The 72,089-nt window shown below is 43.1% G+C and overlaps 4 protein-coding genes across 5 annotated transcripts; 1 reads left to right on the top strand and 3 right to left on the bottom strand.

Annotated features, from left to right (window-relative positions):
• Nucleotides 1–20,276: 20,276 nt before the first annotated feature.
• LOC136355671 (uncharacterized) lies at nt 20,277–20,756 on the bottom strand. Its single transcript, XM_066308499.1, has one exon. The coding sequence runs from the start codon at nt 20,754–20,756 to the stop codon at nt 20,277–20,279; it is 480 nt and encodes a 159-aa protein (XP_066164596.1).
• A 26,115-nt stretch (nt 20,757–46,871) lies between these two features.
• On the top strand, nt 46,872–52,357 carry LOC4333565 (probable translation initiation factor eIF-2B subunit delta). Its single transcript, NM_001418384.1, has 7 exons — nt 46,872–47,374; nt 48,435–48,575; nt 48,665–49,032; nt 49,552–50,296; nt 50,381–50,477; nt 50,594–50,648; nt 51,758–52,357. Exons 1-7 carry the CDS (start codon nt 47,005–47,007, stop codon nt 51,818–51,820), a joined length of 1,839 nt encoding a protein of 612 aa, NP_001405313.1. The 5' UTR covers nt 46,872–47,004; the 3' UTR covers nt 51,821–52,357.
• A 91-nt stretch (nt 52,358–52,448) lies between these two features.
• LOC4333564 (pyruvate dehydrogenase E1 component subunit beta-4, chloroplastic-like) lies at nt 52,449–55,569 on the bottom strand. Its single transcript, NM_001418385.1, has 4 exons — nt 55,301–55,569; nt 55,122–55,210; nt 54,951–54,997; nt 52,449–53,666 (listed from the first exon to the last, which is right to left on the bottom strand). The coding sequence occupies exons 1-4, from the start codon at nt 55,392–55,394 to the stop codon at nt 52,694–52,696; spliced, it is 1,203 nt and encodes a 400-aa protein (NP_001405314.1). The 5' UTR covers nt 55,395–55,569; the 3' UTR covers nt 52,449–52,693.
• A 4,179-nt stretch (nt 55,570–59,748) lies between these two features.
• Nucleotides 59,749–62,986, bottom strand: LOC4333563 (expansin-B12). 2 transcript variants are annotated; one of them, XM_015773681.3, is made up of 7 exons: nt 62,892–62,986; nt 62,704–62,780; nt 62,564–62,622; nt 61,172–61,338; nt 60,956–61,068; nt 60,648–60,868; nt 59,749–60,458 (listed from the first exon to the last, which is right to left on the bottom strand). In XM_015773681.3, exons 1-7 carry the CDS (start codon nt 62,941–62,943, stop codon nt 60,020–60,022), a joined length of 1,128 nt encoding a protein of 375 aa, XP_015629167.1. In that variant the 5' UTR covers nt 62,944–62,986; the 3' UTR covers nt 59,749–60,019. The 2 variants fall into 2 exon arrangements, with proteins under 2 accessions (XP_015629167.1, XP_015629168.1); XM_015773682.3 differs by having other exon boundaries at nt 61,172–61,317.
• Between the last annotated feature and the right edge of the window lie 9,103 nt (nt 62,987–72,089).

Raw genomic sequence — 72,089 nt, 5'->3', positions numbered from 1 at the left:
TGCGCCAGAGTGGCTGGCGCCCCCCCCCACCCGAAATTTTTTATTTTTGTTTTATTTGTTTGATATTTTTTTCACGCTTAGGGACACACAAGAACCAACCATAGAAAAATTGAACTCAAATGGACGTAATATGTGACATGTAGAATTTTTCCTCTCCTCTCTTCTCTCCGAACTAGTGCAGAGGAGAGAGATGTGCAACTTTTTTATTTTTATTTTATTTTTTTAATATTTTTTTCACACTTAGGAACTCACAGGAACCAACCATGTAAAAAATAAACTCAAACGGACGAAATATGTGGCATGTGGAATTTTCCAAAGCTCCACCGAAAAACTTCTCTCCTCGAAAACACAATCTTGCAAGCGGAATTTGGGGGATTTAATATCGCCGAACCCGGCAAAGCGGGAGAGAATTGGATGTAACTTTTTCTGTAGATGTCCGTGCATATATTATTTTCCTGATTTCGAGTCCGTATGAGAAAGTTACGCCTATTTAAAAAGATGACATATTTTGTCCGTTTCGGTAGAGTTTTGGAAAATTCTACATGTCACATATTTTGTCCGTTTGAGTTTATTTTTTATACGGTTGGTTCCTATGTTCTCCTAAGTGTGAAAAAAATATCAAAAAAATGAAATAAAAATAAAAAAATTGCATCTCTATGTACTGTTTAACTTATATATGTCATTTCATGTGGTTATATTTTGAATTAGATTAAGTAATTTCATATAATGGTAGAGTGCATTATGTTTAACATGCTGATCAAAGGGTTTTACTAAAGGAGTTATGGTCTAATTTTAGTGAAGGTGCAAAGTAGACTAAGTGGTATGCTAGATATTTTCAGACTTAGCTAAGTGGTAGTTCGAGTTTAAATTTTTTTTTGTGGTTGGTTGTATCGTGATCCTGAGTGTGAAAAAACATCCGAAAAAATAAAATAAAAATGACACCGTTGCAACTCCATACAGAGAAACAGGAATGGAGGCGGTGGCGCCAGCCATGCTGGCGCCCTCCTCCCTGGGGCGGCGCCAGCTATTCTGGCGCCCTCCTCCTCCACGTCAGTTCGCGTGCGCCACGGTGGCAGGAGGACGGCGCCAGCCACTCTGGCGCCCCAAAAAGGACCATTTTTAGGATAAGTTTTTTTAGGGGTCCATTTGTGAAATAAGTTTTTTAAAAGGACCAAAATATGAAAAATCCAGGTGGTGCCAAGGGGACAGGAGCGGCTGGGTCGGCCGGTTCCGGGGTGGGCAGCGGGAGATGCATGGTGGGCTCAGGTGCCCGCGCCCGCGCGCGGTCCCTCCTCCTTTGGCATGGATGGAGATGGGGCCGATCGATCGATCACGGCTGCGCGCACCCACCCGCGCGTTGTGGTTGTGTGGGACTTTGGCGCGTTCCGGCGGGCGGGCGCCACGTGGGTTCGTGGCGCATCCGGGCGTGTCTCGCTGCATGCGAGCCCCTGGGGCTCTCGCGCGCCACGGCTCGACATGCCACGCCGCGGCCATAATGCCCCCCACGACTCCTACTCCTCCCCCCCTCCCCGCCTACCCTTTTTCTCTAGGCAAAACCCCACATGCGTGCCGCGCCATGCGCATGCCACGCGCGCGCGACGCCGGGCGGCCGGGCGCGGCGCGTTCCATTTGGCACGGCGTGCGCGCGCGGCCGGCCGCCGCGCGGGGCGGCTCGCTGCCTCCCTCCCTCCCCTTCCGTGTACGATGTACATGTACTACACATTTTGCACGCATCAATCAGCTGGTAGGCAGCGATATATGCCTTCTTTCTCTCGTGTACTATGAACGTGTCCTCTGCTCTTTTTTAAAAACAGTTTGGAATTGACTGATTAATTAGCATGTTTGTTCCAGAACCAATTAATTGGCATGTGAGCTGGTACAGATTACAATCAGTCTACATGAGGATGTCCGGAAGGAAACGAGGATGTGGCTGTCTGTCTACAAGAGGCTTGACCGCTTGACTCGTAATGAGGGGTGAAGTGTAATGTGTTTAATTTGTTGGGCTTTTGTAGAAACAGGCGATTGTAATGTGATTTACATGAAAGATTGACTCGTTTAATGGGCACAAGATAACCGCCCAGTGCATACAAAACAGGTGATTGTAATGTGATTTACATGAAAGTGATTTTTGCACGTGAGCCCTACTACCTTTACTTGTCATCACCAAAAATGACAATACCTATGTTACCATCCATATAGTACATAATCAATCAATGCTTTACTTGTATAAATAGAAGCATATATTAAGAGAAAAAAAACTTATTCACGTGTTTTCCTTCTCAAGGCGACTCCCAGGTGAAAAGAAAAAACTCCTCCCGTTTGACCCCTTCCCTTCAATCTCCAGCGACTTTCTGGTCGCTGGCGAGGGAGGAGGGGGTCCAACTCTCATCCACTAGTAGGCTTAGTCTTAGATTTAGTTGGGTTCATCCCGTTTTTAGGATAATCCTGTAGTTCCCTTTTTCATGGTCAGCTCGAGGTCGTCATCAATCCATCGACAATCCTCTTCCTTCGTCCTTCGGACCTCTTCGGGCGGTGCTTGTGGTGGTCTTCGCTACTATCCATGTTCTTTAACAGGATCCGAAGGTGAGCTTAAATAAGAGGCTTGTTAGCTCAAGGCATATGGGAGCGAGTCAGTTCTACTCCCAAGAATGTCGCGCTGGCCACTTATTCCTTCTCCGGCGACCCTCCTGCTCCTACGATGGTCTTCTTACTCCATTCACTCCATTCAGACGATGGTTTAAAAAGGAGTGGCTGAATGCTTGCCTAGGTTTCTTTATCCTCCATTCTACGGAGGTCCCGTTTGGGTTTGTAACTGGGCTTCATCTTCAACACCTTGTGTGTTTTTTCTACCCCTATCACCATTGTGTGAGTTCTTGTTGTTGCAGTTGCAATAGATTCAAAGCCAAGGACCTGGTTGCTTTTTCCTCTTGTTGTTGAGTCCTTTGCATTTTTCAGGATGTATGTGTAATCTTCCCATTTACGAGGGGCCTCTCTATAAAACTGGTTGCATTTCCAATGTTCTCATACATATTATGCTGAGGTAGTACCTCAGTTTATGTTTTAAAAAATAAAATAGTGTATTTGTATCAATATAAAGGCGGCAATGCCTTTGCCCTTTCTTTAGAAAAAAGCTTGCTTGTATCTAAACCTAACAATATTTAGGAGGATCGATAGCTTCAGAACAACCGATGGAAATTATTCTCGGATTATGAGTACGATTACAATTTCAAACTGACCAACTATGGGTGGAAAACTTTTAAACGTAACTGCAATACAATTATATTGTAATTGTAACCAGCATGTTACTTGCATATACCTGATTGCTAAAGTATTGATGTTCGATTGGCAAGGATCCTACGCATGCGCTTGCGAGATCATAGGCTTTATCCATGTCCTTGTGTGTGGCTTTAAAATTTTTCACATCTCCTATCATGAATCTTGATGTCGATTTGACGATTCACGGATTGATAGTTTTCAAAACAAAAACTATCAAACGATTCCTTAGCGAACCCCGTCTCAAAATTCTGTAGGAATAGTGGAGTGTTTGCAGTGGTTATCCGTTGGTAATGTATTTATACTTATTTACGCAGCACTTGTGGTTTTTTTATCATCAAGCCAAATATGTAGCCCCTGGATGATAATCAGATTATCTTTTCATGTTCCTCTTCTAATATAGACCCCCTGCTTGAACCATAATCTCTTCTAGCTATCAACTCCATCCCTATCAGCTCGTATTGCCTACTACCTCAATCTACCACGACCAACACAACAACCACCATCGCCTTCCATCCCTCTCTACACGTCATGTTTACCTTCTTCTTGAGCTCCAACTACATCATTTTTGTCTATAAACATCTCTGTTGACATAGGTCATCAATCAAGAAGGCATTCATTTTCCCTTTTGTTGGACCCCTTTACACCCCTTGCCTATATCTAAATTTGCAGCCGATATTGTGGCCACGCCGTCGCATAACAAGAAAGCTAGAGCATAAATCCCCACTTGCATGTAGAGTAAGAAATTAATTTAATAGTCTTTGAATCGAAAAGAAAGAAATCATGTTCAACAACCTAAAAGTACACAAGATCCATATGACCATATCTATCACCTTTATGTACTCTGCAGTTAATCGTGTATATAGGTCCTACTTGCCAGGAACTCACGTTCATCTAAAGGCCCATTTGATTTGGAGGAAATACATAGTAATTTTAGAGGATCTCAATCATATAGGAAAAACTACTATGAATGCCTTTGAATCAAAGGATTAAATTCTATCCAATCCTTTGAAATTCCTATGGAATGAACAATCCTATAGAGATTTTAAAGGGAACTTAGCAAGAGCTCGAAGCTCTTAGAAAATTTACTTTCTCGAAGGTCTTGGAAAATTTCCTTTGAGTCTACCTCATCTGATTTCTGTGTTTTTTCCTACGGTCCAATCAAACGGTAATAACTATATTTTTCCCTTGTTTTGTATTTTTTTACACTTTTATTTCTGTTAGAATAGTGTGTTCTTTTTTGTGTTTTTTTATTTCTGAGATTGAAAGGGGTCCTGATTTCTTAGCTGCTTCGGGTGACGAAATGAGAAAACGGCGCCTGGCCTGGATGAGCGACGTGGACGAATGACGACGACTTGGCTGGGTGATGAGACGACATGACGGCATGCATAGAGTTATACAGTATACGCATCTCCATCGATCGATCCCTCCCGTTTCCTGGATCTCCCTCCTCCGCTGCCCTCCTCCCATGAAAGCTCTGCCCGCTCGTCTCATCTCGTCTCACATTCTCGCACAAAAACTAAAGCCTCCAGGACGCCGGTCAAAATCCCGACGAACACGCCGTCGTCGTCGCTGCCGCTGTGCACGTCGTCAGCCAAAGCCACCGGCCATCGTATCATGCCCACTGCCACCTGAAAACTGCAAAGGGAAAAAAAAAACCCCCGCACATTCCGGGGGGCTTCGCCTGGCGCGCTGCGTCCCCCCTGCATATGCGTTCGAATTCGATCCAATGAACACGACGTCAGTAGCAGTGGGATCATTTTCCCCGTTTTTCCCCCCTTTCTCTCTTGTACTTATTCCCGTGGGGAAATGATTCCCCGGGACGCGTGGTGCGCCGTGATTGGGTGGTGCCTGATGAGGTGGCGCCCTTGGACCAGGCGTCAACGTCGGGGGCGGAGGGACACGTGTCGGGATCCCGCGCGCCGCCGTGCTTTTCATGTCAAAACTGCTTCGGGGTGGTCGTTTTCGGGGGTGGCTCGCTGCTGGAACGAGGGCACATTCCGCGTCGTGAACAGTAGGAAACTGACGGGATTTTTTTAGAGCTCGTTTTTTTTTTTTTTTATATATCTTGGATCAGATGGAGTGATTCGAGCTCGAGAAGGGTTTTTATTTCGTTTGTTTGTTTGTTTGCATGCGAATCGACCTACGTACGTAGCACGCAATTTTCTGGACGATTTCAGGGCGTTGCCACACAGCCCGACGGCGACAGAGCTCCTGTTTAGTTCCAAAAAAAACTTTTCAAAAAACATCATATCAAAATTTTAACATATGTATGGAGAATTAAATATAGATAAAAAAAACTAATTACATAGTTTATATTTAAATCGCGAGACGAATCTTTTGAGTCTAACTAGTCCATGATTACCCATAAGTACTACATTAACCTACTTGTGTTAATGACGGCTTAATTAGGCTCAAAAGATTTGTCTCGCGGTTTTCAGATGAGTTATGAAATTAGTTTTTTCATTCGTGCCCAAAAAACCCTTTCGACATCCAGTCAAACGTCTCAAATGACACCCAAAAATTTTCTTTCCACCAACTAAACATGCCCAGAGTTCTCTCCTAAAAAAAAATCTACTTCACTTCACTACTCGTCTCGAGTTTTCAAAACGAAAGAAGGAAAAAAAAATCCGGTTGTCTCACTTTCACGTTTAGCTTATAATAACAACCGCATTGATGAAACCATAAAAATCTTCAAAAAAAGATCAGACAAACAGACCATCATCATGCTCAACGAAATGTTAGAAGAGCATTTTTACATGTGTTGTTCTGAGGTGATTCGATTAGAGTATTATTTTTACATGTGTTTCTTTTTTTCAAGTGGTCTCTGCTGCGCGTGTGTGCACCGGCCTAGCAAAGTGGCCCAGGTCAACGTCGCACGTTACATGCGCAGCGGGGAAGGTGAGTACATTACATACATACAGATGCCCATGCTGGGTTGGCGGAGGGAGGGAGCAGAACAGCGACTCGGCGCCGCCCACGCTTTCCTCCCCGCCCGCACCGTCGTTTTTCAGCAATCTTGGAGTTCAGACCACTTCGACCACCCTACCATTTGCTAGATCTTCTTCCACTTTCTTCTCTCTCTCTCTCTCTCGTGTCAATTTTTCTCCGTGTATGCTGACATTATGTCCTTTTAGATCTTTGATTTACTTTGTTTATTTATTTAGTAAAAAATGTGAATTTCACAACAAAGGAGGAGGTTAGTAACTTGGTGGACCTGTCGTATACTCCCTCTATCCACAAATGTAAGAGGTTTTGATTGGATGTGATATATATTCTAGTACGATGAATCTGAACAGAGAGTCGTCCGTACACTTCTTCTCACCTTTTGCGAAGCACAAACCACCACCTAAAAAACTTAAAAAGAAACCAAACGGTTGGCGCAAAACAGCTATGTTGGAGCACGGGATCCACTAACGGGGAATTAATCGGCGGAAACACTCTCTCTCCCAAGTATGTCCAGCTCACTGGACAGGATTTACTTTGCTAAATTCTAGGTTCTGTCTAGAGAATCCTCCCTTTAGTGACTTGGCACTCTCCTTACAATCATGGACGATGGAAGTGTGGAAGGTCACATCACTTGCTGATGAGTGGGCCTAGTCATCGTATCCTTATGGGCCCCTCAACAGGACTACACCGCTTGTCCCTTGTGCGCATGTGTAGCTTGGAGTAGGTGACTTGGAGTGTTGTTTACATCCATAGGGCCCGCCTTTCGGCCTCACGTGTGAGGTCATGCCGGCACACTGTAGGCCTAGCCGGACAGCATGGTAATCTACTATGTAGCTTGACAGTCCATGCACTTCACCTCGTAAAGGTGATGATGGTGTGTGTGACGGTCATAACAGCACTGTTGCATCGCCCTAATCGTACGCTGGTTAGATATGTGTCTCTTTGTATTTAATGCAAAAGATCTCTTTGTCGATGGCAACCACAACATGTCGCATCCCGTCGTGATTAATGCGTTGTAGTCTCCCTGAGCAGCTCATGGGGGCCGAGTTCGAGGGCCAGTGGTAGCTATCTCTCGTGTTCAAGCCCCGATCTACCACGGGCGCCACATGTTAACATAAAGGTGAGGCCCTGAGTTCGGTGCCCCTCTCTGTCTAACAGAAAGGGGTTGGAGGACCAGCCCAACACGGTTACTTTTCTCATGAGATGTATCCCAGGTGTTGGTTGGATCTAATTGTCAACGGTGTGAGCAGGCGCCCTAGGCCACTCATAGTGTGGACCCGTGTTCCCAATATATTCACCAACATGTTAGATCCAGTACATACTCATTCTACACTTCTAGCCTATCCTTATTCCTATGGGCCCGACTAGATGTCGTCAAACCTTTCCTAACATAAATAGCCATCTCTCACGTGGCCTTCCCTTCCATGTTTTCGTTAAGGTTTCTTCCACCATTATCTTTCTTATCTTCGATAATTGTAGACTATAGCGGCCTCAAATAACTTGACATTTTTGAAAGCATAATCGAATCCTTGACCATTAATTAGAAGTATATAAAGATCATGCTCAACTCTCAACTCTCTCCAGTCTCCACGAAAGTGTCATCTTCATTTCTACAATCAGCTCATCGCAATTGATTTTTGGTTTGCGAATCACAACAAAATTTGCTGGCAACCCATGGACTTTGAAAGGGCCAAGAAAGCAATGAACCAGTGGCGAGCGGTAGATAGGATATTGTGGCAAGGCAACAGCTACTCTGTTGGAACCACAAAACAGAGTTTCAATTCCCTTGCAGTCGCTCCAACAAGGCTCATTATATTGTCAAAGATATGAGAAATAAATTACATTTTTATTTTACTTTTAATTCACTCCTTTTCTTTTACGCCGTGTTTAGTTCCAAAATAATTCTTTAAACTTCCAACCTTTTCATCACATCAAAACTTTCCTACACACACAAACTTTCAACTTTTCCGTCACATCATTCCAATTTCAACCAAACTTTCAATTTTGATGTGAACTAAACACAACCTTAATTAACTTACTCAATATAGAATACATAAATAATGTCTGGGATTCATCTGGCGTGCGCTATGCGCTATGTGGCTATCTCAAAGGTTGTACAATCTCTAAACAGAAACTCTCTCTATCTCAAAATATAGCTATGTGGTTATCTTAGAGGTTATACAATCTCTAAGATACTCTCTTTGCCCCAAGATATAATAAACTAGGACTGAATGAGACATACTTTGACCGTTGTGAATTAATACATACACTACACTAACCATACAATTTTGTCCTAGGAACTAAAACAACCTATTAAGCGTGAGTTCTAACAAGAGGTTCGGGTGAGCTAATGTGTCTCATGAAAAACAAGATAAGTCATCAACGAGTGATTAATTAAGTATTAACTTTTATAAATCTAAAAAAATATATTTTTAAAGAAACTTCAATATAAAAAAGTTTTCACAAAACATATCGTTTAGTGATCTCACAGAAAACAAATGAGAAAGTAACTCCGCCAAATAGCTGATTCGAACTAACACTCCTACATAAAATGATTTTTTTGGCCGAGACCCCTTTTAGGTTGCAGATGAAACGTAACTGGTCGCGTCTGCAAAAATCAACCGGCATTTTCGCATACGGCTCCTTAAGAGATCCGCATGCAAAAACCAATTTTCGCAGGCGGATTTCTCAAGTGGCCTTATGCGAAAATGAGCCTATTTTCACAGGCTGACCTCTTAAGGGGCAACATGCGAAAATATATTTTCACAGGTGGGCCTCTTAAGGATCTGCCTAGAAATCTAACTTACCTCCTCTTTTCTCTCTCAACACTTCAAAAATTTTCAAGTATCATCCTTATTCTCTTATCTTTCTCACCTCTCCCCGTCAAACTCCTCTCCTCTCTCCCTCTAACCTTCTCTCCTCCTCTCCTCCCTCATACAGTCACACTGGCCAACAGCCCTGGTTTGGCTACCTTGGGCGAGTGACAGCGGACTTGGCCCCCCAATGGCTACCGGTGGTGGCGGGCTCTAGCGGGAGAGGCCGGCTACAGCGAGCGGCGAACGGCTTGGCTACCTCGGGCGGACGAGCGGTGGGCTCGACCCTGTGATGGTCGACCGCGGTTCGAGCGGGAGCGGCGTGTGGCAGAGGGCGGCGCACATGGGAGCGGCGGGTGGCGGCGAGCTCGAGCGTGAGTAGTGGGCAGTGAGCTCGAGCGGGAGCGGCCAACGGCAGCTGGATCTGCCTCCACTGGCCACGCGACGGCCGGATCCGCCGTCGTTATTGCCATCGGGGTGCTAGGGTTTTGATTTTTTTTTAAGATTTTTATTTTTGCGTGCAGACCACGTAAGCACCTGCACGCGGAAATCGGATTTTGAAGTGCGGTTTTGCCACCCGTATGGAAAAATTATTATTTTTGCAGGCACCCTCGTGCAGACGGATGGCTCAACCGCACGTAAAAATAGGATCCGACCGTTTGGAAAAAAAGTGTTTTTAACTAGTGTGAACCAATGACGCCTTTGAAAAGACCATTTTCAGTTGACAACATTTTTTCCATCCTTCATTTTTTTGCATTATACTGTGTAGGTGAGTAATTTTCCATGCACCTGCTAATCCCAACATTAATGGACCTAATTAATAAACTAATTTCATAAACACAATAATCGCTTGAATTTTTCTGGTATGACGAGATACGCCAAGAATATGCACAATATGGAAACTTGAGGGTATCCCATATTTTGTACCCCATGGTATGAAATTTAATTAAGGGAAATCGTTTAATTAATTATATATGCCATTCAATGTGCACCAATTCAATGATTTGCCCATTCACATTGTCCATCTCTTTCATATACCATTGAGTTTATCAATGTTTTGTATTATGCAAGTGGGCCATTTATTTTTTTTTAAAAAAACCCTAAAATATATGGTTTACAATTGATTTAATTATCACACTAGCAGTTTAAGAAAAATTCAAAAAATTTTATGTAGTCTCTTTACATCACATAGAAGTTTGTGTATAAATTTCAATATTTTTGAGTTACTATATTTTTATAAAAATATAATTTATATATTATATATATGCTACATAGAATATCTTTTGTGGTGTTGTTTTTAATGCAAATCATATGCTTATTTGTCGTGTAAGAAGACTAAAAAAAACCATATTTTTTTGAAAAATAATTCTAGCCAGTCAATCAGTTTTTCCTGTTACTTATGTATAAGGGTATTTTGGGTATTTTTAAAAATGTATACAGTCCAATGACGTATTGTCGAAGGCATCATTTGTATATTATAGAGGGGTTGAAGTATATGATAAATTGTTGAACTAGTGCAAACTCGATGACATGGAATAGACTATATCTTGTTCTTATGGTGCCTTCTCCTTCTAACCCCTTACTCACCTATGTGACTATTATCTTTGTAATATATCATAGGACAACGATTGTCAAGACTAATATAGGTTATTTTAGACTCGTCTAAATTAACAAAAGTAGCTAAATAACATATTTTGCTCATTTTTACTAGTATGTAAGAAAAACATATTTATTTATGAGAAGAAAGTATCTATTATATACTAAAAATCAATTAAACTTTCTAAAATCACTCTCAAGCTGCCATATGGCACTCCTCAAAACGCTCTCAAACTATCATGTGGCAATTAAAAAAATCTAACCATTAATTTTCATTTAAATCGGTGGGTCCATTATTATCAACCATCATATCAATCTTTAAAAAAAAAAACAGAACCTTAAACCCTGCCTCCCGTACGTATTCATCACTCTATATGTATGAGTCCGTACATAACGCTGCCTGCATGCCTCTCGTACGTGCCCAACTCTGTCCAAGCAATCATGCAACGATTTTTACGCTAGCTAGATAGCCACACAGTTGTCGATGATCTATATGCATACATATGCACATAAAAAATCCATAAAAGATCGATCTTCGGATTAGAAGAGAAAAAAAAGCCCCTCGTAGACAAACAAGCATTTTTTTTTATCTTTTTTCACTGGTGGAGAAACCATCTTTCGTCGGTCGGCCGAATTCCACAATAGTCCCGGTTACAATAAAAACCGGGGCTAAAGATGATCTTTAGTCCCGGTTAAAAAGAGTAACGGGCATATTTGATCTTTAGTCCTGGTTGGTCATCTTTAGTACCGGTTCAAATGCTGTCAGGGCTTGTCAGGCCCCCCCGGAAACACCAACCGGGACTAAAGATCGTAACTTTAGTCCCGGTTGGTATTATGAACCGGGGCTAAAGATCGCGGCGATCTTTAGCCCCGGTTCATAACACCAACCGGGACTAAAGTCCCACCCCTATATATATGTCTTCTTCCTACTCCAGCTGTCCAAGCAAGCTTCAAAATTTCTTCAAAAAAGAGGGGAGGTCATGCCAAAATTTCTAGTGAATTTATTTTGGTGATTATATACAAATCAGAGGTGACTAAAAGGTTAGCAACTTCATCCTCCAATATTTTTTTTTGTCATATTACATTTGGAGCTATGTTTTGCACACTTTTTTGTCTCCAAAATTTAGTTGTAAGTTGATAAGAGAGAAAATTTGTGTGGGGAAAAAAGAATATATAGAAATTTAGTTTATTTGCTAAAGAAGGTTTTATAAAATAGTTGAGAAGGAAAATATAGTGAAAGTTAATCTTAAATAATAGAAAACAAACTAAAATGAAAATTAAAAAAGTACAACACATTAATATTAGTTTAAAACTTTAGAAATAGTAAATAAGAATTATTTGGTGTAATATTTTATAATTTTTGTATGAACAATGATATGTCATTATTGTATGACTGTTCAAAGAGTTTGTAATTATTTTATAATTATTGTATGACTGTCATTATTGTACGAATAATTATTTGTGTATAATTTTTTTTCATCTCATGTAGATGGATCATCAATGGATGTATGCTGACCGGCGGTCCAAAGAGTTTATTGACGGCGTGCATTATTTTTTGAGAGTGGCCGAAGCTAACATGAATAAGGGTTTTATTTGTTATCCATGCAATAAGTGTATAAATCAGAAGGAGTATTCTGCATCCAGGACTATTCATTTCCACTTGTTTGAGTCGGGGTTCATGCCAAGCTATAACTGTTGGACATCCCACGGAGAGCACGGGGTTGAAATGGAAGAAGATGAAGTGGAAGACGACAATATTCCGGACTTTGCTCAGTACGGTGGATTTGAAGGAAATCAAACGGGCGAGGAGGAAAGGGATGCTGATGGTAATGATGTTGCGGATGATCTTGGTCAGTTGTTGCAGGACGCCAAGGAGGACTGCGAAAGTGAAAAGGGGGCCCATAAATTGGACAAGATGTTAGAGGACCACAGAACGTCGTTGTACCCAGGTTGCGAGCAGGGGCACAAAAGGTTGGATACCACTCTGGAGTTCTTGCAATGGAAGGCGAAAAATGGTGTTAGTGACAAGGCATTTGGCGATTTATTGAAACTCATCAAGAACATTCTTCCGGAGGGAAACAAATTGCCCGAGACAACGTACGAGGCTAAGAAGATAGTTTGCCCTCTAGGACTGGAAGTTCAGAAGATTCACGCATGTCCGAATGATTGTATCCTATATCGTGGTGAGGAGTATGAGAACCTAGAAGCATGCCTTGTTTGCAAAGCACTACAATACAAGATTAGACGAGACGATCCAGGAGAAGTTGACGGGCAGCTAACAAAGAAGAGAATTCCTGCTAAGGTGATGTGGTATTTCCCTATAATACCACGGCTAAGGCGTTTGTTCAGGAACAAGGGGAATGCTAGAATGATACGATGGCACGCTGAAGAGCGTCAACAGGACGGGATGCTGAGACACCCCGCCGATGGTTCGTAGTGGCGAAACATCGACAGAAAATTTAAAGACTTTGAAAAGGACGCACGAAACATACGGTTTGGTTTAAATACGGATGGCATGAATCCTTTTGGAGAGATGAGCAGCGGCCATAGCACTTGGCCCGTTACGATGTGTATCTACAACCTCCCCCCTTGGCTATGCATGAAGAGGAAGTACATAATGATGCCGATTATTATTCAAGGCCCCAAGCAACCTGGTAACGACATCGATATGTACCTAAGACCACTGGTCGAAGATCTTAAACAGTTGTGGACAAAGGAAGGTGTCCCCGTGTGGGACGAGGACAAACAGGAGGAGTTTAACCTACGAGCACTGTTGTTCGTAACCATCAATGACTGGCCTGCACTTAGCAACCTTTCCGGTCAGTCCAACAAGGGGTACAAGGCTTGCACTCACTGTATGGATGAAACAGAAAGTACGTATCTTAAGCACTGTAGGAAGGTTGTGTACATGAGTCATCGTCGATTCCTTGCTGCAAACCACCCGGTATGGAAGAAAGGCAAGCACTTTGAACATAAGGCGGACCACCGTACGAAGCCTAAACATCGCAGTGGGACATCAGTGTTTGCTATGGTTAAAGATCTTAAAGTAGTGTTCGGAAAGAGGCCTGGAAGCCAGCCTATAGAGAGCGAAGATGGTCACGCGACGATGTGGAGAAAGAACTCTATATTTTGGGAGTTACCCTACTGGGATTTCTTCGACGTCCGCCACGCAATCGGCGTGATGCACCTCACTAAGACCTCGATGCGGCCGCCACCGGCGACGACGTCGTGCCGGCAGTGCCGACGACGCCGGGCCACGCCACACCCGCCGCGCCACGACGCCATGCTGTGCCACGCCGCCGCGGCGGCACGCCACCGCCGCGCCGCGCGCCACGCCACGCCGACGCCGCGCCGCCACGCCGCCGCTCCGCTGCCGCCACAACGCCGCTCCGCTGCTGCCATGTGAACGAACGATCGCTCGTGAACAAACGAAACGTGACTTAGGCGAGAACTTAATGATAACGTGTACGTTAACGAACGATCGTGAACGAACGTGAATGAACGAACGTACGTGAACTTCAACGAACGTGAACTTAACGTGAACGTGAACAAACGAACGTACGCGAACATGAACGAACGTGAACTTGAACGAACGTGAACGAAACATGAACTAACGTACGTTAACGTGAACGAACGTACGTGAACGATACGTGAACTTAACGAGAACGCAAACGTGAACGATCGTGAACGAAACGTGAACTTAACGAGAACGCGAACGTGAAATACAATATATGTTACTTTGCGTTTATCCTAATACATTTTTTTGTATGTTGCAGAAAAGACGTTGTCGTCGTTGTCCCTCAAGCCGGAGTGGTAGCTAGCCCTCGAAGGAATTCGCGCAGGCAAGTGATGTAAATATATGATTGTTAGATTTTTAATGCAATTAAGACTATTAGATTTAATATACGACACTTAGACTTAGCATATATGATTATCTAGGGTTGTAATGTACGACACTTAGACGACTTAGCATATATGATTATCTAGGGTCCTAATATACGACACTTAGACTTAGCATAGTTGACTATTAGAGTTTTAATACAAGTTTATTAGAGTTTTAATACAAGATTATTTGAGTTTTAATATAAGATTATTAGATTTGTAATTAGACTTAGCATATATGATTGTCTAGGGTTCTAATATACGACAGTTAGACTTAGCATATATGACTATTTGAGTTTTAATATAAGTTTATTAGAGTTTTAATACAAGATTATTTGAGTTTTAATATAAGATTATTAGATTTGTAATTAGACTTAGCATATATGATTGTCTAGGGTTCTAATACAAGATTAGTACAGTTTTAATGATTATCTAGGGTTCTAATATACGACACTTAGACTTAGCATATATGATTGTTAGCATATAAGATTGTTAAAGCAAATATGACCTATAGACTTAGAAAATATTTCTTATATGAACAGATGGCTGATCGCGATGAGGAACAGATACTGTACGATACAATCATGGAGGGAAGCAGCCAGTACTGGAACGAAGAAGAGGGGAACAAGGATCCAAACCAGTACTTGAACGAGGAAGGGAACGTGGAGAGGGATGCGGAGGGGAACCAGGAGGGGAACGTGGAGAGGGATGCGGAGAGGAACGAGGAGGAGGAGGCTAGTGGAAGTCAACCCTCCGCTGGACAGAAGAGGGCACGCGGGCAACGAGGTGCCGCGAAGAAGCTACAAGGTCGGCACATCATAACGGAAGTGGACGAAGACGGCCGACCTAGTGCCCCGGCAGAAGCAGCCAAGAACTACGTACGACACAGTGGTTGGGTTGTGTGGGATAACGTGCCTGTCAGTACGGTGTACTGGCGCAGAACAAGGGCATGCGGAGATCATGAGAGCTTTGTCCCAGATTTGGAGAAAGAGATGCTGTGGACCACAATGCTCGAGACATTCACTCTTCCCGCGGGTATAGAGGACAAAGTGAAAAGGTGGACTCTAAAGAAAATGGCAGAACAGTTTCAGAGTTTTAAGGGAGATCGGTACCAGAAATACATCCTGAAGGGGCAGACACCGAACTTCGACACATTCCTGAAGCTAAGAGATCACTGGGACGAGTTCGTTGCATATAAGACATGTCAACAAGGGCAGGCGATGATGGAAAGAAACAAAGAAAATGCCGCCAAGAAGAAGTACCATCACCACTTGGGGTCAGGCGGCGCGGGGCTCGGCGCGCGGCGATGGCGACGTCGGCGGCGACGGTGGCGCGGCAGGGGCGCGACAGGGGCGCGGCAGCGATGGGACGTGCGCGCGGCGACGGGACGTCGACGGCGACGGTGACAGCGGTGGCACACGGCTCGGGGCGGGACAGGACGGTGCGCGGCGACGGCGACGCGGGGCGCAGGTGCGAGGGCTGGGTTAGGGGACCACGTGGAGCACCTAGAGTGCAATGAACAGTGTATTTTCCTATTTTTCCCATCTTAGTCTATTTCTTATATAAATTTGATTCCACAATTCCTAATTTTTGCATATATGCATTTTACTCAATATTTGTGTTATCTCAACTAATGAATTCACCCTAGATTAATATTACTCATATTTTATTTATATAATTTATTTGAATTTTTAATTAGGGTTAATTCTTATTCCATCGCATTTAAATTTAATTGATACAAATATGGTCGCGATAATATTTTATTTATTTCTATCCACACCTAATCTTTATTTTAAATTATATTTATTTTACCAATTTATTTTTAGGGTTTATTTCTAATTAACTATTCTTTACTCACGATTAATGAACTTCGAAATCAAATCCAAATAAAATAGGCGAATAAGATCAGCATGATGCAATTAATTTAAAAGTTTTCGAAGGTCCGTATTTTTAGAGTTTTGTTTTTATTGGTCAAATTTTCAGGGTGTTACAAACCTACCCCCCTTAAATAAATCTCGTCCCGAGATTTCTTACCAGTTTTCGAATAGATGCGGGTATTCTGTCCTCAAGAATTCTTCGCTTTCCCAGGTGGCCTCATCCTCAGTGTGATTACTCTATTATACCTTGTACATACGCCACACTTTGGTCCTAGTCCTCTTTTCTGCTTCATCCAATATCCGGACTGGGTGTTCTGGATACGTGAGATCATTGCTAATATGAATTTCTTCCAACGGAGCTTGTTCCTCCGGCACTCGTAAGCACTTCTTTAACTGAGACACGTGGAAGACTGGGTGCACATCTGCGATATTCTCTGGTAGTTGTAACTGATATGCGACTTCTCCTCGTCTAGCCGTGATTTGAAAAGGTCCCACATATCTTGGCGCTAATTTTCCTTTGACCTTAAACCTTTTCGTTCCCCTCATCGGAGAAACCTTTAGATAAACATAATCTCCTTCCTTAAATTCCAGGTTTCTTCTTCGGGTGTCGGCGTAACTCTTCTGCCGTGATTGTGCCACTTTTAAACGGTCTTGAATCAGACGAACCTTTTCTTCGGCCTCTTTGATAATGTCAGGTCCAAATACCGCCCGTTCACCTGTCTCGGACCACATTAGCGGGGTTCGACATCGTCTACCAAACAATGCCTCATTGGGTGACATTTTTAGGCTTGCTTGAAAGCTGTTGTTATAGGAGAATTCGGCGTAGGGCAAACATCTCTCCCAGTCTTTGCTAAAATCCAATGCACAAGCTCTCAGCATGTCCTCCAAGACCTGGTTTGTTCCCTCTGTCTGGCCATCTGTTTGTGGGTGATAAGCTGTGCTAAACGCAAGGTAACTTCCTAGGGCTTCATGTACTTTCTCCCAGAAATGCGAGGTAAACTGTGTGCCTCGATCAGATATAATTCTCTTAGGTACACCATGAAGACATATATCCTGGTCATGTATAACTCGGCTAGCTTGGCACTGCTATAATTTGTCTTAACGGGAATGAATCTCGCCGTTTTGGTGAGTCGATCCACGATCACCCAAATGGAATCATATCCTGTTGCGGTCTTGGGCAATCCAACAATAAAATCCATACCTATCTCATCCCATTTCCACTCGGGAATCCTAAGGGGTTGCAGCAAGCCTGCCGGTCGCTGATGCTCAGCCTTCACCTTTTGGCACACGTCACAGAGTGCTACGTATTCTGCCACATCTCTCTTCATGTTGGGCCACCAATATCCTTCCTTCAGATCCTGGTACATCTTCGTACTTCCGGGGTGCAATGAATATGCCGATTTGTGAGCTTCCTTTAGGATTAATCCTCTCAGTCCCCCCTGTTCGGGTACATAGATCCTCTTTTTATACCATAGAACATCTTTTTCGTCGGTTGAAAATTCCTTTGCAAATCCTGCGGCTAGGTGTTCCTTCACCTCTCGGATTTCCTCGTTGTCCTTCTGGGCTTCTTCTATTTGGGTTCTCAGAAGAGGTTGAATGTCCAGGGTGTTTATCTGTCCACGAGGTACTATATGTAGGTTTAGTTGGGCCATTTCCTCCTTAAGCTCAGGAGCCATTCCTTCCGTCTTCAGATGATTGCAATGGCTCTTCCAACTCAAAGCGTCGGCCACAACATTTCCCTTGCCAGGGTGATAGTGAACCTCTAAATCATAGTCCTTGATTAATTCCAACCATCGCCTTTGCCTCAAGTTGAGATCTGACTGGGTGAAAATATACTTCAGACTCTTGTGGTCAGTGTAGATATCGCAATGGTTTCCAATCAAATAGTGTCTCCAAATCTTTAGCGCATGCACCACAGCTGCGAGTTCTAAGTCATGGGTAGGGTAGTTTTCCTCGTGTGGTCGCAATTGTCACGACGCATAGGCCACAACCTTTCCGTCCTGCATCAGCACTCCTCCCAGCCCTTGCCTTGATGCATCACAATATATAACAAAATTTTTCCTGATGTCGGGAAGGACTAGAATAGGTGCAGAGGTCAACTTTTCTTTGAGCTGTTCAAAGCTTTCCTGACACTGTTCTGACCATGCAAACTTCTTTTCCTTCTTGAGTAGTTGTGTCATTGGTCGAGCTATCCTAGAGAACCCCTCAATGAACCTTCGGTAGTATCCGGCCAAGCCTAGAAAACTCCGAATTTCAGTCATAGATTTGGGTGCTTTGCATTTCGTAACAGCCTCCACTTTAGCAGGATCCACTGCTACTCCACCTGCTGAGATTACGTGGCCTAGAAAGGCGACTTCTTTTAACCAGAACTCACACTTGCTGAATTTTGCATATAACTTATGCTTCCGAAGTTTCTCGAGTACCAATCGCAAGTGTTTCGCATGCTCTTCCTCGTCTTTGGAGTAGATTAAAATATCATCGATGAATACTACCACAAATTTGTCCAAGTAATCCATGAACACTTTTTTCATGAGATTCATAAAGTATGCCGGGGTGTTGGTTAAACCAAACGACATTACGGTGAACTCATACAATCCATAGCGTGTTGAGAACGCGGTTTTGGGTATATCCCCGGTCCTAATTTTCAATTGGTGGTATCCTGATCGAAGGTCAATCTTAGAGAACACCTTAGCTCCTTTGAGTTGATCAAAAAGATCATCAATCCGTGGTAGTGGATACTTGTTCTTGATAGTTACTTTCTGTGAACGGTAGTCTACACACATTCTCATGCTACCATCTTTCTTCTTGACGAATAGCACTGGGGCTCTCCAAGGTGACGAACTGGGGCGTACAAATCTCTTTTCTTGCAATTATCTGATTTGCTTTTTAAGTTCCTCCAACTCATTGACCGGCATCCGATATGGTCTCTTGGATATAGGGGCAGTTCTGGGTATCAGATCAATAATGAACTCTATGTCACGATCTGGCGGCATTCCAAGTAAATCTTCTGGAAACACATCGGGAAATCGTTGCACCACAGGCATTCCTTTCATGGGTAGCATGGTGAATATGCCTCCGGCACGCTCGGCCAGTCTAGGATCTTGATCCATAGTTGTTCTCATATCCGATCCCCAGGGTGTGGTCAGGATAACTTCTCTACGCCTACAGTCAATTACCCCTCTGTTCTTTGTTAACCAATTCATACCCAATATGACATCCAGGGTCTTAGGTATCAAAACCATAAGGTTGGAGGGAAACACCACATTCCTAAGACGAATAGGTACGTCGATGCAAGCATGACTCACGGTTATCTCGCCCCTAGGTGAGTGTACTATCATAGGCTTTCTAAGTCCCACTAGGGCTAAGTTGTGCTTTTGACTAGCCTTCAGAGATATGAATGAATGCGATGCACCAGAATCGAAGAGAACTTTAACCGGGGTAGAATTGATAGAGAACATACCCATTAGTATGCCCTGATCTTCCTGGGCCTCTTCCGCTCGGACATGGTTCACTTGTCCGCGCCCAAATCCGGTAGCGGTCCTGTTAGTTTGCGGAGTCTTGAATAAACCTCGTCCGGTAGTAGGGGTAGTAGTTCCACGAACAGTCATTGCATTAGCGCCAGTACGGACAGGAGTTTTGCGTGGATGAGGGCAGTTGTTGGCGTAGTGCCCATACTCCCCGCAGTTGAAGCAGTCCACATTCTCTTGGCTACAGGGGCAGCCAGAGTTGGTGTAGGGGTGCGGTTCTGAATCACAACCGGCCTGTTAAAATTACTAGGCACGGTGGGACGGTTGGTTGCCACAATAGGGGGCTTCCACCCAGACAAAGTGGCTCCCTTGAGTCGCTGAGGCACTCCCTGAGGTGGGCGATTCATAGCAAGCCTCCTCTAGCGGTTGTGCTCTACAGTCCTTTGATCGTTCTCCAGCCTAACGACTTTGTTGATCAGGCTCTGGAAGCTCTCATGGTCTTGCCCAATCATAGGTCCACGCAATTCATCATTCAGCCCTTCTATGAACTTGTCGATCTTTTCCTCTTCATCTGCGAGGTCTCCAATTGCATAGCGGGCCAACTGAGTGAATTGGTTCAGATATTCCTGCACCGTTGCGTTCCCTTGTCGTAGCCTTCTAAACTCGTTCTTCTTCATACGCATTACCGCAGCAGGCACGAAGTTCTCGCGAAATACTGTAGTGAACTCTTCCCAAGTGGGTTCTCCAGCATCCTCTTCCCAAGCTTCCTTGTAAGTATCCCACCAATCACCAGCGGGTCCCTCCAGTTGGTGTACTGCGAAGATCACTTTGTCGGCTTCGCGTACCCGGACAAGGGTCAGTTTCTTCTCTATGATACGTAGCCAATCTTCTGCCTCCATAGGCTCGTCTGCCGTAGCGAACGTGGGTGGCTTGGTCCTCATAAACTCTTCAAAGCTCGATCCGCCGCGGTTGCCTTGGTTATTTGCAATGGCTTGCAGAAGTTGGGTTTGAGTGGCCATAACTCCGGCCAGGGTGGTTAGGTCAGGTGTCTGAGTTTCTTCATTGCTGGTTGACGCCCGACGTCGGCTTGCCATCTGTGTAGGCCGATTAAGTAAGTATCCTAATTTTCTAACTAGCTCTTATGGTTTTATCCCATTAAGGGAGTTGTTTTGATGTGAACTTCGTTTTGCAAGCATGGTGGAATAAACTCATTCATAACACAATAGAAATAAGATCATAAATAACATCACAGAGTTCCACAAATAGTACATAAATCATGATGCAATCGACTACACACATACGCAGTCTAAATAGGGTTCATCCAAAAGATACATCGAACTAACCATTAAGCTACTCGTCAATCTAGGTAAAGGGGGGGTGTCTCGCATGCTACCCAAAAACCATCTGAAGCGAGATCGAAGCTGCAAAAGTCCTCCAGTCTAGTCATCCAGCCATCCGCAGAATCCCGGGGCAGGTAAAGGGTGGTCGCTGGCACGGGTAAACCTGAGTCCCCACGGCTCGGAAGTAGTGGCCTCTGGATCTGGCTTGGGCTTCTTGCCCGGAGGTCGTGTGCTCTTGCGAGCAGTGCTGAGGGTACGAGGGCCTCCGATGAAGGTGATGTGGGGAACAGGAGTCTCATCCTCTGAAGGATCGGTGATGTCTGGCTCTATCTCTGGCTCAGTGTCGGTCCCCTCTGTCTCAGAGTCAACCTGGATCGGAGTCTCCAAACTGGAACCTAGCTGTGGTGAAGGTGCAGGGATCAGTGGAGTGTGCACAATCTCCGGGACAGGTGGCTGTGTCACTATTGGGTCCACTAGGTAAGATGCTGACTCGGTAGCTAGCATACCAGCCTCTCCCAGAAGAGCGTGGAACGCTGGTGGGTACGGCAGGGTGAGGAAGAAGTAGCAGTCACGCCCTACTGCTGCGGAAGTAGAAGCTCCTGTGGTGCTGATCGTGGCTGCTCGAAGCTGCTCCTCCAGCTGGCTGACGTGCTCCTGACTCTCTCTCAGCTGCTCCTCAAGTGTATCCATCATCCCGCGGCGATCGTTGTACTGGTCGGATAACTGCTGGAACTGGTCGCCGTGGACCTGGAGCTGTGCCTTCAGTGAGTCTATCTCACTGCCCCAAGCCTGGTGCTCCTCCTCCAGCTGAAGCTGCTGCACTGTGAGGTCAGTCACCTCGGTCTCTAACTCTCCCACACGCCTCTGCTGGTCGTCGATCTCTAACAGAGCCTCCTCGTAGAAGTCGTCTACTGCCTCAGCCCATCGTGACAGTCGAGTCACTATCGGGTTGTAGCAGCAAGGTGTGTCCTGAACTGTGTAGACGGAGTTGCTCTCCTCTCGAAACGGGTGGTGAGCAAACTCAGTACTCGCCAACTCAGCTCGGTGGATAGAGCTAAGTCGGAGGAAGGCCTCCCGGGCTGCATCCTGCATCGCAGTCTCTGGTAAGTCGCGACGGTAGCGTGTCGGGAAGCTGTAGTCTGACTCTGAAGGAACTCATGTGTGAACCTCGACCCGAGCCTCCCAAACAGATCCACACTGTCTCACTCGATAGATCGGAAATCTGGAGTACCGCAGACGCCTCATCAACCGATGCAGCTCAATGACGTATCCCTCTGAGCGGGGTACGCCCATCTCCCAGGTAGCGGGTGTATCCTGATCTGCCATCTAAGTTTAAGAAAAACCCAAAGTCAGCTGAGAGTAAAACTTGTTTTGTGAAGAAAATGGTTAAGAGTAGGATGGAAATCATACAGAGTTTTGTAAACATAGCGTTTTTATTTTTAAAAGTATTACTAAATGGGAATTCCTCCCTTGGCCAACTTAGAAAAGGGGTGGGGCGCCTTTCGGTCTTTTCCTACAGTCGTATGGCTCTGATACTAGCTCTGTGGACCCCCATTTTTATAACAGGAATCAATCGTGTAAACAGTACCATTTCCCTGGATCAAGTAGTCTAGTACACACGAATTCATAGCTGAAATACCAAGTGCACATACACGAGCGTCTAGTACGAATTATTACATCATAAGCCTGCAGGCATAGTCTTAAATCATCGGAACGAGCGGTCCGGAATACATTCCAAAAACAGAAGTAGGTAAGGCAGCGGAGTCAAGAAAGCGGCACGCCATTGCCACAGGCAACGACCGTAACTAAGACTTACTGAGCGCCATCGTCTTCATCACCCTCCTGGTAGTAAGTGTAGGGATCCTCCGAAGCTTCATCTCCGACCTCTGATTAAGTTTGTATATTGCAAGGGTGAGTACCAACCGTACTCAGCAAGCCACCACAGCAACAATGCACATGACAGGGGTATTCAAAGGATGGCTATGGTTCTTTTGCGCAAAGCAAGTTTTGTAATTCTTTTCACAAACCTAAGACCTAGCACAGACTGATCAAATTTTAGTGCCAGTGTTCATATTAAACAATGACAATTCTGTCCACCATCCATTGTGATCCCAAGGATAGCTTCCCGCCATTGAGTCGTCATGGTTTTCTGAGGACGTCCACCTTCCCTCCTCTCAGGAAGTGGCTCCATCAGCATAAAAATCATCATGCAATAACCCATCCCACACAAGTTAAGAATTTAGAGTCTAGCCAAGTGTATTAACGTCCCGGTGCTCAATAACCGCGAGCACGACTATTCGAATAGATTTGGTTTACTCACACTACAGTGGATGTACACTTTACCCGCACTCCGCGACTGCCCAACACATGAGCCTCATCCCAACATATGAGATGCGTCACGGCAAAGCTTTTTGATAACCTCGCATTGGCAGTACCCGCTCCATGAACTTTACATCCTCATACACTCTAGGCGTACACGGTTTCTAGCAGTGAGAGGAGTTCTGGCGCACCCGGGAAGGGAAGACTCACACATGCATTAAGTTATAATTATGTTTAGATTCTCACATGGCAGTCCTACCGATGGCGACACCACTGTAGACACCAGCCTCGCGGTCCTACCAATGGCTGCCCCACCGTAGAGCCCCTGCCTCACACATCAAGAAACCATTATGCATGGATACTGATTCCGCTCAGCTATCTACTCCGCTAGGTCTATACCCATACGAGAAGTACGGTTGTACGGGGGTCGTTTCATGCTTAACTTCATGGCTCGGTCCTTAATTGACCGGGGACGGTACTAGCCTTTTCCGGATACCACCCAAATCCTCCGTCCGCCCTAGTCGAAAACAGTTGTTTAATTTTATTTCTCTTTTCACAAATTATGTCATCAACATCATGGCAATGTGGCGCTCATGTCTCCACATGCCGCATTTCAATTACCTTCCCAAAGGTAATTGCCCAAGCATATAGCATTTGATAAATATGAGTATGCATGATTCTAGAGTAGCATTTCTAAGCATTTGTCATAGTTGACTAGGGACTCATACGTAATCATGGTTACAAGGGAATAAGGGTAAACAATAATCAAGGCATGGCATATTCACAAATAGGATGTTCATCATTGCATGCAATCTTATTTGTAAATAAAATAATTTCGCAATTGGGATCAACATGTTCAAGGAATAGTGATGACTTGCCTTGCTCGAAGCTTTGCGGGTCTTGGTCCTGTCTTGGATCCGCAACTCCCTTGGGCTCTAAAATTACGTGCGAAAATTCGATTTGAATTCGGTTAGAATTCAAATAAAAATCCAAATAATTCCAAATGGGAGTCGAATGCGAAAAGTTGATTCTTTTATATTAACTTTACTATTCGCGAAATAGCGCAAATCCTAAACTATTTTGCGGGTATAAATATTTTGTGAGCATAAGTTTTTAATTTAATCAACCCGAGTATTATATCCATATAATAGTTTAGAAATTTCTATCGCGGGCTAAATATCGGATGAAATCTTAAAATTATCTTATAATATTGTACGATTTAATTTAGTCTATGACTAAATGATTAAATATAATACACGGCTAAAATCCTAGTAATTAAATCCGAATATCTACCGTGAATTGATTACTTATAGAGATTACCAAAATAATCTATAATTATATTAAATTTTGCAATTCTACGACTATAATTGATCTATAATTAAATTCTAATGATTTTAAATTTTCTAAACTTCCCTAATCTCCCTCTAATTTCTATTTTTTTTTCTTTTCTTTTTCTCTCCTCTTTTCTTTCTTTTCTTTTTCTTCCTTTCTTTTTCTCTTTCCTTTCTTTTCTTTCTCTCTTTTCTCTCCTTCTTTCTTTTCTTCTTTCTCTCCCTCGGCTTCTCCCTTTGTCTCTCTCTCTCTCGGCTCTCTCTCTCTCCGTACCCGAGGCGGCGGCGGCGACAGCGCGCACGGCTTACCGACGGCGGCGGCGGCGACGGCGGTGCAAGGCGACGACGCACGGCGCGGCGGATCCGGGGCGACGGTGCATTGGCACGAAGGCGGCGGCGCGGCGGAGAGGGAGGGGAATGGAGGGGGATTGGTGTGGGGTGAGAAAGAAGGGGGGCGGGGGTTTTATAGGGCGCGGGGGAGGGCGGCCGGCCCTCATGGTGAGGGGGTGGCGGGGCGCGCGGGGCGCTGGTGACGCGCGGTGATGCGACGGGCGGCGATGTGATGGCGCGCGGCGCGCGGGCGGCGATGGCGACGACGTGGCACGGCTCGGGCGCAAGGCGGCGCGGCACGGGGCACGACGCGGGGCGACGGGTGACGCGATGGCGACGTGGCGTGGCAGCGGCGCGGGGCGCGAGGCGGCTGGCGCGCGGCGCGAGGCGACGGGCCGGCGCGCGGCACGGCAACGGCGCTGGGACGGCGAGCGGCGCGGCAGGGGCTCGACGCGGCGCGGCGAGGGGACGCGCGAGCGGCGCGCGGGCGCAGGGCACGAGGCGGCGAGGGGACGGCGCGCGGCGACGTGACAGCGCGCGGGGCTCGGGGCGGCGTGCGGGGCTCGAGGCGGCGCGGGGCTCAGCGCGCGGCGATGGCGACGTCGGCGGCGACGGTGGCGCGGCAGGGGCGCGACAGGGGCGCGGCAGCGATGGGACGCGCGCGCACGACGGGACGTCGACGGCGACGGTGACAGCGGTGGCGCACGGCTCGGGGCGGGACAGGACGGTGCGCGGCGACGGCGACGCGGGGCGCAGGTGTGAGGCAGAGGAGGGGGCTGGGTTAGGGGACCACGTCGAGCACCTAGAGTGCAATGAACAGTGTATTTTCCTATTTTTCCCATTTTAGTCTATTTCTTATATAAATTTGATTCCACAATTCCTAATTTTTGCATATATACATTTTACTCAATATTTGTGTTATCTCAACTAATGAATTCACCCTAGATTAATATTACTCATATTTTATTTATATAATTTATTTGAATTTTTAATTAGGGTTAATTCTTATTCCATCGCATTTAAATTTAATTGATACAAATATGGTCGCGATAATATTTTATTTATTTCTATCCACACCTAATCTTTATTTTAAATTATATTTATTTTACCAATTTATTTTTAGGGTTTATTCCTAATTAACTATTCTTTACTCACGATTAATAAACTTCGAAATCAAATCCAAATAAAATAGGCGAATAAGATCGGCATGATGCAATTAATTTAAAAGTTTTCGAAGGTCCGTATTTTTAGAGTTTTGTTTTTATTGGTCAAATTTTCAGGGTCTGCTATGAGGACAACGACGATGATGGCGGCGACAGCAGCTTCCGAGCCCTCCCGCGTAGATGGGGTGGAGGATGGCGGCTCCCGAGCCTCCCGCCGCGGTTGGCGTTGAGGATGATGGCGGCGGCGACTCCCGAGCCCCCCCCCCCACCACGGATGGGGTCAAATACGACGGCGGCAACGGTTGTGGCTCTCGAGGCCTCCCACCGTGGAGGTGGTCGATGATGGCGGCTACAACGGTGGTTGTAAACGACTGTGGTGAAGAGAGAGGAAGGGGAAAGAGAAGAGAGGGGAGGGAGGTGAAGATGGAATGACAATTAGGTCCCACGTGCAGTTGGGGGTAACATAGATTTTTGATGGAAAACGTGATGGAGTGGCACTGGTCTAATTTCCCTAAATTCGAGTGGCACATAGCTGATATTGTGAATAGTAGTGGTATTTATCTAAAATGTTATATTTGTAGTAGCATGGATCCACTTATATGTTCTTACATGTAAAATAATAAACAGTTACACTTGTCTCAATAGTTCAAATATCTACATCATTTTTACATGCTATCCAAACAACCTCAGAAATTTCTAAAAATCTTAGTATATATTATGAAATCAAATATACTACTTTACAAACATTCCAAGCTAAATTAATCCACATATGTGCAAACAAACCATACAATCAGAATAAATCAATCTATAAATGGTACTCTTCATAAATATACTCTCTCCTAAAATTATTTTGTGTTTAATAACACGAATAGTCAAAAATATCTAAAAAGTCCATGGTGTTATATATATAAAAACAGAGGGAGTACTATACAAGAAAAGAAATAGTATTTAAAGTTTAGAAAATCCATTGTTGCGATACAATATATACTCTCATAAATTCAAGACTGTACGGTTTCAAGTATTTCTATTTTACAATTTATATGTTACAAGGGTTATTAGAAGAAAATCATAACCACTGTCAAAACAATCCCATATAAATTATTGACAGAAACAAGTTTAGAATAGAATCAAAGAATATTTCAAGAAAAACAAAATCATCCGCGTGCAAATATTCATAATAAAAATTCAAACAACATTATATTAAAAGCCCGCGCATGTGCACCGGCTATCTTCCTAGTTTAATTAATAAGGATATATTAGCTTAATTGAAATTATATTAAGAGGACTAGTATTTATAAGAGGAGCTATAAAACTAATGTATAGTCTACTCCTGCTGCTGATTAAACAAAACAGAAAATCTTCTATTAGTATAAGCACCAAACACAAAAGCATCTGGTGCCCAACAATATTGCTTTGCTAGAAAGACATTTAGACCAACCTTTTGCATGAAACTTTAGACCACTTTCTGAACCAGAAAAAACTTGCAGAAACAATAGAAAATGTAGAGCCACCTGACTGGTAGTTAGGTAGCAAAACCCCAAAGGCCACACACGTGTTAAGCCTATGTTGCTTGGTCAAGTAGGCTTGGCCACAAACCTCCGGTTTTAAAATCAGTGCTTTCTATAACTAGTGGCGCCCCATTCATCAGCAAAGCAGCTAGATCTGTTGCTGAATGCTAGCTGATGATATACTCCAAGCCGTCTCTGTTTGCACTTTGGCACTCGCCCGATTTCTATTGGTATAGCTTCTCTATCCTGTCCAATTATTTGTCCAATCATTTTGTGGATCCCACGTCTGCCTGACGATCTGCTGCCTTTTATTTTTATTTTTATTTCTCTTGTTCATTGATCGACCACTATTTTCCTGTTTAGTGGCTAGGATGTCAGGTCGCTCGTCTGATGGTGTTTGGAATTGTGACCTGCAAACAGTTAATTATCTCATAAGTAGAATGTGTGCATGTGATGTCTACATAGGAGTACTTAATGTGTGCATGCATATGTGTCTCATCTCTACATAATGTGTCGATAGAACTAACGATAGATCTAGGGATGGCAATTTTACCCATAGGTTCAAGTATCTGTGGATACCCGACCCGATGGATACGGGTATGGGGTGTGACTTTTTACCCATGGGCATGTCCGCCCGAGACCCGAAGACGTCATGGGCAACATATGGGTTTCATTTTTTACCCGTGGGTAACCCATGCCCGACCCGATACATATGTATGAGCTAATTTTGACTCATTTCTTAATTCTTATACCATTTCTCTTGGTTCATTTGTGATGCTAACTGATACTAATTAAGTTGTGATGTAATTCAAATTATTATCGATAACCGATAATTTGGTAAATTACTGATCTTATTTCTCTTTATTAAATTACATATCTTTCAAGTTATTATTCATGCGATATCCATTGCGTACCCGCTGGACAAACCCGCGCCCGCCGGGCATGGGTACGGGCACGGAAGTTTGCCCGCTAACTCTAGTGGGTAGGGTTCGGGTGGGCAATGTTGGGCATTGGGTCGGGCATGGTTTTGCTCTACCCGTACCCGACCCGACCCATTGCCATCCCTAGATAGACCGATGCCCTTTTCATCCCATCCACGAGTTTAATAGTAGACAGATCACCGGTCTATAACTGCTTTCTATCATGACGACTGTATTTCATTTATTGTCAATCGATCTCCAAAAAGTTTGATGCTAATATGCCGTGTATGCGTTTCATTTCACATGTCGAAGCTTAATAGCCAAATCGTAATCATGCATTTCATTTCGCATGCCAAGCCGCTCGATCACCGAAATTAAAGCTCAAGCAAGATCAATAGGATAAAAATGTGCATGCCAACATGCCATGGAGCCCAGGGGTGTTAAATTTGAAAAAAAAATCATGTGGGCTCTACGGCTGCGATGGCTATGGTACGAACGAAAGGAACCAGGCAACAAATAAGAGACACAGTGTGACGAAGTAAACAAGCTCCTCTTCACAACATCAACAAAGATTATTGTTGGAGATAGCAACACAACGCGCTTTTGAGATTCCACATATATAGAAGGGCGTAGGCCAAAGGATCTCATGCCGCTGGCCTATGCAATCTCCAAGAAGAAAGGGAAATCCCTACGTCAGGGGAAGGAAAATGACACTTGGGTCGATGACTTGGACCTAGAACCAAACCCACCAAACTCGATGGTTCTTATTGAACAACTTGCCACCTTATGGACCGTTGTTCGAAGCATTTCACTAGATGAGGAGGAAGCTGACCAAATTGTGTGGAAGTTCACAAACCATGACCAATATTCAGCATCGTCGGCCTACCAATCATAGTGCCTTGGAGCGTCGAGCGCAATGTTCGACTCGCTGATTTGGAGAGCTTGGGAACCGTAGAAATGCAAATCACACACATGGCTAATCATCCAAAATAGGGTGTGGACCTCCGACAGGCTCACGACTAGGGATGGAAAAATAATGGGCACTGTCCTCTATGCCATAGAGAAGGAGAAATGGCTCTGCATATCCTTGCCCAATTTAGATACACAAAAGTAGTTGCTTGGGTGGCCTACCAGCAACTTGACCCTAGTCAATGGGAGGCAATCCATACCATCCAAGATAGGTGGGAGAAGTTAGCAAACATGGCTGATGTCCTAAAAGGAGGGTTGCATACACTTATTCTCCTCATCGTCTGGGAGATTTGGAAGGAGAGAAAATAGTGAATCTTTGAGCACAACAAGGCCACACTGGCATACCTCTTTGCCAATATTAAGGAATAAGTAAAGACGTGGCTATGGCAGGAGCAAAGTGGCTACGTGATCTTGTACCTCACCTTGCATAGCGTAGAAAGTTTTTTTTTTCTTCATCACCTCTAGGGTTGTATTTTTCTCCCACTATATTTAATGAAAAAGCTCAATCCTGTGGGATTTTCCCTTAAAAATGAATTAAAGATCAAAAGCAAATATTCACTCTTTATGTTCACATCTACTCATCACTAGTACGTAATCAGGCATCGTGAACGGCTCATCTATGATTGAGGCAAGCGGTTCATCACAAACACACTCACCTAGCTGTGATTGGCCAGAAAAATCCCTGTTGAATACTAGGCCTCATGGCCACATCCATCACCAATGACCCCTCATCAGCGATAGACTAAATTTGCGGCCTAACATAGGAGTAGGTGATTTGTGACGGGCCACAAGATGCATGGGCAGCTTGAATGTGAGAATTGATATAATTATGTGAGGCAACCAATTTTTTTTTGACACTTGCAAAAAGTTGAGGCTTGGAATTTATGTGATTGTGAAATGAAATGTATGTGAATGGATGTACGCATGTGAAAAGTCGGGGATTCTGGGAATGTATATATTTCTGTCTTTTTTTGCATTGGGCATGGCTAGTAAATTGTGTGAATCTAGCCAATAAAACATTATTTTTGTAAAATCTCATAGGTGACAGGTTATAACATAACCTCGTCACAAATAAGGATTATCAATGACGGGTTAGAATAGGATCCCATCACTGATAGTCATCCGTAACGGGCTCTAAAGTACCCCATCAAAGTTGTCCAAGTCATCTTTGATGTATTGTAGTTAGAATTCATCACAGATGGGCCATCTGTGATGAGCTCTAAATTAACTACCCGTCAAAGGTGACTAGGTCAACTTTGATGGGTTGGAGTTGGAGCCATCATGCATCAGTGGTGGGCTGTAGGTGTCTCGTGCCTGAGGATTAACCTTATCGGTGAGGGTTATTGTATAAACTCATCAAAGATGTTTTACGGCAGTGACGAAAACTCGTTTGACACAGATGAGTTTTTTAAATCACTGACCACTACTCATCAGTGATCAAAATACTCGTCAATACAAATGAGAGTTATTGCCCGACAAAAAAAATGATCGGTTCCGCATTGGTGACTCGTCGGTTTTGATCGACTAAATTCTTTTGTTCACGAATAGTACTTATCACTTTTCAATTTCTGATAATATTCACTACTACATGATAGATTTTCCTGGACGCCGCCCCCTTTTGTTTCCAAGCGGTTCGTAAGTGGAACCGCACGAAAAAAATAAGGGGACTGGCGCGGGGTTGTCGCCCACACGGGAAAATCGATTTTCCCATGCGGGCCTCCTAATCTGACCCGCACAGGATAATCATCATTATCCTGTGTGGTTGATTTAAGTGGACCGCACGGAAAAATCGATTTTCCCATGCGGGCTTTTTAAGTGAACCGCACAGGAAAATATCTCCCTCCTTTCCCTCCCATCCACTTCAAATTTTTCACATCCTCTCACTTACTTTTTCCCTTTTATTCTCCCTCAACTACCCCCTCTCTCTTTACCTTATCTCTTCCTTTCTCTACCTTATCTCTTCCCCCAGTCAACTCCTCCACACCTTCCACTCCTCTTCCCCCTCCCCCCTCCCCTTCCCCTCTGTCAGGCCGGCGAGGCGGTGAGCTAGGTGCGGCGGCGAGCGGGCGCGGCAACGGCCGGGCACTGCGGCGAACGGGCGAGGTGGCAGACCTCTTCCTGGTGGTCGTCCTCGTTGTGCACGTTGACCGCTGCCTCCCTTCCCGTGCGGCGGCGAGCGGGTGGGCCCCCGCCCAGATCTAGTGGGCGGCGGCGATTTTCGTGTTTTTTTTTTGTTTTTTTGTTCCGTGCGGACGGTATAACACGACCGATTATCCCGTGCGGTCGGGTCGCCCGCACGTGAAAATGCCGATTTTCCAAGACGCCCGGTTGCAGACGGGCCGGACAACCGCACGGGATAATCAAAACGCCCGCATGAAAAAATGAGTATTATAGTAGTGATTTTTTTTCATATTACCCTTTTGTGGGCTCATGCTATGCATAAAATCAAATCAGTGGCATGAAGAACGCCAGGATACGTAAAAAATATTAGGCGTAAAATTCAAGAACGTACAACTTAAAAAGATTACTAATCCTTGTGCCCGGCTCTGGCTAGAATTAACGTAGTAAAATATTTAAATATTTCAATTAGTAGCACGTTGCACTAAACAATTGGGCCGGGCAATCGATCGTAGAGGTAATTTCATCAATATCTAAAAGAAAATACAATGATTGTCATATCCAAAAAAAATGTAAATATATTTTTTTAAAAAAAACTAGCTATGTTTACTGTGTTTTGAAAAAAAAAGAAACTTATATATATTCCAGAGATGAATGGATAACATCGTCGTCCAGCTAGGCAATGCAACAAAATGTCACTGGTCGATATGATGATGATGATGATGATGATGATGTACAACATAGTGCCACCGATGTACATGTCCATTCCACAATTGGGATGTAGCCAAGAATCTCGGCAAGTTGCAACAGGCAGTGCGCTGAATAGCTGACGACGACGATTACCACCGCTAGCTAGCTAGCTAGCACTCGTGCGTGTGCCCATATATATGCGTATCGAATATATAGGTGCTCGCATTGCATTGGTGTCTTAGTCTTTTCCTCCATGATTCGAGGACAAAAAGGAAAAAAAGAAAAAAGAGAGAGAGAAAAAAATTAAAGGGGAACAAACTCATGACGGCTGGTTGCACCATCGCCATTGATAGTTTATCTATATATATACACGTACTCTTTTCTTTTAATTTCACCACTCAACATAAACCATCTTGTTTTATTGGTGCCATCGCTAGCTTAGCTTTGGATCGATGTACACCTCCACTTTTATTATTTGTGTACTAGTCGTAGTAGAATCTAAGTTAAGTTGCCCTTTTCAGCAACTGGTCGCAAAAAGTGACACGGTTATGTACGATCTGTCGGCAAGAACACGTAACTCACGATAGAAAAAGAATGAGAAATATTAACAAGGAGATAATTTACAAATCAACTTGCCATGCATGATTGCATATTTAATAAATTTGAAAGCACCGATAAATTAATTAAGAGTGGATTTGGACTACTACTAGTTGTTAATTTCTCAAGAGATAACATGATTGAGTGCACGCTAGCACGGTAATTAACACTTAAGCTGAGTTTTTTCTCCAACTTTCCCGACCCACATCCTTCGTTTTCCACGCACACGCTTATCAAACTGCTAAACGATACATTTTTTTAAAAAAAACAATAAATACTTAATTAATCATAAGAGCACCCGCAATGGTAAAGTAAGGTGCTCTCTATAAAACATGTATATCTTAGCAATAGACTAGATTAATAGTAAACCAACTCAATAGTATGTCTACATGGGTATCTATAGCTCTCTCATCCATTGCCTCGTTTTTCTCTATAGATTATCTCCAGATTAATAAATAGCTTTACTCTCTCTCTTTATTTAATCTCTTCCAAGTAGGAAAATATGCTGACATAGATCTCTTGTAGAAAGTCTATAGATAACCATTGCGGGTGCCTATAGATAACGTATCGCTCCGTTTTACGTGCGCGGGAGCTCCCAACCTCATCTCCCGAACACAGCATTAGTCCGTATAGGAGTAGCAGGGTGTAAAATCAATCAAGAACACCCTTCAAATATAAATACAATTAAACGTACATTCATGTCTCTCTCGCTTTTTTTAAGGAGTATTAAACATTCCAGTCCGGATCAGATTCTGCCGCCACCGAGCAAGGAGGACTAGTGTGAGTGGAATGTGCGCCCACCCCCCGGCCGCCCCGGAATTCTTGGGTGCACGGCGCATTCGCCGTCGACGACGACCACTCAGCTAGCGAGCAGCTGCTGCCGCTGCTACTATTACTACTCCATCAGCCATAGCTAGAGCTAACTACACGGCTCATCCATCCAGGAATCGACCGACCGATCGATCCGCGCGCAAAGGCCTAATAAGCGAAGTACACGACGTGGCGAATTGGAACATGAGAATCGATCGTTGTCGTCGCGAATGCGATGCCGCATGGCTTCTTTTGCCGGCGCTTTCTCTGGCACCCGCACGAGATGCTACCCTGCATGCTAGTACTAGTAATATACTTAGGCACGGTTTGGAGGAGTTTCCAGTAACTAAATACTCCCTCCATTCCATAAGTCACAGCCACTTTTCTTAAATATTCTAGTATAATATAAGACATGCATACAAACATGCAATTAGCTATGACATCTTCTCTATTAAATTACTACATTTTTAAATCCTCCACTTTCATGTTATCTAATACTATTGGATGCATGCATTATATTTATTAGGATGATCAAAACTACAAGATGATAATAATTATTTCTTGGTTTTTGTGTTAAGGGTGGTTGTGCCTTATATTTTGGAATGGATGGAGTATTTTTCTAGCTACAAACTACATGCAGTTGTGAGAAGCTCCTTCAAATAGTACATATTTTCACTTATATTTTAAGAAGTTGTAGTCATCGAATCCAAAAAAAAAAAAACTAGAAACCAAAACCTGGGTTTCCCCGTTTATCCATATTTTCACCAGCTAGTTTCACCAAGTTGTTTCTCAGAATCTTAAAACTCCTCCAAACATGACCTTAGCTTCCAGCCACAAGATGATAATACTTACTTCAATTCTTCACTTTAAATTGGGTGTGATCGATCGAGGTGTTCACTTCCCTACAGCGTGCAGGGCATAAAAGGGCGGGATCAGATAGCAACAGTAGCTAGCAAGTTTGGATAAGCTGAAATGGCACTCACTCATCATCACCATCTATATTGGCGGCAGAGTTGTGTCGATCGATCGATCATTGTGTGTAACAACGTGTGATATCTACGCTCTCTCTTTTTTTTTTGTGTGTGTATAGGAGCTACTACGTGTGCACTGTTAACTTGGTGGGCAATACAATGCATGTGCTTTTGGTCTCCCTGCCGCTACTGCGCCGGGCTAGCTAGTATTTCCTCTCCACCCACCCCACTCAGCTGATGAACTTTCAGGTGCTCGTAGTACCGATCTCCCTTAATTGTGTCGTGCTCTCAAATGCACCAAAAATTGCAGGTGTTCCTAGTAGTAGCAATTAACCATCCTTTTTCTCTTGTGCTCTGATCTTAGCTTACACACCTACCCCACTTGAGCTAGGGAACTGCAGGTGCTCCCGGGAAGCACCATTTCCTTATTTGTCCTAATTTTACCTCATAAACTCATTTTACCACTTGAACTATTAAAAATGGTTTACTTCGACGCTTAATAGTAATTTTCTTCTTTATCTATCTATTATATTATTAAAACCGTATTGAAAGAAGACACCACGTTCGCTGTGGAGACTAGAAATTCTCACATTAATCGGAGAAAAAGAAAAAAAGAAGAGTCCAAATAGAAATACAATCTAAAAATAGCTGAAATTCGGAATTAAAAGTAAGCAATATTGAAATAAGAGTCCATATAGTAACCCAATACGAGATTAATCGAACTTCGGAATAAAAATAAAATAAAATCCGAAATTAGAAAAAAAAGTCCAAGTAGGAATACAATTTAAAAATAACTGAAATTCGGAATTGAAAATAAGAAATATTGAAAGAAGAGTCCATACAAGAATCCAATACGAGATTAATTAAAATTCAGAGTAAAAAAATAAAAAAAATAAAATTAGAAAAAAGAAAAGAAAAGAAGAGTTAAGTAGGAATACAATTTAAAATTAACTGAAATTCAGAATTAAATATAAGCACACTCATATGGAGCACCATGGTGTCCGGGCACCATGGTATAAAATACACAAATTCACTCAAATTTTTCAAAATTTTCAAATTGTGAGTATATACCTAGTTGTAAGAATTCAAATCATACCTATACCTAGCAACAAAACTACTCAAATTTAACTTTATTTCACAATCCATTATTACATACCTAACTAATTATATGTTTGGATGCTATATGCCTAGAATCAAAATCTAACAAAAACAAATTCAAATTCAGTTCAAACTTGCTTTGAACGAGTTAGTAAAGTAGTTAATGTTAATACCTAAATATTTAAAAAAGTTTCATACTCATTTGAATTGGGTATATACTCAATTTCAACCATGGTGCCCGGGCAGCATGGAGCACCAAACAAATTTACTATATGTGTGTGTATTCTTAGCGACTTTTTTCCCAACTTTTGACTTCGAATTCATTTTATAAATTCTACAACTTCATAATTTTAGAATCCGTGTGAAAACCTAGAGTGGCTTCATTTTGCTTACAGCTATTTATAAGCCATAACGCTTATTAGCCAAAAAAAACATGAGAAACACTTTTAAATTTATATGTGTTTCTCAGTAACTTAAAAGCCAATGTAAAAAAATAAAATAAGATAAAATATTCAAAATTAACTCTAAAAATTAAATTTTAAAATCTAAATTTTAGCTACAACTGATAAACTCATGAAGAGCAAACAATAGAGCTGCTAGATTGTTTGGAGATCTGGAAATTTTGCAAAAAGCAGTAGCGGTCAGAATCTCTCCAAAACATGTCTTTAAGAGTGAGAAGTTTATAGGCACCCCCGAGTATTATACCATTCAATGTCCAATGTGACTATGACATACTACCTCTATATTTTAATGTGTGACACCGTTGATTTTTTGTCCAACGTTTGACCATTCGTCTTATTAAAAAATTATGTAATTATCATTTATTTTATTATGACTTGATTCGTCATCAAATGTTTTAAGCATGACATAAATATTTTCATATTTGCATAAAAATTTTGAATAAAACGAATGGTCAAACGTTCGAAAAGTCAACAGTGTCATATATTTAATACAGAGGGAGTATTTTTTTTCTACTTGAGACCATCCTTATAATGTTTACTCATGAGAAGGGATGATTAAGTTTTACATTCAAAACTTTTTATTTGCAGGTGCATCACGTGTTGAGTTATTTTTACCTACCTCATTGCAACATGTTTGAAGATTTTAAATTTAACTCAAGAAAGTTTTACACACAGAAAGTTTGAGACTTCCATCTTTTTTACTCCCTCCGTCCCATAATATAAGAGATTTTGAGTTTTTGCTTGTAACAATTGACCACTCGTCTTATTCAAAATTTTTTGAAATTATTATTTATTTTATTTGTGACTTACTTTATTATCCACAGTATTTTAAGCACAACTTTACGTTTTTTATATTTGTAAAAAAAATTTGAATAAGACGAGTGGTCAAACGTTACAATCGAAAACTCAAAATCCCTTATATTGTGGGACGGAGAAAATCCCTTATATTGTGGGACGGAGGGAGTACTAAGGTTACAACTTGATGACTATTTATTTAAACTAGAAATTAAAGTTTCTGCGTGTTACGTACGGGCCGGTTTGCATTGTTTTCGAAATTTTTTTAATCAGGGTCATTCAACATATATTTCCTGTCAAAGAAAAGTAGAATCACAGACTACTATTATATATACTGGCTAACTACTAGCCATGACCTGTGTTTCCTTAACTAAGCACAGCCATTAGCACGGGGCTCGAGGCAATGCAAATTTAAGTACGATCTAATTAAGCCAATTAACCGACTGTTAATCTGTTATACTCGTAGTACTAGGTTAGTACGTACTACTCCTAATTAACAAACCAACGACGACGATCGAGAGAAGCGCATATGTCTACAGTTTACTAGTACTACGCGCGTAGGAGTAGTGGCAAGCACGCGCACACGAGACCTCGCGCGAGCAGGCGACCGATCGTGCCGGCCATGTCCGCCCGGCCACCACCGGCCCCGCCCGTCGGCCGGCCGGCCAAAACTCCAAACTAATCTTTGGACGGCTAAGGTCACATGGAATTGGGGAATTCAGAGCAGGGCCCCAGGGGAATTCAGCACAAAATCCTAGCGACATGGGCAACTTGCCATGATTAAATTAATTGACAACTCTACTATATTGTATTATTATTACTCACTACTTAAACAAACATTAATTGGGATTTGGGGGACATGCAGGGCAGATTCAGGTATATACACGACTGATCTACTCCTCCGGCCGTCACACTATGGGCCTGTTTGGTACAGCTCCAACTCCTATATATAACTCCAGGAGTTGAGTCTGGAGTGGAGTTGTGGAGCTGCCTAAACCCAGCTCCACAACTCTAGTACATTTTGTGAGAGAGCTCCACCCAACTCCACTCCCAGTTTTGGTGGAGCTAAAACTGTTTGGCTGAGCTCCAGCTCCAGGAGGGGTGGAGCTGGAGCTGGAGTTGTGCCAAACAGACCCTATATAGACTGAGACCCACTTGCAGTTGCTTATACTATAGTTATATGATTTTTTAGTTGAAAACCGGAGAATTAATTAATTAATTAATTAGTTAAAGAGGGTTTTGAGATGATTGTTGGTAGGTCACAGCTAATTATCCTACAGTATTATGATGATGATGAGCTGATCGATTTGACTTGAGAATATTATATGTGATATTCTAGTACTACGAATCTGGATAATGTATGTCTATATTCATAGTAATAGAATGTGTCAGTAATAGATTGGTGATTTTAGAACGAAAGGAGTACGTAGTAGGAGTACATGCTTTGGTAGTAGAGTTAACGTCTCGATCGATCGATCGATCTGGTCCATCCTGTGGTCAGCACTCAGGACCAGGATGATAAAACAATGGGCAGGGCAGACAACCAGCCGTTCGATCGCCGCCCAGTGACAGAATACTGGCCCCGGCATCGCTAATGAACATTAACATGCATGTGTACTATACTAGTACTACTTCCTGGACGATGAAAGTACTACGTAGTAATAGAATACCTACAAGTTTTACCCATGAATTTAATCAATCTCTTAATTCGTTGACCACACCGACCTGTCCTCGTTTGTTCTTGATCTCTACTCCATTCATCTCATAGAAAACAAACTTAATATAAGATATGACACATCTTATTATGATATATCTAAATTAAAGGTTGTTCAGATTTATAGTATTAGAATATGTCATACCATATATTAGTTTTAGGTTTATGAGAAAAATATTACAATTTCTAGCTATGAGCCTGTATATGAGCACATATTTGAACAAGATTCATGGCTAAAAAGTTGGAAGCTCTGTAAATTTTATTACATCCACACTAGAAGTATATGTGGTACATATATTCATTTGTATAAAACACTGGACTAAATTCGTGATCGATAACCATGTGCTTGTGTGGTGCTACTAGATCATGACAATGTAATGCATATGCATGGTCCTGGTAGTCCTGGTACCTCCTCCCATGCATAGATGCAAACAAAAGGAGGATTGGTACACCGGCCGGCATGGAGACCAGAGACCATCATGCAATGCAAATCGATATATATCGAGTTAGTTGAATTCATGCGTGCGATCGATCGAGGACCGGGGCCCGCGCGCGGGCGGCGGCGCCCTGCCGGGGTACGACCGCCGCGAGATAACCGATGGATCAACCGCCGTCGCCGGCCGGCCGTCTGGGCACATGGCATCACATGACCAACCTAGTCACCCATCACATGAGCCACCTTCCAACACACACTATGCTGCTATAGTTCATCAGTTATACGTAGTAGTTCTCTCTCTCTCTCTCTCTCTCTCTCTCTCTCTCTCTCCTACATATGTGCAGGGCCGGCCGTCCCAAGGAAGATTTGGGCGATCTCCAAGCCATTATTTTTCTATGACCCCTCTCACTGCTTCTGAGCCAATTAATAATCCCACATGACGCAACAAATTAACAAATTAATGCACTCATGTTATTATATGATAATGATTAACTAATTAACTAATAGTTCATTATATGCTAGTACTGATTAAGAGGCTCTGACTGCAAACTAAGCAATGTGTTCTCTTATCATAAGCAGTCAACAACTGGAGTACCAGTCAGTACTACTTAATCAAATCAAAGATTCCTCAGCTGTACCTTTCTTGTCCCAAAGAAAAACAATTTCCTCTTCTTTTAGTTTTAGAACAATATAGTATATTGTTGTGCCAACAGACTCTATATGTAGGTGATCTGATCAGTTATTGTGTAGTAGATGACTGGACAGCATGGTACAAGCTGCGTTCAATGTGTGGCTTTATTTGTAGCTATGCTCTCTCAGCTCATGTGCTCTTGTTGCCCATTCGCAAAGCATTGGGAATTTGGAATGGTCCACACACTATCACCTTGTTTTGTTGTCATGGGTCGATCGGCTCCTCTCGTGATCCGGCTACATATATGTATGTGTGTTATATATATGGCATAGTAACTAATTAATCAATGAGAGCAAATTAAAATATATTGCATGCTCTAATCATAATACTTGTGCAGTCACAGTGATGCATGCTACACTTGATGGATGCATGTGGGCCTATGGAAATTAATCATACTGGACGCTTGCCCAACAGCCCATGCAGTCATGCACACCGGAAATAACTACCAACGGCCAATACCTACCGGTCTACGCTTATTTGTTCTTTACTGCCCCATGCATGCTATTCCTTGCTTTATAGCAACTGCTGTCTCTCACGTTACCATGTGACCTAGTAGACGTAAATATAGTAAACGCTTGCAACATATACTACGCATCGATCAGTCGACCGACAAACAGTAATTAATAATGTAATTTTACAGCATTGAACTGATATGGAGTAATATTGATCAGTGCTTTGAATACATTGCAATATATACTCCGCTAAGAGAACAATCTAGCATAGTAGCACGCATATATGTGAGTAAGATGTTTGGCTAATACATACAACAAATGTGTTAACCTTCCATCATTTCATGCTAATAATAAGTAGAGTCACTACCACATAATAAGTCATCGGTATATTATTGGTCAGCGATGGGAATACCTTATCTATGACAAACAGGTAAACACCTGCTAGCGATATAAATCAACCTCTGTGGATCTACAATTTATGACCTATCTCATATAGGGATTTTTTTTATAAAAAAAAGGAGAAAAAAACTAACGTGTCAATCGCGGCCAAGGTGCCATCGCATGTCCATCGTTGTGGCATATCTGTTGGTGCCATTGAGGACACCTCTCTTTTATCGTCACGTGCTCATTGTCGTCAAGCTAGTATCTCACCTTTGTTGTCAGTTCAAAGCTCGTTTGATCCAGACGAGCCAGGGAGGAGTCAAGGAAGGGCGGCTCCACAAGGCGACGGAGACGATGGTAAGGTGAACTGAGGTGAAGAAGAGTCATAGAGGCAACTAATAATTGATGAGGGCGGAGGAGGGGTGCACTAATCTTGGCTTGGTGAAAGGGGGCAGCCAATGCTCAGGGTGAAGGTGGAGAAGAGACAATGAGCTAGGGTGACGGTGACCTCTAGGTCCGCAGAGCTCAAATTTAGCCTTCTTGTTCATGGGCGGATCTGGGAGAGGAAGGAGGGGTGGGTGGAGGATGGAGGACTTGAGCGAGCGAGCGACCGAGAGAGAGAGCATGCGATAGGAAGAGATAAACTAGGGGTGGACTAGCTCTTGCTTACATACATATAAGGTGGAATATCCTCATGTTTGATATGTTATACGTTTTCACCCAGGACAGATTTGTTTTTATCATTTTTGACGGTTCTTACATGAGACCCAATTATAAAAGTAGGATCATCTATAATGGGTGACATTTGTGAACCGTCGTAGATCCAAACTCACATACGTGGCGAGTCGTTCCCCACAACCATATTTTGAATGTGTTGTTTTCCTGAGATATAATGGGTCGATTTCTTTGATGCCTCACATATGACCCGTTACCAATGTCCGTTTCCCGTAGCAGTGTGAGAAGTGACAGACATCGATCAAACAGTGCATTATTGACGATCAATCAGCCGGCCGGAGTACGTCATAGCAGGTGATGATGCCGCATAATTTGATGGATTTGATTGACCGCTCCTGCTGACAAAGCGAGATGGGCATTCATGTAGTATAAAGCCAGCAAAGCTAGCAGCTAGCAGTCGAGCTCAGCTGCTGCTGCTGCTGCTTGCAAGTTGCAGCCTGTTGCGAGCATGCGTACATGCAAGTTGGTGTACCGGAGGCGGACGGGGCGGCCACCATCTAGCATAGATCAGCTATAGCAACCGCGGCGTAGTACTGCACTACTGTGCATATACATTTGGCCTCTTGCTTAGCATGAGGACACTGGGGAATAAATGGGCGATGGGGAGAGTGTGTACGAGCTAGCTGCATATTGCTGCATGCTGACGTGCACACACATGCCTACATGCCCGACAACGATGCTCGATCGAGAATTTAACCTTGCTTATAGCTTCTTCCAGTTTATGTGGCTTGTTAAAAGCAAAGCAATGAGTTAGAGTCCACTCGCTATACAAAAGGCTAATGTGATTCCACGCAGCTGCATTCCTTTGACTATTAACTTAATTTAATAGGCAATATTAAAAAAACGGAGGGCTAGAAAAAATATACGATATATGATTTAAAAAGAAATACATATGCAAACAAAAATATAGATAAAACACGCAAAAGAGAATGGAAATGAATGTAATGGCACGTGGCAAGGAGTATACTAGTAATAAGTATACTCCACGTATGGCCCAGCCACAATGAACCGGCAATGAAACCAAGGTGAACCTCATCACATTTAGACCCTCTATTAGTGTCGGTTCACGCTAGATTTAGTGGCGGGGTAGCTCTCGGACAGGTCGAACGACCATTTGAGCTCCGCCACTACCCCACCTTTACTATAGATTAGCGTTGACATATAAAAAAATTCGGTAGATCACCGAGAAATCATTAGGCCATTCCCAACCCAATGACTAGGATGGTGTCCACAGCATTAAATAAGTTGCCACCTAGGATGAAAAATGATGTGGCAAGTGAATAAATGAGAAAAGAGAAGGAAACCATGTCTTGCATGAGACATGGTTTCTACACAACATCCAAGACATCATGTGAGATAAATAGCATTAAATTGAAGTATGGAATAGTGTTTGTATTGGAAGAGTAGTGTCTAGTACTAGTTTCTTGATGATGTGGAGTTTATGGAAATTATGTCTAGTGTCATGGGTTGGGAATGGCCTTAGCCGCTTAGGGTCAACAGTGTCGCTAGAGCTCCGTCACTAACTAAATTGATAGTGATGCGCTAATATTCATGATATCTTTTATAGTAGTGATATATATGTTGTTAGACCAGATGTTCTGCTTTGCCTATCTGATGGGCGAAAACAGTCGACAAATATTTGCACTGTTGCTTGACAAAAAACATGTACCTGGAATCTGATAGGGACTAATTTGTTGGAAAAAAAACATGATTTTTAGATAGAGGACATATAGTGTATATATATCGCCATAAGCACCTAAATAAATCATGTGAAATTAAAAAAAAGCAAGCTACCACTGTATCTATATGCAAATTCTATATACACATTAATTGTACTCCCTCTAATTCATATTGCAAGTCGCTTTATTTTTTTTAAAAAAAACATATTTTACAAAATTTTAGCAACATCTATGATGCAAAATTAATTTTGTTAAATATAACATTAAATATATATCAATGATATATTTTTTTGTTGAAAATAATGTTATGTTTTATAAACTTAATAAAACTTAAAAAAATTTGACAAAAAAGTTATAGAAACTTATAATATGAAAAAAAAAGAGTATCAAGTAGCGATGACGGGGACAGTGGAGAAATATCTCCGGGACGCTATATGTTCTTCCAAAAGCTCAGAAAGAGACTGCTCCGAGTCAGCCGGGACACTGTATATATATATATATATATATATATATATAGTGTGAGGCCCAAACAACATAGGATATGATGGACAAAGAAAGGATCGATGCAATTGCAGCATGGAGCCGATGGGGTAGTTCTCGGCATGGGAGAGCTTCAATTCATGCAGGCGCGGCGTGGCCGGTGACAAGGGCACGCACTGACGCACGTACTGCACGCGAGAGAAACCATTAACCGACCGACCAATTAGCTAAGCGCAGCATCACGCGTACGCACGTCTCACAATCTCTCAGCGGTAATTAATTAACCAAAATAACCGTGTGTGTCAAACTGTCGATCGAATATATGGTTAATTTTACTAGGCTTTTCTTAATTAAGAACGTACGCAGGAGTTTCACATGAATCGGGTAATTAATTAGTTAATTATTCTCAGTTCGTCGGCAGTTAAGTTCAAAGAAAGTTCAAAGGTACTCCGTGCGTGTGAAGATATTAGATATGTACGAACAGTGGCATGTGACGTGCTGCATACTGTGCATGCATATCTGCATATATGGCTATACTGCATATCTTGACACCCGATCGACCATTCAAGAGTGCGATCGTGCGTGGATGAATGATCGACATACATCCTTAACTATTCCTTGCCTACATATCTTCATCGAGATTCGAGCGCTATATAGCTAGCTAAGATTATCCAATCCACAAGTAATGGCCAGCTGATCTATGTTATGTACGTATGGGCACATTCATCCATCATCCATGTCTGCCTCTACAGGACAGAGACGTTCACCGGAGGCCCATCCTGTCCAGCATAAAATAATTAAAATGGGCCTAATCTAGATGGACCCAATACAAAAGTGGGCCTGAGTTCACTGGGCCCATATATTCTATTTGTCCTAATACCAAAAAGAAACGATTTTTCTATATATTTGTCGACAAATTTTCTCCCAAAAATTTGACAGATGTAATTACAGTATAATCGTAGTATAATTACACTGTAACTTGCATGTAATTACACTGTAACTATAGTGTAACTTGTATGTAACTTTCAAAAATCTCTCTGTAATATGTCTTATTTCGGTAAAATAGAGGTTGTGGGAACAAATCCTTACACATATGTGTGTGCTGTGATTTTTTTTCTTCCTCACCAAAACAAATCTTGTAATAGATTTAACGATTCAAAATTACGTGAAACTTATATACAAGTTACACTGTAGTTACATGCAAGTTACAGTGTAATTACATATAAGTTACAGTGTAATTACACTACGATTGTACTATAATTACATCTGTCAAATTTTTAGGAGAAAATTTGTCGCCAAATGTATAGGTGGTCCTAAAAGAAAAGTCTATTTACGTCCCTCCAATCTTGCCCTCGATCCAATCACATTCATCAACCACGAGGTATAAGTTTCCCTAACTTCAAAAACCGGTGCAAATACAGTCTCTAAGGTAGTATTGAGCCCGGTTATGGCTTAAGTGACGTCCACTCGGCATATTGGCTAGATCTTCATCTCGCATAACATCTTTGTGGCACTTCAAGTCAGAAAAATGAAGTGAGACCCACCTGGAAAACACATGTCAAAGACTATATCTTCTTCTTCCAACCTCCTCTCTTCTCCATCTTTCCACCTCTCCTCTTTCTTCCTCATGATCTCTATGCTAGCAGCTAACTGGAGAGGGGCAGCGTCAGGCAGGTGAGGAGTAAGGCAGCAACGACTTATCCTCTTTATCAAGCGGCCCAGACGGCAGCAACCATATTTGGAGTAGCTCTCAGCTGCTCTCGTGACCTTGAACTCAAGATCCACATCCATTGTAGCATCGTCGAGCTTGGTGACGCTGCTGCCGCTGCTCGGGAGAGAGGAGATGACACATTGCTCCATGCAGCCCATGCACCCGTCTGTGCCACCTCAAGCTCGCCGACCACTAGGTTGTTGCGGCCACCGCTTGAGAGAGGGGAGACTGTGGACGAGGGACCCATAGCTCCCCTGCCGCTTACCATCGAGGATTGAGGTGGAGTGCAGTGGCGCACATGAGCAGCAAGGTTAAGGCAGCTAGCTCACGCGCACGTTGAAGGCGTCGATGGCAGGATCTGGCGTCATTTCCATCTCCTTGAGCGTAAACGGGGGCCACCCACCCGATCTAGTAGGTGAGGCGGGGGGCCACGGCGCGAGCGGGAGCTCGATGAGGCCATAGTGGCGCGAGAGGACATGTAATCTTGGGGAGGCTGCGGGGACAACATTCTGGCTCGTCCGCATCCTCTGCGACGAGGGGCTCGACGAGGTCGACCGGGCCTCGGTCCCGTCCTCCTGCGCATCTGCCGCCAACGAGCTCATCATCGTGGTTCTCGTATTCTTGATGCGTCGATGGACTCACGGATAGGGGAGCTCAACCCTTGGGAGGCTCGTCACCTTGAGTTTGTCCGCTTGACTGACTGGATTTGCCTTCTGGGCTCAGCCCCGACCTCCGGCTCCTTCCCCGTCGACCACTGGGTTTACACAGGCACGCTTGAGATGGACAACATCCACACACTGCTTTGCCAATGCTGGGCGCGCCCCTAGTGGCATTTGCGTCCTCCGGCCTATCTTGCCTCTACGATTGCCCGAGGAGAGAGAAAGAGATGGGAGAAGAAGAAAAGGAATGTAACATGGTCACTAGATATGTTTTGCCACATTTCACTTACAATTTGGGGTTATGCCCTGACTCAACGAGTCTGACTGTAGTCAATCTACCACATCATAAAAAAAAATCACTACCCTAACTACCGAAGAAGTATATTGGCATCGGTTTTCAAAGTTGGAGGAAGACATTATACCCCGTTATGCGGTTGAGGGACACGATTTGATCGAGGGTAAGAGATAAGGGAAGTATAATAGACTTATTAGGCCAGCCATCCAATACAACATGGGGCTGATCTCGTTGGACCATATCTACTTAGGTCCTGAAAGATAAATGGGCCTTCTCCCGAGGCCCAACACTCCCTTCCCCACGCACGCACACGTCACCGACCACCACCCATCCCGAGCCGATCCCCCACCCCCGCCGTCGCGCTCCCCTCTCTCTCTCTCTCTCTCTCCCCCTCCCGTGTCCAAAGCCCCGCAAACCCTCGCGGCGACCTCACCTCACCCGCCCTGCCCTAGCTCAAAGCTCCCCGCCCCGGCCGCCGCTGGCGCCGCCGGGCGATGGATCTCCGCCGGCCGCCGCGCTCGTCGTCGGGGGGCGTGGAGCCCAAGATCCGGCAGGTGGGGTTCGTCACCCCCGACGCCTCCTCCTCGGCCCCGCCCGCCGAGCCCCCCGCCGCCGCCGCTGCAGCGGTCGCGGCGGCTGCTGCTGCCGCCTCCTCGGCGGCGGCCGCGGCGGCGCAGGCGCAGGCGTCCTCCGAGGGGTCCCCCCCGGCGTCCGAGCTCTCCCCGGGCTCGCTCTCCCCCGTCATGATCCCGCCCCCGCGCCACGCCGACCACCTCGCCCCAGGCTCGCCCTCCCCCGCGGCGTCCCCCTCCGAGCTGGGCGACGACGAGTCCTGGTCGCGGGCGCCTTCTGCCGCCGAGCTCGGTACGCGCTCTTGAGCCTTTATCCGGTTGCAGCAATTTCGAAAGCGCTTTCTGCGAATTGAGGCGGCGGACGTTGCTATGTATGATGGTACTGTCACGAACTGAAAATTTTTGACGAGAATTTCATACGGTGAAGCATAGGAACGGAGTTTATACCTCTGGTTATGTAGAGGATGTGTGTGCTGCATCTGCGTAAACCGTAACATGAAGTTTATGCTCAATAATGAAATTTTATATGAACACATAGTATTCGAATTCGACTCACTTGACATCACAGTACTATTTTTGGCCTTACAACGGAAGGTTGTAAAGCCAGCCCACCTGAACTCGAAGCGTCATGGTAATCCACTACTGGAAAGATGAATCCAAGCTTTTTAGTATTTCATTATATCAAACTCTAATGCGGCAAAGGAACTGTTTCTGTGATATATTGTGTTTTTAAGGGATAATAAGCAGGGTAGCTTCGTTTTACTTTTCTGTACCTTTCTATACCCTTCTATTTCACTAAGCTCTATTTTATACTAGTACCAGTTAACATTGAAGCAAGAAGTTGATCTATTCTGTCTCCCTCTCCTGAAGTTTCTTCCCTTTTCCCTCTCAAAAAAAAAAAGAAGAAAAAAGCCTCTGGCCTTGACCACCGGTAGTTACAGACAAATCTACTTATCTAAGATCATTTCTCTGTTTTGTTTGATGATGTGTTAGGTAGCTGGCTTTTCTAGCTGCTATGTTTGGTTTTATTCAATTGAAATTGGTATAATAAATACCAACTTGACAGCTATGGACTGTTGATTTCATGTAACTCTGCATATCGATTTTCATGCACTATCTAATCCATCCAAAGTGCTCCTAGATTTGTATAAGTGCATTGAAAATATTTGAAGAAGGGAGTGTTAGTTTGATGTTTCAAAGTTTTTATAAATCTTGAGCCACATCTGAGAACCAATTATCCATACTGTCATTCTTCTTTATATGTTTATTTTCCTCGACATTTATTAAAATTCTTGGGGAAAATTTGTTTTTCAATACATAATATGCACTTAACTTTGTTTTATTTGTTTCAGAATCAAACAATAACGATTTGGCTGAAATACGGAATGACAATGTTCCAGCTTCAATTCCACAAAAGCAGAAAACTTCTAAAGCAGAGAGGCGTGCTATTCAGGAAGCTCAGCGTGCTGCTAAAGCTGCTGCCAAGGAGGCAGGTAATATCCTTGTTCTCATCTTCTCATCCCCTTCCACTCCCTTGTGGGGTGTGCTGCAGCATAATTATAACATTAGTTTGGACCTGTAGGGTTATCAGGAAAGTCTGCAGGCACTGGTTCAGGGGCTAATCCTGCAATGCCCAAGCAAGCCAAATCATCAAAAGTTTCTCAGAAGAAAGATGTGCCCCAAGCTGCATCTACTGCTGCTTCTGAGAAGAAGGTTACTGAACGTCCTTCAGAAAGAGATAGGAAGAAAGATGCGCCTCACCCTCGTATGCAGTTTGATGATGTGCACCGGGTGGAGAAAGCAAAAAAACGTGCAATTGTAAATCAATCTGAAGCAAGAAACAGAGTTGAATTGTTTAGGCACTTGCCTCAGTATGTGCATGGCACTCAACTTCCTGGCCTTGAATCAAAGTTTTTTCAACTTGAACCAATGCATCCTTCTGTGTACAAGGTACTTGATATGCATTCAAACTACTCATAAATGTTATCTGTATGCCATTTAAAAGCTCATGTTCCAAGCTCCCAAGTTACTAGGTTGGATTATTTGATGACTCGCTTCTCGTCCCACAGAAAATCTTCTTGCATTTAGAGGTGTAAAGTGAAGGTGTACACAATTAATGTTGCAACATTTCATTTACCATAAACATAAACCAAAACTATTAAACCTCTCTTTTATTTTTTGTACCAGATAGTGTTCTATTATTTTTTAATGCATTACAAACTTCCATCGTGATCTTTTTACCATTATTTGGAGCATTTCCTCACTGAATGTTATACTGCATTACTGGTCTTGTTAAATACCAACAAGCAAGCCAGCCAGCCAAAACTAGTTAGCAATCCTGCAATCTCAAATTTCTTTTGTTTCGTTGTTCAAAGAAGTAAATGGGTTAGCTAATTTGAATTGGATAAATTGATTATCATCAATTTTGGTTGAATATGAATAACTCAACAGGTATTCACTATGTTTCAGGTTGGGCTCCAATATTTGTCTGGTGAGGTTTCTGGTGGAAATGGTCGTTGTATAGCAATGCTTCTTGCATTCCAAGTGGCAATAAAAGATTACTCTACACCTCCCAAAAAAACTCTGAGTAGAGATCTTACAGCGAAAATCAGCAGTTATGTGTCGTTTCTTATTGAGTGCAGGCCTCTGTCAATTAGCATGGGCAATGCTATTAGGTTTTTAAAGAACAGGATTGCCAAGCTACCACTCACATTGTCAGAATCAGAAGCCAAAGCCAGTCTTCAATCTGATATTGATCGATTCATTAATGAAAAAATAGTTGTGGCAGATAAGGTTATTGTCAGTCATGCTATCACAAAAGTCAGAGACAATGATGTCTTGCTGACATATGGGTCATCGTCAGTTGTTGAAATGATTCTGGATCATGCTCATGAACTTGGGAGGAAGTTCCGTGTTATAGTGGTAGATTCTCGTCCCAAGCTTGAGGGACAAGGATTACTACGTAGATTAGTGGAAAAGGGCATCAACTGCACGTATACACATATTAATGCCATCTCATACATCATGCATGAAGTTACAAGAGTTTTCTTGGGTGCCTCCTCAATACTATCAAATGGAACAGTTTATTCTAGAGTCGGGACAGCATCTGTGGCAATGGTTGCACATGCATTTGGAATTCCTGTTCTTGTGTGCTGTGAGGCATACAAATTTCATGAGAGGGTGCAACTTGATTCTATATGTGCTAATGAGCTTGGTATGTATATATCTTTTGAATTTATGCTTTGTAACTATTTTTTTTTACCATGCATAAGAATCATAACACGAGTCTTTTACCCAGGTGATCCAGATGTCATTTTGAAAGTTCCTGGGAAGGCAGATTTGGGCCATCTTAAGAACTTGGCAGACAATGAAAATCTCCAACTGTTAAATCTTACGTATGTCCTTGAATTCCATTTTTTTTAAGATAATATGTCCTTGAATTCCATAGGTGACTTGTTTTCTTAGTTCTGTCAATGTTCCCTTTGATTGAGATAATTTTGCACATTGATAGGTATGATGCCACCCCTTCTGACTATGTGTCGATGATCATAACAGATTATGGAATGGTAAAATACCTTTCACCTCTAATTGCAGTCATTTACTTGTCCTATTTGAAGATATTCATATAAGATGTCCTTTTGCTTAGTTTTCCTCACATAAGCATCTGGCTGTTGAATTATAGGTGTTAGCAAGCCTTTTCTATGGATGTTTTTTAGCAACAAACATTTTTTTCATCTTTTAAGTTGCACTTGTATACTTTTTTCCTCAAAATTAAATCTTGCAGAAAACATTAATTGATGCCGATTGCATGTACTGAACTACTTCCTCCGTTTCACAATGTAAGACTTTCTAGCATTGCCTACATTCATTTAGATGTTAATGAATCTAGACATATGCATGAGTTTAGATTCATTAACATATATTTGTATATGGGCAATGCTAGAAAGTCTTACATTGTGAAACGGAGGGAGTAATATATTCTCTTCTACAGTTAGACAAATGTCTTTTTTATGCCAACTTTTTTAGATTTTTATGAACAGGAAAAATTTTATTCAATCCCTTGGAAGTATTATGGTTGGTCTATTTAACCCTTGTAGGCTTGAATTCAGTACTCTTACCACCTAAAGAACAAAAGCCGGTTTAAATAACTCCTTAGGGTAGTTTTGTAAGTAGTTGTGAGATGTAAACGAAGATGTAGCAGGTGGTGGTGTCTGCTGAACCAATTTCAGCCAAACAGGCTCGGCTTCTCCCATGTATTGTCTGCCTGGCAGATACATGAATCCATTTCTCCCAAACAGGCCCAGCCGCTCCCTTTCTTTCTCCAATTGTTGAGCCAGGGAACATGTCACCACTATTGTGCTTCTACGAGCTGCCTACTAGTCAAAACATTATTTAACTGAATACATCGCCAAGCTATCCTACTAGTAGTTAAAAATATATTTGACCGAATACATTGTCATGTCATTGCACTTGTCATAGCCCATCTGGACAAAACCTCTTTCAAAGCCACTTACCTTTGATAGTTTGGAGATAGATTACCTGTTGATATTTGTGGTGGTACATACCTGGTTTACTTTAAGGGCCCAAGTAGACATTTTCGTTATAAATATTTAAGATGATGGCTCTCTTATCCGGTTCATTGAATTGCTGATGGGGTTGTTTTGCTTTGTTCCAGCTTCCACCCACAAGTGTACCTGTCATTGTGAGAGAGTATCGCAAAGAACAGCTGTGGATATAGATGTACTGCATTATGACAACAATTTTGGTAACTGTTGTTGGCTTGCTGCCCAAAGTGCGGGATGCGTGAAACATGTACTTCTGTTTGAGAGCTCTCAGCCGCCAAACCTTTTTTCTTTTGAGCTTATCAATTTGTTTGCCACAAGATGGTCCAATTTTGATATCACCATGGCTCCGTCTATGAAGATTGCACTCTGGCACCTCTAGAGGGGTTATGTTGGTGGTAGTCATCAAACGTTGTGATGCAACTATGCTCGTACCTATGTCTTCCTGAGCCTCCTCTGGTCATGCGCGTGATAGTAACTGGGACCTGAGATGAATTCGAAGCTATATTTGTAACAGTATTCACCTGTCCAATACATCATGTAGATTGGGGGGACTTCGCGATTACGCATGAGGTATCGGGATAGGGATAGGTTGCGGAAATCTCATACGTTGCCTGAGCACTTCGCGATGCCTATAATTTACTAGTAATATTTTGCAACTTGGGGATAGTTAGATACATACCGATTTTCAAGCTGCATGGAATTATGGTGACAAGTTCAGAGTTTTTATTATGAAATCATACATTCAGTCACTCTCGGCCTGGAGTGACCGACTTCGTACGTTCACTGAACTTCGGAACGACTGAATCATGATAATCGAACATTATAAAATCTTCTTGCAGTAAAAACATGTTTAAATCCTAGAATTCAGCATGATACAGTGCACGAATATATCCTGTGGAGCATGTCCTCGCAGCTAAAGTACAACTCAGAATACGAATAAAAATGGCTATAAATAAGCCTATACCACAATGGATACCTCGCTACATGGGCAAAACGATGAACAAAAACTTTCCACGCAAAGAACAATGTATAAACGGTTGTCTAGATTACTGGCATATTTGCTCAACGGCAGCCACAATCTGGGCAGGCTGCACGACGGTGGCATCCTCCAGAGGCGCAGCATACGGCGTCGGCACATCCTGCGACGACAAGCACATGATGGGTGCGTCAAGGTAGTCCCAGAAGTTGTCGATGATGGCCGATCTCAAGCTGGCGCCGATCCCGCCCGTGCGCATGCACTCCTCCACAATCAGCACGCGGTGGGTCTTCTTGATAGAGTTGCCTATGGTGTGCAGGTCAAATGGCTTCAACGACCTGATGTCGATGACCTCGGGATCATACCCTTTGTTCACCAGGGTCTTCGCAGCCTGCATCACATGGTACCTCATCCGCGAGTATGTGAGGATGGTAACATGTTCTCCGGGACGCACCATCTCAGCCTCCTCCAGGCATAGAACATATTCCTCGTCGGGAATTTTCTCCTTCAGGTTGTACAGAAGGACGTGCTCGAATAGCACCACGGGGTTCTCGCTCCTTATGGCGGCTTTCATCAGACCCTTGGCGTTGTAAGGGGTAGAGCAAGCAACCATCTGGAGGCCGGGGATCGACTGAAAGTAAGACTCCAGACGCTGGGAGTGCTCAGCACCAAGCTGGCGACCAACTCCACCAGGACCTCGGATCACGATTGGGATTTTGAACTGGCCACCAGAGGTGTAGTGAAGCATTCCGCAGTTGTTTGAGATTTGGTTGTAAGCAAGGAGAAGGAAACCCATGTTCATTCCTTCAACAACAGGCCTCAACCCCTTCATCGCTGCTCCAACTCCCATGCCGGTGAATGAGTTCTCAGCAATAGGGGTATCAAGGACTCGTAGGTCTCCAAACATCTCAGCCAGACCTTTGGTCACCTTGTAAGAACCTCCATAGTGACCGACATCTTCACCAAAGACACATACCGTTGGATCTTCTTTCATCTCTTCTATCAAGGCCTCGCGAAGAGCCTCAAACAGTAAGACCTCATGACTGAATAAAAGTTACAGAATTAGGAATTTGCCTTAGATTACATATTCTATGCACTGAAATGTTATTTATTTGGATAAGATAAAAAAAATCAGAAATGTAACACCTAAACTAGCACAAGTGCACAACACATATAAGCATTGTAATGAACCAGGGCAAATACTGAATTCTGAATACCAGTGTTAACCGATTCGTTACAGGTACCGATAATCCTACAGTCAACATTACAAAGTAAATGTAAACCAACTAAGCTTGACAGCCTGAAGCAATTTTTTATGAGTATATGCAGCCTATATAATAGCATGGTAAGTGGCCAATTGGGTTGGAAACTAATCTCTCTACTTTAATGTGTCTGACGTTGGGAGAACTAAATGACTGGAGGGAGTAACAGAACAGTTTGTGTCACCCGGTGAGGAGCATATTCCACTGAGCTCAATGTCAAATTTGAATGGCTAGACGTTATAAATTCTGTGCTTTCCAGCCCTATGTCCATTATATAGATTAGTAATAGCCAAAGGGGAAAAAAACTAAATTCCTAATTTCTTTTTTGCAATACACCAAACATTGGACATGTCTACAGTGCAGGTAGGAGTATAAGGCAGTATGCAAGTCCCATCAGTGTTTCAATCAAGGCCTAAATTGATGCTTCCAAAGTCATTCCCTACTCATATCCAAGAAAATATATGTCAAATTGTGAATGCCAGCCAGCAGCAGAAGCCATAGCTGAAAGCTGATGGGCAAGTCAGTTGAATGTTCTACTTTGTTGATTGAAATTCACTTTACAGTGGTCTCTACTGGTAGTAAAATCAATCTAGACCTTTCATCTTTTCTTATATAATAATAATAATGGGCCATATCTATCCTACTACTGGTAATAGACCTCATAAATCTAAAGACCGCTATAAAATACTCCTAGTTTCTCGGATGCTTCAAACAATTTCTTCATGAACTGTTTCTAGTCATAAGTTCTCTAACTTCAATTCTTCATACAAGCTTAGTAACATTCAACTAGCCCCCTGTATCAACTTTCAACGAACGGAAGGCTGCAAAATTGCATCACCTAACGAGCAGAATAACAAGAGCCCAACCCCTAAACAGATCCAAGCTCCAAAACTGGAGTATAGCCCCAACACACAATAGACTAAGACCAACACAATCCAGCCAAATCAAACCCAGATTGAGCTGAATCGATCGGTCTTATGAACAGAAGAAATAATTGAACGCTTGGTTACCGTATGGATTCTGTACTACACAATTATAAAATTAGAGGGGTGCTGAATTCTTTACCCGTCAGACTTGGAGGAGGCCGCGCTCGCCGGCGATTCCGCCTTGGACTGCACGCGAGAAGAAACACAAACAAACACAACATAGAGCAGTTCAGTGAAACCATCAGAGCCCAGCAGAGCATCGTAGCGAACGGAAGTATATCAGCTCAGAGAGCAGAACGTCTCACGCAACTGCAACGGCGGCCCGCGCCACCATCCTTCCCCCCGCCCGCCGCGCCGCGCACGATCCGGCCGCCGCCGCCACGCGCACGCTCCTCGCCGCTGCAAGAGCAAAACAAACACCACATGAATACACAATAATCCCACGGAACCAGCGGAGATCCGACGAGCAGGGGAGGAAACCTCGCTTACCGGAGGCTGATCTGCGGCCAGCGGAGGAGGAGGAGGAGAAGGAGGAGGAGGATCCCACCCGCGGGGCGGCGTGGAGGGAGGAAGCGGCCGCCATTGTTGAGGTCGGGATCTCTCTCTCTCTCTCTCTCTTTCTCGGGAGGACGCGCAGGCGATGGGTTGGTGGTCCGCTATATAAAGGTGGGGGGAAGTCTTGGGGTGGCGGCGGTGGAGGAATGGAGGCGGCGGCGGCGGTGGCGGAGAGAACGAGGTGAGGTAAGAGAGGAGAGGACGAGAAATGGAGAGGGAGACGATGGGCTGTGGACCGGGTCTATGGACATGATGGGGGGTGGATTTTGGTTTTGATCTCGGCCGCTGGATTTTGATCCACTGTGTGAGAATCTTGAAAATGGATTGTTTGCTCATATGCACGTACGCACATTCAAACACTATGAGATACTGGACTTTTATACTCCATCCATCCGTCCCGAAATATTTGATGCCGTTAACTTTTTTAAACATATTTAACCATTTGTCTTATTCAAAAACTTTTATGAAATATGTAAAACTATATGTATATATAAAAGTATATTTAACAATGAATCAAATTATAGGAAAAGAATTAATAATTACTTAAATTTTTTTAATAAGACGAACAGTCAAACATGTTTAAAAAAATCAACGGCGTTAAATATTTAGGGACGGAGGGAATATATTATAAGATTAACGGAGTAAACATATGCGTCTTGTTGTTAATGGGTATGTCGCCTACCATTAAAAATAATTAGTCGTATATGTGAGTATACATGTCAAATATCATATATTATATACTTGATTATGGATAAATAAAATTTTCAAGAAATAAATTTAATAAATGGTTTTAAGCAAGTGATCTTAGTATCGCATTAGAAGATTGTTTTTAATAAATATATGTATTTTTAGAAGTGTGGATTATCATCTGCAGTAATAATCAGATGAAGAAACCGAAAAGAACACGGACATAACGTAAGGACTCTTGGATTAAGCACGGTCCATGCGAAAATCCTAACGAGCGATCAATCGCCCCGCGTGATCACCCCCTCCTCCACGCTACTTTTCTATTTTAGTAAATTTATACACCTCAAGTTTACACATCTAAAATTCATACACATAATCTAAAATTTATACACATAAAGATTAGAGACCCAAAGTTTATAAGTTAAAAGTTTATATATCCGATTCAAATTTAAATTTGAATTCAAATATTTTTTATATGTAGTATTTCTATACATCTAAAGTTTATAGACCCAAAGTTTATAAGTCAAAAGTTTACCCGATTCAAATTTAAATTTAAATTTAAATATTTTTATATATAGTATTTCTATACATAAATTTTTCTAACTTTATTATTTTTTATTTTTTAAAAAATTTTTGTGGTGTAGTAGGAAGAGAAGAAGGGGAGGAGGAAGAGGGAGAGGAGCGTATTGGTGGGGGGATGGGGATGATCGCTGTGGGCGATCACCCGTCCATTAGTGTCACCCAACGCCCGGTCCATATATATATGTCTAATTATGAGATTATTTTTAGATTGGATGTACAACACGAGCCCCTTTGAATTGGCCTCCTCCCTCCTTGTCTCTTCTCCTCCTAAGCTAGGCCACCATTAGAAACACCCTTTTGCTCCAACTTCGTAACCACTCTGACTTTTATGTTCTCGTCTCTGACCCTGTTCACTGACGTCCTATAACCCCATAATTCCAACGGTATTATCACCAACTCATTACCTACCATTGTCTTCCATCGACTACGAACATCCCTCTAAACATGAGAAAACACCTTATTCCCCATCATCACCGTCAAAAAGTTGCCACCGTTTCGCTGGTGAGTTACATTGATACCTCCTCCTCCCTCTTGCCCACTTACGGCTTGCCTAAATTCAGTGTTCCCATGATGAAACCTAAAAAACCATATAATGATGAGTTGAGAAAAAATGGTTATTGTTTTTTCTTTCTTAAAGAGTACACCCTCCGTAAAAAAATATATATAAATCCTAGCTATATACATGGACCAGGTTTATAATTAGGATTGTTTTTTAGGATGGAGAGTACATTTGAAAGCGCACAAACACTATCCAGACAACACCACAACATTTAAACACCGAGCGTCAACACACACTTATACTTTTTCCATAAAAAAAAACCTAGATGAGGTGTAACACCACCTCAACGAATCTGGATATAAGGTTGTCAAGATTCGTTATCTTAGGTGATATTTGCATTGGTTTTTCCGAGGCCAAAGGGAGTACGACCCACTCGACGCGAGCGTGTGCTCAAAAAATTGGTGGACAATGACGTCCCTTCCAAACATGTATCAGTTTCTGACTTGAATTTGGACTCTCTCGAATGGTAAGTTTAGGCACATGACTCATGAGGTCACAATTAACTATTACCATGACATTACCAGTTGCATACAAATATGTTTGAGTAAAATGCACCAGCGGTCCTTAAACTTATCAGGAGGTTTCACTTAGGTCCACAAACTTTCAAAGCGCACATCAAGGTCTCTAAACTTAGTTTATTGTATCATCCCGGTCCAAAGCCGCGTTTGACAATGGTCTTGCCTACGTGGCACGCCACATGGATGATGACATGGATTTTTTAAAATTTTTTCTCCCTTCTTCCTTCTTTTTTTCTCTTTCTTCCTTGTCGAAAAGACGAAAATGCCTCGTACACGTCATCGTCCATGTCATCGTCTTTTCATAAAAGAGAAAAAAGAAGGAAGAAGGGAGAAAAAAAATCATGTCATTGTCCACGTGGCATGCACGTAGACAAGACCACGGTCGAACGCGGCTTTGGACCGGGATGATACAATAAACCAAGTTTAGGGACCTCGATGTGCGCTTTGCAAGTTCGTGGACCTAAGTGAAACCTCCTGACAAGTTTAAGGACCGCTGGTGCATTTTACTCAATATCTTTTCATGCTGCAACTTATACTTCTAAGAGTTACCATAAAAGTTATTTAACACATATTAGAACTCTGACGGTATCAATTCTGCAACAAAAAGATTATATATACTAGATGAAAAACAGGTATATCCGCATGAAAACAAACAGCTATAGTAGTAGGCAAGGTTATGTTTCTTATCTGAGTTGTTAAAAATGTGTATATATGGACCGAGTGCAGGCCAATTGGGTCAGTGTGGGAGGACCTCAATGGGCAGCCTCGGTCTCATCGATGCTAAAACCTTGTGGCCTTGGCCTCATCCACCTAGGCCAAGTGGCACTACCCTTTCAACAAAGTGTTGCTGAATTTTTCAGTCTTTTGTCTTGAGTTTCATCTTGCAGAACTGAGAAATGACAGGCAAGAGAGCTGTTTAGTGAAGGGAAAAAGGCAAAATATTTGTCACCAGCAACCACACTATTTCAAATATTACTGCAAATATTAATGGGTGAATAGCTAATTTAGTTCCTCAAGCTTCACTGAAGACTCAATTTAGTACTTTAGGTTTCATTTTGTCCATACAGGTCATCTAAGTATTTGTTTTGGCTTAAAATCATCCTTGGACCCACTTGATTTGCCATATGGCTATTTTTAGTCAACAATTCTATTAGAAAGTGTCCCTTTTGCCTTTAATTTGTATACAACTGTACACTAGAAAAAAGAAAACAAAAATAAATAAACAACATTACATATGTATTTCCCATTATTTCAACATGTGCACATGAAACTTGAGCCTAATGGCTATCGTATACACTTGTAAGTATATAATTTATTTTTGTTTTACATAAATTGCTATGCATTGTCTATAAAAAGAATTCATTGTATGCAATTGTTTTCTCTTATATATGTGAATGAGGGGGTATAAGTGACATTTATCAAGAGAATTGTTGGTTATGTGGGTTCAAGGATAAGTTTGAATTAAAATAAAAACTTGAAGAAGTAATATGAACAGATTGAAACATTAAGGACTAAGCCGATCCTTGTATGAAACTTGGAGGACATCTTTGGCTATTCACCCAATAGATTATGGACTAAGCTGATCCTTGTATGAAACTTGGAGGACATTTTTGGCTATTCACCCAATAGTAATCTAGAGAGAAACTTTTACCACTTCAAACAAGTACTAGTATGTTTTTCGCCAAAGCATTTTAATGATACTTTTCTTTACTAACAAATTACTCCCTCCAGTAATACATATATGACATTTAGAACAATATTTGATCAAATTTTTTAAACAACCATCAACAGTTTACGAGTTTCTTAGTTTAAAAAGGAAAAAATGGTATGCACAAATTTGCCTAAAAAATCATTATAATAATATCAGAAGCTAACTGAATTTAACAAAATATTCTAATACGAATTTGATAGTCAAAGTCTTTTTAAAAAAGTTAACCAAATCTTGTCCTAAACATCATTTGTTTTAGGACCAGAGTACTACACAAACATAAAAAATGACAACTTGGTGCTCTTGAAAGAAAGATCAACAACGCATCTTCAAACTTAAGGAAAGAGCTTGAAAATAACCCAACAATTCCAAGGAACATATTTACAGAGACTATCAAACCTGAACTACAGTAGCTAGAAGTAAGAACAGTGGAATACTACTTATTCCATTAATCCAGCACATGACAAATTGATAATGTCTCCAAGGCTGCGGGCAATACATCATCTGAGCTACAAGAGAGCACGGCCAGGCTAATCCAACCATGGCTAGTCCTACAGAAAGCACCAAAGTTTCAGCACATGTTTTTAGTGCATCACAAGTCACAACTCGAACAACATTAACAACAGCAGCAGTAGAAGGTGACACAAGCCACCCAGCATCCCGACGGCCTCGTAGCCCCGGCGACCACCATTTCTTCCCCTAACCCTCATCGCCACTCCGCCGGGCTGGTACGCCATGCCGGGGTTCCACCCTGCCGGTATGGCGTTGCTGGCAACAAACATCTGGCCGGAGCTGAACGTCAGGCGGACGGAGAACGGGCCCTGCAGGGCGGAGCCGGAGTTGAGCCTCCACACTGCGCCCCATGACTGCTGCATCGGAATCCATGACCCCGAAGCACCAGCACCAATCGGCATGATGTCGACAGCCGCAAGGTCACTGTCGTTGTCATCGTACTCCACCAGCAGGGCCAGGTAGTTCGGGTTGGAGCCAGAGTCCACGACAAAGGTTAGCCCTACTCCAGTCCATTCACACTCCACACTGTACACCACAAAAGTAACAGAAAAGATTAAACATACTGTTTGTTACATGATGAGAAACATAGCGAAAACCAGACAGTTTGCATATCTGCGTGAAGTGTCATATGTACTTGGCCGTTGCAGCAGCCAAGAATAATAGTGTAGCTGAGTGCCTGTGTACTATATATGATGATCCATTATTCATGTGTACCGGGTGTACTGAATTTGGAGGAGGCCAGCACCACGGAGTTGATCAGCCTGGCCAGGCCTCGCCATGGCACCGAATGCTGTCCCGCTCATGTCAAAGTGAGCTGCTTCATTCATGCATTGACCATCGACTAGCTCTTCCAAGCATGGGCCACCAGGCCCCTGGTCAGTGATGACAACGGTTACAGGGATACCAGAGCAAGCTTCATTACCAGCACACACCACCTGATAAATCAGTTATTTCCAAATGTCAAATGGCAGACATGCATGAATGAGCATAGCTTCAGCTGCTAATGGTCAATGGATACACACCCGGTAGCACGAACCACATCCCTTGCCAGAGTCATAGATGTAGGGGCTACCAGCAGCAATCCTGGATGAGAACGGTGGCTGGTCAACAGCATACTGGTACCCACATGCACCGCCTACAACAAATTTATGCATGAGACATCACATTTTCGCACCACAAGCCGCTTTGAGTAGAGTGCGTATATTCACAGATTTTATTTTTTGTGGTATCTACCATACCTTCACTTCCTGCACCATTAGGATCGCCATACCATGTAGCAATGCCATTCGACCAGCCAGAGAGCTCACGGTGGAGCTCAATGGACGTGCAAGGTTGGAACACCGAAGCGAGCACTGTAATGGCAATGAAGTACAAGAGCTGAAGCCTGGAAGCCATGTGCTGCACTCTGTCACATTATGGCTGATAAGGACTAACACACTGTTGGTTTGCAAGGTCAACAACACAAGTATAGATTGTATGATATGTATTCAATGGGCATATTTTGTGCTGGAGGTAATGAAGAACAGGACAGCAAGAAAGGTTATTGTTTTGGCTTCAATTGCGCCTCAGAACATAATTCACAGCATTGAGAATGTTTTCATAACAACACTTCACTGAGTTCTCATTAAAAAAACACTCCACTGAAGAAAATGAAAATGCCATAAATGTGGTACAGCTGTTTTCTGAAGTTAGAATAAAAAATGGATTTTAAGGAGATGATAGACAAGAAGGGCAATGTGCCGTGAATTACAAAAAGTTGTTGTCATGGATTATGGCAAACATGTAAAGGAGGGTGTTAGAAAATTTCCAATTACTGATGACCATTGTCAGCTGATTAACCTTTAGTTTCTACTTTACGATTTGTCACCATTACCCAAAAACATAGCACCTAGCTACTAACCAAAAGAAACACATGCCCAACCTTAAATAATTATGTCTTGAAGAAGTTTCGAGAGCATACTGTTTAAGTCCAAAGAGCAAATGGCACAGTAAGCCATTACTCCATTGATTGAAAAAGGCATACCGATCATGTTATATTCAGTTCGTTTTCTAAATAGAAAGATAGAAATGACAAAGTTTTATTCGCTAACAGTACTACACAAAATGAAATATGAAACACTATTCATGAAGACTACCAACAGAACAGCAAATGTTTGAGAAAAAAAATACAAGCATTACTTCCTCCGTTTTACAATGTAAGTCATTCTAGCATTTCCCACATTCATATTGATATTAATGAATCTAGACATATATATCTATCCCATATTCATATTGATGTTAATGAATCTAGACATATATGCTAGAATGACTTACATTGTAAAAAGGAGGGAGTATCACCTAGACAAAATACAATGCTTGGAGCCAACATACAGTACATACTTTTATCTTCCAATTAAAGTGACTATGTCAAAGGAATAAAGCGGATCCAACCATCCATGCAACAAAAAAATGCCTCCTGGTAAGTAAACAATCAGTTGTAGAACAACCCAAGGCCATAGCTCGAAAGCTAATAACTGACCCATTCAGACTTGTAGACCAAAAATGCATTGTGCTAGTAGTAGTAGTAGTAGCTTTTTTTTTTGGGGGGGGGGGGTGGGGGGTGGGGGGGGCATCGTGCTGCATCCTCTTACCGATGGGGCTCGAAGGCCGCCATGCGCAGGCGCTGCGGATCCACCACCACCACCTTCACCTGCCCACTCAAGAACACAGCAGAGTTCAGCACATTGCAGTAGCTAATAAAGCCAACGACTCGAATCAGCAAGCACGCAACTGCAACTGCAACGGCCGTCCGCTCCTCCAGCTTCCCTCCGCCGCTTTTGTCCCTCGCCACCCGCACGCCCCTCGTCGCTGCAGAGAGAGAAAGAGAGAGAGAGCCGGAAAATGTGAACCGACTGAGGGAAAAAAAATCCAGCGGAGAATGAGCTAGCGGCCTCGCGGGGTGGCAGCGGGAGAGCGTACCTGAGGCGGATCCGGAGGCGGCAGAGGCCACGCGAGGGGCGGCGGCCGGCATTGGGGGTGGGAGTGCGTGGCGAAGCTGCGGAGGTAGCGAGACTGAAGTGACGGGGGCAGTGGACACTGTAGTTGTAGAGTAGTGGTGGTTTGGGTTGGCTGGCCAGGGCTAGAGATGGTAAATTAGTAATTTCACCATGCAACCTCATTGGGATAAACTAATCAGGGATTATGGATTTAGGGAGCAGGAGGGGACGAGATGGTCATGCGGGTGCGGGCTCGACGGTCGGCCTCGGTAGCATAGGCCCGACCACGTGTGCTCGCCACGGCATGCGCGCTCGCTCGCCCGCGTAGCTCGGCCCCTCGGCGCGCACGGTGATGCGGCGTTTTCTTGGTGCGGGCGGTGGGCCACTGCGTGGACAGAGGACGGGAGAGACCGAGGGGAGTCGGGATTTTGGACTATCTGCCATCTCCTTCAACGGCGCACTCTCAAATGCGAGTGAGGGGAGGTTTTAAGGAGGTTTTTACCCTTTATATTTGGAAAAAAGTCCACATAAACTCCTAAACTTTAGATGAAAGTCTGTCTAGCACTCTAAACTTTAAAACCGGACATTCAACCCCCTAAATTTTACAGTACCGTTTATATAACCCTCTAATATAGTTTTGCATAGTGGTTTGTATCTAATTTATATATAAGTTGGATGAGTTTGCTCACATGTCATTCACTTTGGACATATATATTAAAATTTTGACTTAAATCTTTCTTTTTCTCCTTATTAACTCTTACTTCCAAACAAATACCAACATAATAATAGTATGATATCACCGTATAAGAATAAATTGATGACTTATAACTGATGATATGCAAATATGTTATATTAATTATTCAAACTATTCGTTTAAGCTTCTAAAATATGTAAAACCATCATCCAAAACTACCTTTGGAGAGTAATATGGATGGTACGGCAAAGTTTAGGGGGTTGGATGTCTAGATTTAAAGTTAGACGAACTTCCATCTAAAGTTAGGGGGGTATTTGGACTTTTTTCTTATATTTGGGTTAATTAAATTCCTATATAAGATTTAAGATACAAAATTTAATATCGAGTACATTTTAGACTGTTTTATAGATGTTTTATGAGCATATTTTTTCTCTTTAAAAAAACTTTATGAGAATGTAGTTTTAGTCATGTAGGAAGTTTCAGAGCAAGAAGGTTCATTCATGTATAAAGTTAGCAAGTTGTACTTCCTGCAAAAAGTTCTATAATTTGGATGTTATACTGATGTAAACTTCACAACCTTTGATGTAAACAAAGTTTATATATACAAATTTTATGTACAAGTACACAGTTTTTTTTTATAAATTTTATGAGCACAAAGTTTTTTTTACCAAGTTTATGAGTATAAAGTTTTATAATTTGAATGTCTGTTTACTTCAAAGTTGTGAAAATTTTCAATATAAAGTTTTTCAATACAAGGTTATGGTTTAAAATAAAGTTGTGACAACGGAAAGTTTTTCAATCTAAACTTTTGTGTGTACTAAGTTTCTATTCCACCATAAAGTTTCAAAAGAAAATTTATACTCATAAACTTTTGTGTGTACTAAGTTTCAATTCCACCATAGAATTGAGTCATTTGCCAGGAGGAAAGACAACTGATGACTTTTGTTGCTATGCAAATTTACAGTGCATTTCCAATTCGTTTGAAGTATGTACTAGTCATCACCTTCAGCATGGCCAATCAATATTTTTTCAAAGTCTCTGGGTCACTGGATGTCTTCTTTCAGTATTTTTGGATGTTTTTTTTTGCAGGAGTTTACATCTTGTCACGTGTGTGTTCCTGACTTGAATTTTCGCAGAGGGCAAAGCAAGGCTTCGCCAATTAGAACATTGTGGTATTGAGATGTCATAGCTTTTTAATATGTTGGATGTGCATTACTCTTTAGTTTCTCGTTTTAAGGTAGGCATCGTAATCCTGAGTTAAAAAAATATAATCACATCGGGTATATGCCATTTACTCTATGAATTGATTTGTGGACTTCAGTATTGGATTCTACAACGGTTGTTTCTCGTGCAAGAATTAACCTTCTGTACCTGGATTGTGAGTGTTTTCCCATTGTTTGTATGATTTAGCTAAAACATCATATAGTTGTGCATATACAGTGATCAATTTTTTTTCTTAAATTATTGCATAAACTTGCACATTTTTTCACAAGGACAACAACATACAGGGTGAACTGCCACCAAACAATCTCATCCGCATGTATGACTTCTTTTTTTTAAAAAAAAATCCCCTATTTTTTTTCTGAAGTTTAAAAGTTACGGATCTTTGATGTCAAAAGTACTTTTTATCACCTTTGAAAGTTTTATTCATACTAGTTGAAAACTAACTCCCGACCTATTTATTATCCCTATTTACCCCCTCACAGAAAGTAAAGGATAACTCCCTTAAAATTGTGAAAGTTATAGGTCCTACTAGTTACTTCCTCCGTTTCACAATGTGCATTTCCCACATTCATATTGATGTTAATGAATCTTAAATAAATATATATGTTTAGATTCATTAACATCAATATGAATGTGAAAAATGCTGAAATAACTTATATTGTGAAACGGAGGGAGTAAGAAGTTTTTGATTGATTAGTGGAAATGTTTTCTCCTTATGGGTCAGAAGTTTCTTTCTATGGGCCTGGAAACGCATAAAAGTAGACAAAAAAAATCGCGTGAGGAGCACCTATGACATCACTACGAAAGGGAAAACGCTTGGAGAACGTGTTCGCGCACGACGTGGTCGCACGAACGGTGGCGCAATAGCCTCCTCCCCCGACGCTCTTGATCTATTTTTAATTCCCATCGTGTGCACAAATCTCAATGCGGATTTGATGGCCGAAAATTCAAAACTTTCTTCTCTAATTTTCTTGCTACGAATAGCAATTCCGAAAGTTTGAAGAATTAAGAAAAATAGTGTGCGCTAGTTCGCTAAATAGCAGTCCCCTTACCATATCTATCAAAATAATATTATTTACTATCTCGCCAAATTCAAAACTACTAACTCACTCCTATTTTAAGCACGGTTATGGATTTCTATGTCTAACGTTTGATTGTCCATCTTATATAAAAAAATTATAAACATTACAGAACCACGGTCTTTTTACAGACTTATTAATGTTGAGATTATGGGCATATAATGATTTAATTTATTCCATAAATAAATCATGACATTACAGATGAAAACTAGTATGAACGCATCATTAGATCTACACATGTAAACTACGCAGAATAACATGAACAGATCAAATATGCGCAACATATTGAACACGTACCGAGGTGACGAAAAGACCGGCTGCTTGGTCGAAACTTTTCGCAGGTGTCTACGAAGGCACGAAACACGCGAGCGAAGAGGAAGGCGAGCCGTCGCGAACGAACAGGGAGCAGTCGCGCGAAGCGCTTCCCAAAAACCTTATTGCCGCCTTCTCCCGGTGCAGGACGTCAAAGGCAGAGGTTCCGGAGACCTGCTCTCCCGATCGCTGGTGCACGCCGGCGAGCGGGATGGAGTAGTCTACGAGCGACGGCGCAGTACAGAGTAGGAGGCAAACCCTAGATTGATTTTCGCATATATTGCGTGAAGACGGCGGGTCGGTTTATATAGAGAAGGGTCGCTTGATCAGGGCGCCCGCACGATCTCTACTGCGCGTAATCGAACCGGATAAGTCGCGCGTAACTTATCCGGACTCCACGCCGTTTGCACGCACCGGATTTTTCGGAACGTTTCCAAAACAAAAACGAATCCGAATTTGCAGCAAAACAAAACTGCAAAAGGAGGCTGCATCTGCGCAAGGGTGAGGAGCCAATTTTTCGGACCATTCGACGCGTACGTCGTGCACGCGCGCCGCCTGCCCTGCCAGGCCAGGCGAGGCGAGCGAGCGCGCGCGTGTTTCCCCTCTTCTCTCCACCACACATGCTTCAAGTAGCTAGGAGGGCATCCTCCCTTTTAAGGAGGTCCCCCTCTCCTAGAATAAGCAAGGTGGTACTAAACTCCACATGCATGCCATCCCATGAGGTGGGCTTTTGTGATTTTCCAAAGAATTAATCTTCGAGTGGGCTAAGGCCCATTCATTAATTCCAACAATCCCCCACCAAATCTCAAAATCCCACTGAGATTTGCCTTTTCCAATGTACTGTTTATATACCAGCGGTTCGATGGAGACCAATTAAGGTTGAACATCCACCTAGAACTCCAAGCTACACTTACTCACAACTTGAACAATGGACTACGCCTTGAATTGCAAGTCTTGTGCAAGCAAGTTTCACTCAAAGTCTTATCTGGTACTAGACCGTCTGTAGACTACCCCTCGGGTGGAGCGTATAAGTCATACTCCTAGGTCTTTAGTAAGCTTCTGTCGGTGACATGGGACCGGGAGTATCATGACTAGAGGCTTGAGGCAGACACAATCGCCCACGTGGCCTGGCACCCTCGGGGGGCGTCGGGCCCGAGGGTGATGTGTTCGCCCTCCTCTTTGTCTCCCCGAGGGGGTCGGACCGCTCCCGCCTCGGCCCCGAGGGCCGAGGCGCCCTGACCCCTTGTGGGTTTTGCGCCGCGTATATGGGGTAGGTGAGCATAGCGGGGCTCACCTAACCGCATTTATTGCGGTTTGGACGAGCGCGTCACGCCACATGTAGCGCAGTATGGCACGCTCGTTTATCCGGTCTGTGACCGGTCTCAGACCGGTCAGATCGTGGGTTAGGTGGCGACAGGCGGTCTGACGCACGCCTCGCCCCATCCCGTCAGGACGAGAGCCTCCAAGCACTCGTCCCTAGCCGGAGCCGGCGTGTTAGCTCCTGGAGATGGCACGTTGGTTCCGGTCAGATATATACCAGGCTTCATCATAACCATTACAGGCAAGATATTGTATGAAGAAGGGCAAACATGCAGATTGTTAAACTGACACGTGGTGGACAAGAATGACCGGTTTATGACCGGTCTGACAATGGTCATGTCATCAGCAGACAGCCATGTTCCCACGTCGCGCCTGCTTCCGGCGGAAGTGGAGGTAGGTATAGGCCGTCCCATCAGAAGGTCATTCGGACGGCAGCCATACAAATCTCCGTCCATTAATGAAGAGAAGTGAAGTTGGAGGGAGGAGAGGATGAGTCCCCACACAAAAGAAAGAGAGGGAGAGATGGTGCATGTGGTATCCCCTTGAGATATAAAAGGAGGACCTTGCCCACTTAGAGACGGGAGGAAACGATCCCAGAACGATCGGGGGCTGGCTCGCACTTTGTAGCTTCTTCATACACAGATCCACCAAAACACAGGAGTAGGGTATTACGCTTCTCAGCGGCCCGAACCTGTATACATCGCCCGTGTCTTGTGCTTTTTCCACTCTCGCGAACCTTCCACACACAGACTAGGAGCTTAGAATCTCACCCAGGGCCCCCGGCCGAACCGGCAAAGGGGGGCCTGCGCGGTCTCCCGGTGAGGAGCCCCAAGCTCCGTCAGCTTCCTAGAAGATTCACCCAAAATCTTCATAGACTGCGACCAACAGTCAAGCTCACAAAGGTGAGTTCCTTCAAGAATGCTCTGCAGGACAACATCTTTGCTAATTAAAGCCAACAGAACTCATTAAGGCATAGCCAACCTGCCTTGCAGCTCACGAGAGTATATGCATCTTCACTTGGATAGGGTATATATATTGGTACTCTCCTCTAGTTTATTAATGGTTTGTTCTTCCCAGGATCTAATTCACGGGATCTCCGATCACATAGACTGGGTTACCACCATAGTATAACTCACATGGGTCTCAAACCCATCTCCTTCGATGCATTGTCTATCACATTTCGTGATAGTCCCTTCGTGAAGGGATCTGCCAGGTTTCTCGCTGTTTGGATGTAATCCAACGTTATAACTCCGGAGTTTCTTAATTTCCTGACAGACTTCAATCGTCTTTTCACATGTCTAGACGATTTCATATTATCCTTAGAACTATTCACTTTGACAATTACCGTTTGATTGTCACAGTTCATAAGGATAGCCGGCACCGGTTTTTCAACAACAGGCAGATCCATTAATAGATCACGCAGCCATTCTGCCTCAACAGTAGCAGTATCCAGTGCCGTTAGCTCTGCTTCCATGGTTGACCTCGTCAAAATTGTCTGTTTGCAAGACCTCCATGAAACAGCACCACCACCCAGTGTGAAAACATATCCACTAGTGGCTTTGATCTCATCCACATCAGAGATCCAGTTAGAATCACTATAACCCTCCAGTACCGCAGGATACCCAGTATAGTGAAGCCCCAATTCCACAGTACCTTTCAGATAGCGCATTACTCGCTCAAGCGCACGCCAGTGATCATCTCCCGGATTAGAGGTAAATCGGCTCAACTTGCTCACAGCAAAGGAGATATCAGGCCTAGTTGCACTAGCCAGGTACATCAACGAGCCAATGATTTGGGAGTATTCCAGTTGATTCCTAGCAATTCTCTTGTTCTTGCGAAGCAACAAGCTAGGATCATAAGGTGTTGGAGAAGGCTTACTATCAATGTAGCCAAAGCGATTCAAGATCTTCTCCACATAATGGGACTGCAAGAGTGTAATCCCATTCTCACCTCTAATTAGCTTAATGTTTAAGATAACATCAGCTACTCCCAAATCTTTCATATCAAAATTTTGAGACAAGAATGATTTAACCTCATTTATCACCTCAAGGTTTGTCCCAAATATCAGTATGTCGTCAACATACAAGCACAAAATAACTCCCTCACCCCCACCATGGCGATAGTACACACATTTATCTGCCTCATTGACTGCAAAGCCTGCAGATGTCAATGTTTTGTCAAATTTCTCATGCCATTGCTTAGGAGCTTGTTTCAGACCATACAAAGACTTCAACAATTTGCACACTTTGCCTTCTTGACCTTCAACTACAAACCCATCAGGTTGATCCATATAGATCTCCTCATCCAGCTCTCCATTAAGAAAAGCTGTCTTAACGTCCATTTGATGAACGAGAAGACCATGTGAGGCTGCTAGGGAAAGTAGCACACGAATTGTGGTCAATCTAGCAACAGGTGAGTAAGTGTCAAAGAAATCTTCGCCTTCTTTCTGAGTATAGCCCTTAGCAACAAGCCGAGCCTTGTACTTTTCAATAGTACCGTCAGGCCTAAGCTTCTTCTTGAACACCCACTTGCACCCCACAGGTTTACACCCATAGGGTCGCTCTGTCACCTCCCAAGTCCCGTTAGCGATAATGGAATCCATTTCACTACGGACAGCCTCCTTCCAGTAGTCTGCATCACGAGATGCATATGCTTCTGAAATTGACTTAGGAGTGTCATCCACGAGGTACACAGTGAAATCATCACCAAAAGACTTAGCCGTCCTTTGTCTCTTACTCCTTCGAGGAGCTTCACTGACATCCTCCTCAGAGACAAGTTCATGTGTATGTTCAGTTTGTTCTGGTGGTGTGATTGAACTGGGAATTATTTCAGAGGGTTGGTTCGAACCACTATGTGTATCCTTCATTGGGAAAAAGCTCTCAAAGAAGGTAGCATCACGAGACTCCATAATTGTACCAACATGCATGTCCGGTACCTCGGATTTAACTATTAAAAATCTATAGGCAATGCTATGATGAGCATATCCCAGAAAAACACAGTCCACAGTCTTAGGTCCAAGTTTGCGCTTCTTCGTTATTGGTACATTGACTTTCGTCAAGCACCCCCATGTGCGCAAATAAGAAAGTGATGGTTTTCTACCAATCCATATCTCATATGGTGTTTTGTCCTTATTTCTGTTAGGAACTCTGTTTAACACATGATTTGAGGTCAACAATGCCTCCCCCCACCATGCCTTAGGCAGTCCCGCGGTGTCCAACATGGCATTCACCAAGTCAGTCAGTGTGCGGTTCTTCCTTTCAGCAATCCCATTAGACGGGAGAATAGGGAGGCGTCCTCTCATGTATGATGCCATGTTCCTCACAGAATAAGTCAAACTCGTTCGAGAAAAACTCTCCACCACGATCAGACCTAAGCCTTTTTATCTTTCTGTCAAGTTGATTTTCAACTTCTGCCTTATAAATTTTAAAATAGTCTATAGCCTCGTCTTTCGTTTTCAACAAGTACACATAGCAAAATCTAGTAGCATCATCAATCAATGTCATGAAATATCGTTTTCCACCCTTCGTCAACACCCCATTCATTTCACAAAGATCTGAATGTAGGAGTTCTAGTGGTGCCAAGTTTCTCTCCTCGGCAGCCTTGTGAGGCTTGCGAGGTTGCTTCGATTGCACACAACTATGGCACTTAGAACCTTTGACAATGGAAAACTTAGGAATTAAACACATGCTGGAAAGCCGAGACATCAAGCCAAAATTAATATGACATAAACGTGAATGCCAAACATTAGCCTCATCATCCACACTGCCACAAATATGGTTCACAGACTTATTGCAGAAATCAGAAAGGGAAAAGCGGAACAGGCCTCCGCACTCATAACCTTTACCAATAAAATATCCATGTTTAGACACGACTACTTTATTAGACTCAAAAACCAACTTAAATCCGTCTCTAGTCAGACGGGAGCCACTAACAAGATTCCTGTCGATAGAAGGGACATGCTGCACGTTCTTCAGCTGCACGATCTTTCCCGAAGTAAACTTCAGATCTACCGTGCCAACACCATGAACAGAAGCATGTGACCCATTCCCCATTAGGACGGTGGAACCCCGTGCGACCCGCTTCCATCTCCAGTGTTGCCAATGGTCACATTAGCAGACTTAGAAGTCTGCCCTGCAGGTGCCTTCATCCCCTTGCGCTGTGGACACTTCCTAGCCAGATGACCAACTTGGCCACACACAAAGCAAGTCCTCTCATCCTGATTAGGATTGTTGTTGTTCTTCTTCTGCTTCTTGAAGTTGGTGGTCTGCTGAGCTTTGTATTTCCCCTTGCTCTTGTTCTGGGCCTTGTGCACAACATTGGCACTGGACTGCCCACCATCGCCCTTAGACGCGGCATCTTTTTCCCGAGCTTTCTCCTCAACATCAAGAGACGCAATCAACCCCTCAACGGAGTATTCCTGTCTCTTGTGTTTGAGTGCAGTACCGAAACTCCTCCAAGATGGAGGTAGTTTTGCAATAATGCACCCGGCCACAAATTTGTCGGGTAAGACACACTTAAGGAGTTCGAGTTCCTTAGCCATGGTTTGTATCTC

Source organism: Oryza sativa, chromosome 3 (assembly GCF_034140825.1).
Source record: "Oryza sativa Japonica Group chromosome 3, ASM3414082v1".
NCBI lineage: Eukaryota > Viridiplantae > Streptophyta > Magnoliopsida > Poales > Poaceae > Oryza > Oryza sativa.
This window is presented reverse-complemented; position numbering and strand designations above follow the sequence as displayed.

Bases quoted from the DNA above. Each gene is read 5' to 3' on its own strand.
- LOC136355671 (XM_066308499.1), bottom strand. From the start codon at position 20,756: ATGGAGGCAGAAGATTGGCTACGTATCATAGAGAAGAAACTGACCCTT.
- LOC4333565 (NM_001418384.1), top strand. From the start codon at position 47,005: ATGGATCTCCGCCGGCCGCCGCGCTCGTCGTCGGGGGGCGTGGAGCCC. The intron at 47,375-48,434 runs GTACGCGCTCTT...TATTTGTTTCAG, and splicing joins GCCTTCTGCCGCCGAGCTCG to AATCAAACAATAACGATTTG. The intron at 50,649-51,757 runs GTAAAATACCTT...GCTTTGTTCCAG, and splicing joins TCATAACAGATTATGGAATG to CTTCCACCCACAAGTGTACC.
- LOC4333564 (NM_001418385.1), bottom strand. From the start codon at position 55,394: ATGGCGGCCGCTTCCTCCCTCCACGCCGCCCCGCGGGTGGGATCCTCC. The intron at 55,211-55,300 runs GTAAGCGAGGTT...TTGCTCTTGCAG, and splicing joins TGGCCGCAGATCAGCCTCCG to CGGCGAGGAGCGTGCGCGTG. The intron at 53,667-54,950 runs GTAAAGAATTCA...ACTTTTATTCAG, and splicing joins GCCTCCTCCAAGTCTGACGG to TCATGAGGTCTTACTGTTTG.
- LOC4333563 (XM_015773681.3), bottom strand. From the start codon at position 62,943: ATGCCGGCCGCCGCCCCTCGCGTGGCCTCTGCCGCCTCCGGATCCGCC. The intron at 62,623-62,703 runs GTTGCGTGCTTG...TTGAGTGGGCAG, and splicing joins GGACGGCCGTTGCAGTTGCA to GTGAAGGTGGTGGTGGTGGA. The intron at 60,459-60,647 runs GTACACATGAAT...TGTGGTGTACAG, and splicing joins CTCCAAATTCAGTACACCCG to TGTGGAGTGTGAATGGACTG.